At 36.8% G+C, this 72,089-nt stretch overlaps 2 protein-coding genes across 2 annotated transcripts; both read left to right on the top strand.

Annotated features, from left to right (window-relative positions):
- The first annotated feature begins 24,557 nt into the window (after nt 1–24,557).
- LOC121373102 (zinc finger protein 665-like) lies at nt 24,558–56,221 on the top strand. Its single transcript, XM_041499549.1, has 5 exons — nt 24,558–24,683; nt 43,799–45,117; nt 46,367–46,394; nt 48,375–48,480; nt 55,872–56,221. The coding sequence occupies exons 2-5, from the start codon at nt 43,957–43,959 to the stop codon at nt 56,158–56,160; spliced, it is 1,584 nt and encodes a 527-aa protein (XP_041355483.1). The 5' UTR covers nt 24,558–24,683; nt 43,799–43,956; the 3' UTR covers nt 56,161–56,221.
- Nucleotides 56,222–69,962: 13,741 nt separating this feature from the next.
- On the top strand, nt 69,963–70,581 carry LOC121373101 (zinc finger protein 85-like; the record flags this gene model as incomplete). Its single annotated transcript, XM_041499548.1, has 1 exon — nt 69,963–70,581. A coding segment is annotated over one exon (468 nt), but the record flags the coding sequence as incomplete, so codon positions are not given.
- Between the last annotated feature and the right edge of the window lie 1,508 nt (nt 70,582–72,089).

Below are 72,089 nucleotides of genomic sequence, written 5' to 3'. Positions count from 1 at the left end.
AAGAATATCATACAGTAATGGTAAGAGTAATAAATTTTGTCAAAACGTCGAGTTAAAAAAGTAAAATCTGCAAAAAGTTTTTAGGTATAGCGCCATACCCAGTTTACCCTCTGGCAGAAACCCTGTTCATGTTTAATAAATCAACATGATCTTGTTGGAACTGCATCATGTATAATGTGCTCTTGGACATAATATATAAAAGGCAGATACCACCAAAGACTTTGTAGTTGTATAAAGTTGATAAAACATTACAAAAGCCAGTAACAGTGATACATATTATTACTCATCTGGGGCCTAATTCACAAAAGTCTCTTAGGCTCTGCTAGACAACAAAGTATCCTCTTTGCAAGTCTTTTAGCATTGCACTGCAAGATCGCAAAGTTGCGAGAGTTTAGTGAATTAGGAGGTTGCACTATACCAATTAATTTCCGGCTGGGTCGAAGTTCGAGGTGTACCGAACTTTTGATAGAGAAGTTAACACCACAAGTCCTGTGATTGGTTATAAATGTGAGTGTGTTGGTTGTAAAAAAAATTAGTTTCATCTGGGCTAAAAATGTATGCAATTTTATTTGATGTAGTACCACCGTGTCAAGTAGCCTTGTGCTTGGAACATGTATGGGGTACCTGTAAAAAAAAGTACTAAAATTTTGTGCGAAACTAGGGGTGTTGCAGAAACATCTGGTTATACCGAAAATGAGCCATGAAAGGTACCATTTTCTGCAGTTAATACTTTGAGGTAGGGGTTGTAGTACTGATATTTATGGGTCACAGTTTGGTTGATATATTGCATATAGTGTTTTTTAAACACAAACGTTAACATGGTCGCCTATGGGATTTGAATTGGTATAGTCCAACCTATAGCACATATTCAGTGCATAATAAAAAAGATTATGATTTTTGTGATTTAATTAAATTAAAAACTACACTATTGATTAATACTGAATGGAGTTTGAACAAAAATTAGCACTGAGGAAAAGTTGGTTTTGGCCTATAATTCATACTATACAGATTTGAATGTTCTTATTTACATGGTGTTTGACTTGCCATATACAACTGCTCTTAAATATGTTAATATATCTAGGCAGTCTGAACTTAGATTTTAATAGCAATTTATTTTTATATTAAAAATAACATGTGCCAATATTGGGATAATGTCTTTAACTTCTATAAACATAGTTAATGTTTCATGTGTGTACTTCTGATAGCTTAACTTTTTAAAGACCTTGATTTTTATTGTCCTTTTGGCATATTTATAGGGTGCTAAGTCATATTTTAGACAAATTTGTAGTTTTAGGGGAAACATTTTTTTACTTTGAAGAATTTTTTTACCAAAGCCATAATTAAAATTTTTGTCACTATTGTGCCTTCTGTTCTCATTTATACATAACAATAAGCTTGTTAAACATATCTTTAGGTCTCCAGATCAAATCTTTTTTTAAAATAATCACTTAGTTTGCTCCCATGAAGTGTATTTTAAGTGTATACTAGATTTGGAACCAATTTTTCCAGATTTGATTATCTACCTTGGTGTAATTTGATGATTTATTTTATTGTTAATGCTGTATTATCCAATGTTAATAGCTAAATGATATGCTGGATTACAGATTGTAGGAATACATCCAATATACATATTGTATTGATCTGGATTAGAAAATAATGCAATAAAATAGATGTTCGGGTAATTATGTCACTTAAAAACAGGTTTTTTTAGTAATGAATCAAAAATAAATATGCGAAAGCTGCATGATAATTCCAGATATTACAAATTTTTAAAACCTCCAACTACAGTAGGGTATACATAAAATATAGTCAGGAATATTGGTGGCTGCCAATGGTTTTGATGGTCCAATTTGAAAATCTGCATAGCTGATGGATTTGAAATTCCCGCACATGGTAACTTGAAGATGCCCACACTCAGCATACAGGATTTTCTTCCAACAGTGATGTGCAGGACATTAAGTCATTACTTCATACAGATGCAGTCATGTTGGTTTTTCCTTCCTCAGACATTGTATTTTTTTAATACTGATATTTCTTTGATGTGCCTATTGAGGTCTTCATAATCTAGGGGTCAGTCAAGTACATGTGTTTCAATGGAATAAGTTTAAGGAGTTGAGGTACTCTGAATAGCCATGCTGTCTCTACATATATAGCTGAGCACACACACACATCTGACAATAAATATCTTCAGGAGTATTATTTTTAAAAAAATTATTTTTTCAAATATGACATATTGCATTTGTACAAAACTGTACAAAATACATGTGTTTTGTGAGGTGTACATTAAATTAGGTTGCACTGTAGAAACAACAGTTTCAGTGAGGTTGTCAGTTTATGTCAGAAGACACCAGATCCTGGTTGTCATAAAAACACATGATTCACCACCTTTTGAAACATGTATGTTATCAGTATAGGTTGCACTATACCAATTAATTTCCGGCTGGGTCGAAGTTCGAGGTGTACCGAACTTTTGATAGAGAAGTTAACACCACAAGTCCTGTGATTGGTTATAAATGTGAGTGTGTTGGTTGTAAAAAAAATTAGTTTCATCTGGGCTAAAAATGTATGCAATTTTATTTGATGTAGTACCACCGTGTCAAGTAGCCTTGTGCTTGGAACATGTATGGGGTACCTGTAAAAAAAAGTACTAAAATTTTGTGCGAAACTAGGGGTGTTGCAGAAACATCTGGTTATACCGAAAATGAGCCATGAAAGGTACCATTTTCTGCAGTTAATACTTTGAGGTAGGGGTTGTAGTACTGATATTTATGGGTCACAGTTTGGTTGATATATTGCATATAGTGTTTTTAAACACAAACGTTAACATGGTCGCCTATGGGATTTGAATTGGTATAGTCCAACCTATAGCACATATTCAGTGCATAATAAAAAAGATTATGATTTTTGTGATTTAATTAAATTAAACTACACTATTTGATTAATTAGCCGTCACTCGGCCATGCAAGTTCACAATGACCTTGACCTTGACAATAATTACTGTACATAGCTCTGAATGGAGTTTGAACAAAAATTAGCACTGAGGAAAAGTTGGTTTTGGCCTATAATTCATACTATACAGATTTGAATGTTCTTATTTACATGGTGTTTGACTTGCCATATACAACTGCTCTTAAATATGTTAATATATCTAGGCAGTCTGAACTTAGATTTTAATAGCAATTTATTTTTATATTAAAAATAACATGTGCCAATATTGGGATAATGTCTTTAACTTCTATAAACATAGTTAATGTTTCATGTGTGTACTTCTGATAGCTTAACTTTTTAAAGACCTTGATTTTTATTGTCCTTTTGGCATATTTATAGGGTGCTAAGTCATATTTTAGACAAATTTGTAGTTTTAGGGGAAACATTTTTTTACTTTGAAAGATTTTTTTACCAAAGCCATAATTAAAATTTTTGTCACTATTGTGCCTTCTGTTCTCATTTATACATAACAATAAGCTTGTTAAACATATCTTTAGGTCTCCAGATCAAATCTTTTTTTAAAATAATCACTTAGTTTGCTCCCATGAAGTGTATTTTAAGTGTATACTAGATTTGGAACCAATTTTTCCAGATTTGATTATCTACCTTGGTGTAATTTGATGATTTATTTTATTGTTAATGCTGTATTATCCAATGTTAATAGCTAAATGATATGCTGGATTACAGATTGTAGGAATACATCCAATATACATATTGTATTGATCTGGATTAGAAAATAATGCAATAAAATAGATGTTCGGGTAATTATGTCACTTAAAAACAGGTTTTTTTAGTAATGAATCAAAAATAAATATGCGAAAGCTGCATGATAATTCCAGATATTACAAATTTTTAAAACCTCCAACTACAGTAGGGTATACATAAAATATAGTCAGGAATATTGGTGGCTGCCAATGGTTTTGATGGTCCAATTTGAAAATCTGCATAGCTGATGGATTTGAAATTCCCGCACATGGTAACTTGAAGATGCCCACACTCAGCATACAGGATTTTCTTCCAACAGTGATGTGCAGGACATTAAGTCATTACTTCATACAGATGCAGTCATGTTGGTTTTTCCTTCCTCAGACATTGTATTTTTTTAATACTGATATTTCTTTGATGTGCCTATTGAGGTCTTCATAATCTAGGGGTCAGTCAAGTACATGTGTTTCAATGGAATAAGTTTAAGGAGTTGAGGTACTCTGAATAGCCATGCTGTCTCTACATATATAGCTGAGCACACACACACATCTGACAATAAATATCTTCAGGAGTATTATTTTTAAAAAAATTATTTTTTCAAATATGACATATTGCATTTGTACAAAACTGTACAAAATACATGTGTTTTGTGAGGTGTACATTAAATTAGGTTGCACTGTAGAAACAACAGTTTCAGTGAGGTTGTCAGTTTATGTCAGAAGACACCAGATCCTGGTTGTCATAAAAACACATGATTCACCACCTTTTGAAACATGTATGTTATCAGTATAGGTTGCACTATACCAATTAATTTCCGGCTGGGTCGAAGTTCGAGGTGTACCGAACTTTTGATAGAGAAGTTAACACCACAAGTCCTGTGATTGGTTATAAATGTGAGTGTGTTGGTTGTAAAAACAATTAGTTTCATCTGGGCTAAAAATGTATGCAATTTTATTTGATGTAGTACCACCGTGTCAAGTAGCCTTGTGCTTGGAACATGTATGGGGTACCTGTAAAAAAAAGTACTAAAATTTTGTGCGAAACTAGGGGTGTTGCAGAAACATCTGGTTATACCGAAAATGAGCCATGAAAGGTACCATTTTCTGCAGTTAATACTTTGAGGTAGGGGTTGTAGTACTGATATTTATGGGTCACAGTTTGGTTGATATATTGCATATAGTGTTTTTAAACACAAACGTTAACATGGTCGCCTATGGGATTTGAATTGGTATAGTCCAACCTATAGCACATATTCAGTGCATAATAAAAAAGATTATGATTTTTGTGATTTAATTAAATTAAACTACACTATTTGATTAATTAGCCGTCACTCGGCCATGCAAGTTCACAATGACCTTGACCTTGACAATAATTACTGTACATAGCTCTGAATGGAGTTTGAACAAAAATTAGCACTGAGGAAAAGTTGGTTTTGGCCTATAATTCATACTATACAGATTTGAATGTTCTTATTTACATGGTGTTTGACTTGCCATATACAACTGCTCTTAAATATGTTAATATATCTAGGCAGTCTGAACTTAGATTTTAATAGCAATTTATTTTTATATTAAAAATAACATGTGCCAATATTGGGATAATGTCTTTAACTTCTATAAACATAGTTAATGTTTCATGTGTGTACTTCTGATAGCTTAACTTTTTAAAGACCTTGATTTTTATTGTCCTTTTGGCATATTTATAGGGTGCTAAGTCATATTTTAGACAAATTTGTAGTTTTAGGGGAAAACTTTTTTTACTTTGAAGATTTTTTTTACCAAAGCCATAATTAAAATTTTTGTCACTATTGTGCCTTCTGTTCTCATTTATACATAACAATAAGCTTGTTAAACATATCTTTAGGTCTCCAGATCAAATCTTTTTTTAAAATAATCACTTAGTTTGCTCCCATGAAGTGTATTTTAAGTGTATACTAGATTTGGAACCAATTTTTCCAGATTTGATTATCTACCTTGGTGTAATTTGATGATTTATTTTATTGTTAATGCTGTATTATCCAATGTTAATAGCTAAATGATATGCTGGATTACAGATTGTAGGAATACATCCAATATACATATTGTATTGATCTGGATTAGAAAATAATGCAATAAAATAGATGTTCGGGTAATTATGTCACTTAAAAACAGGTTTTTTTAGTAATGAATCAAAAATAAATATGCGAAAGCTGCATGATAATTCCAGATATTACAAATTTTTAAAACCTCCAACTACAGTAGGGTATACATAAAATATAGTCAGGAATATTGGTGGCTGCCAATGGTTTTGATGGTCCAATTTGAAAATCTGCATAGCTGATGGATTTGAAATTCCCGCACATGGTAACTTGAAGATGCCCACACTCAGCATACAGGATTTTCTTCCAACAGTGATGTGCAGGACATTAAGTCATTACTTCATACAGATGCAGTCATGTTGGTTTTTCCTTCCTCAGACATTGTATTTTTTTAATACTGATATTTCTTTGATGTGCCTATTGAGGTCTTCATAATCTAGGGGTCAGTCAAGTACATGTGTTTCAATGGAATAAGTTTAAGGAGTTGAGGTACTCTGAATAGCCATGCTGTCTCTACATATATAGCTGAGCACACACACACATCTGACAATAAATATCTTCAGGAGTATTATTTTTAAAAAAAATTATTTTTTCAAATATGACATATTGCATTTGTACAAAACTGTACAAAATACATGTGTTTTGTGAGGTGTACATTAAATTAGGTTGCACTGTAGAAACAACAGTTTCAGTGAGGTTGTCAGTTTATGTCAGAAGACACCAGATCCTGGTTGTCATAAAAACACATGATTCACCACCTTTTGAAACATGTATGTTATCAGTATAGGTTGCACTATACCAATTAATTTCCGGCTGGGTCGAAGTTCGAGGTGTACCGAACTTTTGATAGAGAAGTTAACACCACAAGTCCTGTGATTGGTTATAAATGTGAGTGTGTTGGTTGTAAAAACAATTAGTTTCATCTGGGCTAAAAATGTATGCAATTTTATTTGATGTAGTACCACCGTGTCAAGTAGCCTTGTGCTTGGAACATGTATGGGGTACCTGTAAAAAAAAGTACTAAAATTTTGTGCGAAACTAGGGGTGTTGCAGAAACATCTGGTTATACCGAAAATGAGCCATGAAAGGTACCATTTTCTGCAGTTAATACTTTGAGGTAGGGGTTGTAGTACTGATATTTATGGGTCACAGTTTGGTTGATATATTGCATATAGTGTTTTTAAACACAAACGTTAACATGGTCGCCTATGGGATTTGAATTGGTATAGTCCAACCTATAGCACATATTCAGTGCATAATAAAAAAGATTATGATTTTTGTGATTTAATTAAATTAAACTACACTATTTGATTAATTAGCCGTCACTCGGCCATGCAAGTTCACAATGACCTTGACCTTGACAATAATTACTGTACATAGCTCTGAATGGAGTTTGAACAAAAATTAGCACTGAGGAAAAGTTGGTTTTGGCCTATAATTCATACTATACAGATTTGAATGTTCTTATTTACATGGTGTTTGACTTGCCATATACAACTGCTCTTAAATATGTTAATATATCTAGGCAGTCTGAACTTAGATTTTAATAGCAATTTATTTTTATATTAAAAATAACATGTGCCAATATTGGGATAATGTCTTTAACTTCTATAAACATAGTTAATGTTTCATGTGTGTACTTCTGATAGCTTAACTTTTTAAAGACCTTGATTTTTATTGTCCTTTTGGCATATTTATAGGGTGCTAAGTCATATTTTAGACAAATTTGTAGTTTTAGGGGAAACATTTTTTTACTTTGAAGAATTTTTTTACCAAAGCCATAATTAAAATTTTTGTCACTATTGTGCCTTCTGTTCTCATTTATACATAACAATAAGCTTGTTAAACATATCTTTAGGTCTCCAGATCAAATCTTTTTTTAAAATAATCACTTAGTTTGCTCCCATGAAGTGTATTTTAAGTGTATACTAGATTTGGAACCAATTTTTCCAGATTTGATTATCTACCTTGGTGTAATTTGATGATTTATTTTATTGTTAATGCTGTATTATCCAATGTTAATAGCTAAATGATATGCTGGATTACAGATTGTAGGAATACATCCAATATACATATTGTATTGATCTGGATTAGAAAATAATGCAATAAAATAGATGTTCGGGTAATTATGTCACTTAAAAACAGGTTTTTTTAGTAATGAATCAAAAATAAATATGCGAAAGCTGCATGATAATTCCAGATATTACAAATTTTTAAAACCTCCAACTACAGTAGGGTATACATAAAATATAGTCAGGAATATTGGTGGCTGCCAATGGTTTTGATGGTCCAATTTGAAAATCTGCATAGCTGATGGATTTGAAATTCCCGCACATGGTAACTTGAAGATGCCCACACTCAGCATACAGGATTTTCTTCCAACAGTGATGTGCAGGACATTAAGTCATTACTTCATACAGATGCAGTCATGTTGGTTTTTCCTTCCTCAGACATTGTATTTTTTTAATACTGATATTTCTTTGATGTGCCTATTGAGGTCTTCATAATCTAGGGGTCAGTCAAGTACATGTGTTTCAATGGAATAAGTTTAAGGAGTTGAGGTACTCTGAATAGCCATGCTGTCTCTACATATATAGCTGAGCACACACACACATCTGACAATAAATATCTTCAGGAGTATTATTTTTAAAAAAATTATTTTTTCAAATATGACATATTGCATTTGTACAAAACTGTACAAAATACATGTGTTTTGTGAGGTGTACATTAAATTAGGTTGCACTGTAGAAACAACAGTTTCAGTGAGGTTGTCAGTTTATGTCAGAAGACACCAGATCCTGGTTGTCATAAAAACACATGATTCACCACCTTTTGAAACATGTATGTTATCAGTATAGGTTGCACTATACCAATTAATTTCCGGCTGGGTCGAAGTTCGAGGTGTACCGAACTTTTGATAGAGAAGTTAACACCACAAGTCCTGTGATTGGTTATAAATGTGAGTGTGTTGGTTGTAAAAACAATTAGTTTCATCTGGGCTAAAAATGTATGCAATTTTATTTGATGTAGTACCACCGTGTCAAGTAGCCTTGTGCTTGGAACATGTATGGGGTACCTGTAAAAAAAAGTACTAAAATTTTGTGCGAAACTAGGGGTGTTGCAGAAACATCTGGTTATACCGAAAATGAGCCATGAAAGGTACCATTTTCTGCAGTTAATACTTTGAGGTAGGGGTTGTAGTACTGATATTTATGGGTCACAGTTTGGTTGATATATTGCATATAGTGTTTTTAAACACAAACGTTAACATGGTCGCCTATGGGATTTGAATTGGTATAGTCCAACCTATAGCACATATTCAGTGCATAATAAAAAAGATTATGATTTTTGTGATTTAATTAAATTAAACTACACTATTTGATTAATTAGCCGTCACTCGGCCATGCAAGTTCACAATGACCTTGACCTTGACAATAATTACTGTACATAGCTCTGAATGGAGTTTGAACAAAAATTAGCACTGAGGAAAAGTTGGTTTTGGCCTATAATTCATACTATACAGATTTGAATGTTCTTATTTACATGGTGTTTGACTTGCCATATACAACTGCTCTTAAATATGTTAATATATCTAGGCAGTCTGAACTTAGATTTTAATAGCAATTTATTTTTATATTAAAAATAACATGTGCCAATATTGGGATAATGTCTTTAACTTCTATAAACATAGTTAATGTTTCATGTGTGTACTTCTGATAGCTTAACTTTTTAAAGACCTTGATTTTTATTGTCCTTTTGGCATATTTATAGGGTGCTAAGTCATATTTTAGACAAATTTGTAGTTTTAGGGGAAAACTTTTTTTACTTTGAAGATTTTTTTTACCAAAGCCATAATTAAAATTTTTGTCACTATTGTGCCTTCTGTTCTCATTTATACATAACAATAAGCTTGTTAAACATATCTTTAGGTCTCCAGATCAAATCTTTTTTTAAAATAATCACTTAGTTTGCTCCCATGAAGTGTATTTTAAGTGTATACTAGATTTGGAACCAATTTTTCCAGATTTGATTATCTACCTTGGTGTAATTTGATGATTTATTTTATTGTTAATGCTGTATTATCCAATGTTAATAGCTAAATGATATGCTGGATTACAGATTGTAGGAATACATCCAATATACATATTGTATTGATCTGGATTAGAAAATAATGCAATAAAATAGATGTTCGGGTAATTATGTCACTTAAAAACAGGTTTTTTTAGTAATGAATCAAAAATAAATATGCGAAAGCTGCATGATAATTCCAGATATTACAAATTTTTAAAACCTCCAACTACAGTAGGGTATACATAAAATATAGTCAGGAATATTGGTGGCTGCCAATGGTTTTGATGGTCCAATTTGAAAATCTGCATAGCTGATGGATTTGAAATTCCCGCACATGGTAACTTGAAGATGCCCACACTCAGCATACAGGATTTTCTTCCAACAGTGATGTGCAGGACATTAAGTCATTACTTCATACAGATGCAGTCATGTTGGTTTTTCCTTCCTCAGACATTGTATTTTTTTAATACTGATATTTCTTTGATGTGCCTATTGAGGTCTTCATAATCTAGGGGTCAGTCAAGTACATGTGTTTCAATGGAATAAGTTTAAGGAGTTGAGGTACTCTGAATAGCCATGCTGTCTCTACATATATAGCTGAGCACACACACACATCTGACAATAAATATCTTCAGGAGTATTATTTTTAAAAAAAATTATTTTTTCAAATATGACATATTGCATTTGTACAAAACTGTACAAAATACATGTGTTTTGTGAGGTGTACATTAAATTAGGTTGCACTGTAGAAACAACAGTTTCAGTGAGGTTGTCAGTTTATGTCAGAAGACACCAGATCCTGGTTGTCATAAAAACACATGATTCACCACCTTTTGAAACATGTATGTTATCAGTATAGGTTGCACTATACCAATTAATTTCCGGCTGGGTCGAAGTTCGAGGTGTACCGAACTTTTGATAGAGAAGTTAACACCACAAGTCCTGTGATTGGTTATAAATGTGAGTGTGTTGGTTGTAAAAAAAATTAGTTTCATCTGGGCTAAAAATGTATGCAATTTTATTTGATGTAGTACCACCGTGTCAAGTAGCCTTGTGCTTGGAACATGTATGGGGTACCTGTAAAAAAAAGTACTAAAATTTTGTGCGAAACTAGGGGTGTTGCAGAAACATCTGGTTATACCGAAAATGAGCCATGAAAGGTACCATTTTCTGCAGTTAATACTTTGAGGTAGGGGTTGTAGTACTGATATTTATGGGTCACAGTTTGGTTGATATATTGCATATAGTGTTTTTAAACACAAACGTTAACATGGTCGCCTATGGGATTTGAATTGGTATAGTCCAACCTATAGCACATATTCAGTGCATAATAAAAAAGATTATGATTTTTGTGATTTAATTAAATTAAACTACACTATTTGATTAATTAGCCGTCACTCGGCCATGCAAGTTCACAATGACCTTGACCTTGACAATAATTACTGTACATAGCTCTGAATGGAGTTTGAACAAAAATTAGCACTGAGGAAAAGTTGGTTTTGGCCTATAATTCATACTATACAGATTTGAATGTTCTTATTTACATGGTGTTTGACTTGCCATATACAACTGCTCTTAAATATGTTAATATATCTAGGCAGTCTGAACTTAGATTTTAATAGCAATTTATTTTTATATTAAAAATAACATGTGCCAATATTGGGATAATGTCTTTAACTTCTATAAACATAGTTAATGTTTCATGTGTGTACTTCTGATAGCTTAACTTTTTAAAGACCTTGATTTTTATTGTCCTTTTGGCATATTTATAGGGTGCTAAGTCATATTTTAGACAAATTTGTAGTTTTAGGGGAAAACTTTTTTTACTTTGAAGATTTTTTTTACCAAAGCCATAATTAAAATTTTTGTCACTATTGTGCCTTCTGTTCTCATTTATACATAACAATAAGCTTTGTTAAACATATCTTTAGGTCTCCAGATCAAATCTTTTTTTTAAAATAATCACTTAGTTTGCTCCCATGAAGTGTATTTTAAGTGTATACTAGATTTGGAACCAATTTTTCCAGATTTGATTATCTACCTTGGTGTAATTTGATGATTTATTTTATTGTTAATGCTGTATTATCCAATGTTAATAGCTAAATGATATGCTGGATTACAGATTGTAGGAATACATCCAATATACATATTGTATTGATCTGGATTAGAAAATAATGCAATAAAATAGATGTTCGGGTAATTATGTCACTTAAAAACAGGTTTTTTTAGTAATGAATCAAAAATAAATATGCGAAAGCTGCATGATAATTCCAGATATTACAAATTTTTTAAAACCTCCAACTACAGTAGGGTATACATAAAATATAGTCAGGAATATTGGTGGCTGCCAATGGTTTTGATGGTCCAATTTGAAAATCTGCATAGCTGATGGATTTGAAATTCCCGCACATGGTAACTTGAAGATGCCCACACTCAGCATACAGGATTTTCTTCCAACAGTGATGTGCAGGACATTAAGTCATTACTTCATACAGATGCAGTCCATGTTGGTTTTTTCCTTCCTCAGACATTGTATTTTTTTAATACTGATATTTCTTTGATGTGCCTATTGAGGTCTTCATAATCTAGGGGTCAGTCAAGTACATGTGTTTCAATGGAATAAGTTTAAGGAGTTGAGGTACTCTGAATAGCCATGCTGTCTCTACATATATAGCTGAGCACACACACACATCTGACAATAAATATCTTCAGGAGTATTATTTTAAAAAAAATTTATTTTTTCAAATATGACATATTGCATTTGTACAAAACTGTACAAAATACATGTGTTTTGTGAGGTGTACATTAAATTAGGTTGCACTGTAGAAACAACAGTTTCAGTGAGGTTGTCAGTTTATGTCAGAAGACACCAGATCCTGGTTGTCATAAAAACACATGATTCACCACCTTTTGAAACATGTATGTTATCAGTATAGGTTGCACTATACCAATTAATTTCCGGCTGGGTCGAAGTTCGAGGTGTACCGAACTTTTGATAGAGAAGTTAACACCACAAGTCCTGTGATTGGTTATAAATGTGAGTGTGTTGGTTGTAAAAAAAATTAGTTTCATCTGGGCTAAAAATGTATGCAATTTTATTTGATGTAGTACCACCGTGTCAAGTAGCCTTGTGCTTGGAACATGTATGGGGTACCTGTAAAAAAAAGTACTAACAATTTTGTGCGAAACTAGGGGTGTTGCAGAAACATCTGGTTATACCGAAAATGAGCCATGAAAGGTACCATTTTCTGCAGTTAATACTTTGAGGTAGGGGTTGTAGTACTGATATTTATGGGTCACAGTTTGGTTGATATATTGCATATAGTGTTTTTAAACACAAACGTTAACATGGTCGCCTATGGGATTTGAATTGGTATAGTCCAACCTATAGCACATATTCAGTGCATAATAAAAAAAGATTATGATTTTTGTCATTTAATTAAATTAAACTACACTATTTGATTAATTAGCCATCACTCGGCCATGCAAGTTCACAATGACCTTAACCTTGACAATAATTACTGTACATAGCTCTGAATGGAGTTTGAACAAAAAATTAGCACTGAGGAAAAGTTGGTTTTGGCCTATAATTCATACTATACAGATTTGAATGTTCTTATTTACATGGTGTTTGACTTGCCATATACAACTGCTCTTAAATATGTTAATATATCTAGGCAGTCTGAACTTAGATTTTAATAGCAATTTATTTTTATATTAAAAATAACATGTGCCAATATTGGGATAATGTCTTTAACTTCTATAAACATAGTTAATGTTTCATGTGTGTACTTCTGATAGCTTAACTTTTTAAAGACCTTGATTTTTATTGTCCTTTTGGCATATTTATAGGGTGCTAAGTCATATTTTAGACACATTTGTAGTTTTAGGGGAAACATTTTTTTACTTTGAAGAATTATTTTACCAAAACCATAATTAAAATTTTTGTCACTATTGTGCCTTCTGTTCTCATTTATACATAACAATAAGCATGTTAAACATATCTTTAGGTCTCCAGATCAAATCTTTTTTTAAAATAATCACTTAGTTTGCTCCCATGAAGTGTATTTTAAGTGTATACTAGATTTGGAACCAATTTTTCCAGATTTGATTATCTACCTTGGTGTAATTTGATGATTTATTTTATTGTTAATGCTGTATTATCCAATGTTAATAGCTAAATGATATGCTGGATTACAGATTGTAGGAATACATCCAATATACATATTGTATTGATCTGGATTAGAAAATAATGCAATAAAATAGATGTTCGGGTAATTATGTCACTTAAAAACAGGTTTTTTTAGTAATGAATCAAAAATAAATATGCGAAAGCTGCATGATAATTCCAGATATCACAAATTTTTAAAACCTCCAACTACAGTAGGGTATACATAAAATATAGTCAGGAATATTGGTGGCTGCCAATGGTTTTGATGGTCCAATTTGAAAATCTGCATAGCTGATGGATTTGAAATTCCCGCACATGGTAACTTGAAGATGCCCACACTCAGCATACAGGATTTTCTTCCAACAGTGATGTGCAGGACATTAAGTCATTACTTCATACAGATGCAGTCATGTTGGTTTTCCCTTCCTCAGACATTGTATTTTTTTAATACTGATATTTCTTTGATGTGCCTATTGAGGTCTTCATAATCTAGGGGTCAGTCAAGTACATGTGTTTCAATGGAATAAGTTTAAGGAGTTGAGGTACTCTGAATAGCCATGCTGTCTCTACATATATAGCTGAGCACACACACACATCTGACAATAAATATCTTCAGGAGTATTATTTTAAAAAAAATTATTTGTTCAAATATGACATATTGCATTTGTACAAAACTGTACAAAATACATGTGTTTTGTGAGGTGTACATTAAATTAGGTTGCACTGTAGAAACAACAGTTTCAGTGAGGTTGTCAGTTTATGTCAGAAGACACCAGATCCTGGTTGTCATAAAAACACATGATTCACCACCTTTTGAAACATGTATGTTATCAGTATAGGTTGCACTATACCAATTAATTTCCGGCTGGGTCGAAGTTCGAGGTTGTACCAAACTTTTGATAGAGAAGTTAACACCACAAGTCCTGTGATTGGTTATAAATGTGAGTGTGTTGGTTGTAAAAAAAAATTAGTTTCATCTGGGCTAAAAATGTATGCAATTTTATTTGATGTAGTACCACCGTGTCAAGTAGCCTTGTGCTTGGAACATGTATGGGGTACCTGTAAAAAAAAGTACTAAAATTTTGTGCGAAACTAGGGGTGTTGCAGAAACATCTGGTTTATACCGAAAATGAGCCATGAAAGGTACCATTTTCTGCAGTTAATACTTTGAGGTAGGGGTTGTAGTACTGATATTTATGGGTCACAGTTTGGTTGATATATTGCATATAGTGTTTTTAAACACAAACGTTAACATGGTCGCCTATGGGATTTGAATTGGTATAGTCCAACCTAGAGTAATTGACTGCTAGGAATTGGCTGCTAAAATCCGCTCGGTCAACAAGCCCGGAAGTAAATACTCCTATAATATGTTACTGTACAACACAGACAAAACATACTAATGCGTACTTATCGAAAAAAAAAAATTCAGCTTACTCACCTGAAAATTAATCCTTGCTTTGTGTTTATAATTGCACAATACACAGATTACATTAATATACTGAATTCATCTACAAAAAACAAAAATTTAATCAGTGTCAAGCCAAAGAAAACGGAAATGGACACACTAATGTGACCCGCTGTTCGGACCATACTCAATACGGACCGCTATTGTCATGGGGGTGGGGAGGTAGCTTTGCGGGGGGGGGGGGGCTTTCTGCCTGGTAGTGGAGCATATTTACTCAATCCATTAAAAGCGGCTGGTATATCAAAGGCCGTGGTATTTGCTATCCTGCCTGTGGGTTGCATATAAAAGATCCCTTGATACTAATTTGAAAATATATATTGGGTTTCCTCTCTAAAAATATATGTCTGAATTACCAAATGTTGACATCCCATAGCCGATGATTAATAAATCAATGTGCTCTAGTGGTATCGTTGAACAAATCAAAGTAACTAACTACGTGTTGACTGATTATAAAAATACATAATTGATTGTCTGCGAAAATGTTAGCTAATAGGATGCTAGCCCGAGTACTCTGACTGTAAGAGAGCTAGACGGACATTTGGACATAAACACGCTCTCATTACAGTCAGAGACCAGCCTATGTCTTTTTTTGGCAATTCCTGACTACCAAACGGTAGGCAACGAGTCCCGCTCTAATACCACAACAATCCTATGTTTGACGTCAAATACCTTTACATCAATCATTTTCGAGTTAAGTGATACAAAAAAATCCACATATTAATCACTAATACACATACTACAGAAAGAAACCCGACAGCACCCACATTCAGCTACGCTTCGTGACACTCCGTCGCAACAATTACAAAGCTCGGCGATCTATTTCGAGACTGGGCGATTCCGCCTTGTGCAGCAGTTACAGGGGTCGTCTCATAAGAGGAGGCAGTACGTAGCACATACTTTTGCCGTATCCTGTCGATAACACCCCAAATGTATCCTTCAAATTCAAAATGGAATCAATAATGTGTAATTGTTTTGGTTTAATGACGTAATGAAATCCAAATTCATCCAAAACGGCATTAGCCAACTCTTCCATTTGTAACTTCGCTTGATATGAGACGGCCCCTGTAACTGCTGCACAAGGCGGAATCGCCCAGTGCGCGATCACGTGGTCTACGTCTCGAAATAGATCGCCGAGCTTTGCAATTGTTGCGACGGAGTGTCACGAAGCGTAGCTAAATGTGGGTGCTGTCGGGTTTCTTTCTGTAGTAAGTGTATTAGTGATTAATATGTGGATTTTTTGTATCACTTAACTCGAAAATGATTGATGTAACGGTATTTGACGTCAAACATAGGATTGTTGTGGTATTAGAGCGGGACTCGTTGCCTACCGTTTGGTAGTCAGGAATTGCCAAAAAAAGACATAGGCTGGTCTCTGACTGTAATGAGAGCGTGTTTATGTCCAAATGTCCGTCTAGCTCTCTTACAGTCAGAGTACTCGGGCTAATAGGATGCATGTACAGTTGTTAGGATTAGTGTCATATAAGCGTACGAGACACCGGTGGGGGTGGGGGGTGGGGGGTGGTGGGACCCGCCTAGTTCTGGAGCAAAACCTCAAATTCGGGCAAAAATTATAATAGATATTCTGGCAAAATATGCTAACCTGAGACCTGTCATTCTACCGTCAAAATTAGTTGTAATCCATGTTAAAAAGCAAAAAGCAGTCATTCGTTTGCAACCCTTTGTAGCTCTTTGGTAGGACCTAGTAATATTAATATGAATAAATGTTGTTATACAGATTCGGGCATTCTCGCCTAATTCAGACAAAAGCCAGCTTACCCCCTTCAAAAATGGAAAGGAAGGAAATGTATTATTGAACGACGCACTCAACACATTGCAGTGTCTGCGCTCAACTTTTTTTTTATCGAGTTGCCATCCGGGCAAGTGGTGACAGCACTTTCACTTGCCGTGATCTATTTTCACTTGCCCGAATAATATTTTCTAAAAAGCCAACAATATTGCAACAGATTATAAGAGAAAACATTTATTTTGAACTATGCACGTGATGGGTCACGAACTATGCACGTGTTAGAAGTTAGAACACGAGCTACGCACGTGTTAGGTTTGCGAAATCGCTTAGCGTTTCATATTAAATTAGATAATAGGATTATATAATTCCCGATTATATAATTTCCAACAAAGATGCTTGCGTTCACCAAACGTTGAGCACTGGTATAACCGACACAACCCCTTCCTCCCCCCCCCCCCCCCCCCCCCCCCCCCCCCCCAATCTCAATGAAATAATAATAATTTAAAAAAACCCCTAAAATATAATGTTCAGTGGATACGATCTATGATGTGTACACATAACCAGGGCTGAATCTTGTCGACATGAATTTGTGCCCAATTTTACATGCCACTTAACTTACCTTACACCTATTCTTATATTGGGCATATGTTTATATGTAAAAGCAGACCTACACTTTTTCATGGTGCAAAGTAGGCTACATAGCTGTACTTTTATTTATTTATTAATTATTGATTTAAAAAAAAAAAAAAATCAGTCGCCAGGCGGGCAACCTTACTGTGAGTCCGTCATCGTTTCCAGTCGCCAGGGGCGATCGGGCGACCGTTAAGTTTGAACCCTGCATTGTATTTACGGTTATATGACGTCAGTATAAATGGTTAAGGACCACAGTCCATGAACTTCACAGTCAGCAGCAGGTTGTTTCTTTTGCCACAAAGTTTTTTCTCCGATTTTTCTGGGTTGTGGCTAGCCCAAGTACTCTGACTGTAAGAGAGCTAGACGGACATTTGGACATAAATACGCTCTCATTACAGTCAGAGACCAACCTATGTATTTTTTTGGCAATTCCTGACAACCAAAAAGTTGGCAAAGATTCTCGCTCTAATACCACACCAATCCTATGTTTGACGCCAAATACCTTTACATCGATCAACAAAATTCCACATATTAATCACTAATACACATACTACAGAAAGAAATCCGACAGCACCGACATTCAGCTACGCTTCGTGACACTCCGTCGCCATAATTACAAAGCTCGGCGACCTATTTGGCCTCAGACTAGAGTTATCCACCCATTTGGTTGTCCAAAATACGGATACTATTGCGAGAAAATATAATTTTCTTGTGATGTGATTAATGGCTGGGGAGCTGCTTAGTATACTGGATTGTTACACTGGGTTTGACAGGTAAGAGGATGCAGTTAGTGAATATGTGCACTTGGTTTGCACTGGATACTGCATAATGTCCCCCAGAGCACATTGAAGTCATGCAAAATTTGTGTAAAATGCAGAGAAATGGGTGTGATTCGGTCCCTTGGCCCACGTGTGTTTATTTACATTGATATAACGCGGAAAAGAGCTGGACAACAGATGTCGTCCTTTCGAGTGTTCAATGGGCCCAGGCAGGTAATGTTTCCCGTGAAATGCTAATGGCCTGGTGAAATTAATAAAAGTGCTACAGCCACTGGGGCTACATGAGAATACATAGTGAAATTAATTGTGGTCTGAGGCCATTTCGAGACGTAGATCACGTGATCGCCCACTGGGCTATTCCGCCTAGTAGACATTCCGTCTGAGTGGGCGATCATGTGACGCAACGTCACGATATTGGTCGGCGAACTTAGAATTCTGCTGTCCGGAGTTATGGTTCAACAGGGGCGGATTCAGTAATTTTAGCGGTGGGGGGGGGGGGGGTCCAGTCTTGAGCCTTTGAAGCCCCCCCCCCCCCCCCGATAGGAAATTTTCATATTTGAAGATAGCTTTAGATGGATTTGAAGTATATTCCCGTTATCAAAATCCTGCTTGTTCAAACACCCAGGCCATGTCTGAAATGTCTCAGGATCGAACATAACTGTTTGTTTTCTTTATTCTTGTTAATGAAATTAATTTGTGTCAACCGGTGTAAAAGGAACCCAAGTCCGGCCGGAATGCAAGTCCGGTTATATCACAACAAACTGGATTAATTATAAAATAAATCTTTACGGAATGAAACAAATAGTCTGATCCATAAAACTAGATATTACCTCCAAGTCCTATAGTTAAGGTAAGAAAAAGTGCAATAAAACCATGTGTTTTATAAAAGTCTGGTTTGGACAAGGATTCCTAGGTATGTAAGTCTTAAAACATTTTACATTGTGTCGGACCCATGGGCGTATGGGGACTCTTTGATTTAGGGGGGCTGGAGGGGTTAATATGCCCGAAATTTTCCCCACTGTTTTGCCCGAATTTGCCCCCCCCCCCCCCTGTATTTTTTTGGCAATTCCTGACTACCAAACGGTAGGCAAAGATTCCCGCTCTAATACCACAACAATCCTATGTTTGACGTCAAATACCTTTACATCGATCATTTTCGAGTTAACTGATACAAAAAAATCCACATATTAATCACTAATACACATACTACAGAAAGAATCCCGACAGCACCCACATTCAGCTACGCTTCGTGACACTCCGTCGCAACAATTACAAAGCTCGGCGATCTATTTCGAGACGTAGATCACGTGATCGCCACTGGGCGATTCCGCCTTGTGCAGCAGCAGTTACAGGGGCCGTTTCATACCAAGCGACGTTACAACATGGAAGAGTTGGCTAATGCCGTTTTGGATGAATTTGGATTTAATTACGTCATTAAACCAAAACAATTACACATTATTGATTCCATTTTGAATTTGAAGGATACATTTGGGGTATTATCGACAGGATACGGCAAAAGTATGTGCTACGTACTGCCTCCTCTTATGAGACGGCCCCTGTAACTGCTGCACAAGGCGGAATCGCCCAGTCTCGAAATAGATCGCCGAGCTGTGTAATTGTTGCGACGGAATGTCACGAAGCGTAGCTGAGATGTGGGTGCTGTCGGGATTCTTTCTGTAGTACGTGTATTAGTGATTAATATGTGGATTTTTTTGTATCAGTTAACTCGAAAATGATCGATGTAAAGGTATTTGACGTCAAACATAGGATTGTTGTGGTATTAGAGCGGGAATCTTTGCCTACCGTTTGGTAGTCAGGAATTGCCAAAAAAATACATAGGTTGGTCTCTGACTGTAATGAGAGCGTATTTATGTCCAAATGTCCGTCTAGCTCTCTTACAGTCAGCGTACTCGGGCTAGATCTCTCACCGTCAGAGTACCCGGGCTAAGAGCGACGATAACAGTCCAAATGTCCGCCTAGATCTCTCACCGTCAGAGTACCCGGGCTAAGAGCGATGATAATAGTCCAAATGTCCGTCTAGCAACTCGAACGGCAGAGGACTCAGGTTAACAAAAAACAAAAGTAACAGCGGTCCGTATTTCAATGCTTGGTCCGAATACCGGGTCAGATTACTGTTTCTATTTCCGCTCTATTTGTGTGGACAATGAATATTTAGCTGTTGGTGGATTCAGCTTATTAGTATAATTTGTTGTATTGTGCGATTATAAACTCAAATTAATAATCCAGTATCTGGTGAGTATGATGAAAAATCCATTTTGATATATATTATACGCATCAGCTATTTAGATTTCTTCCTGGATACCCAATCTTAATACTCGTACACGGTACAGACTGATATCCGAAGTGATACACTGAATCGGACGGATGGTCATTGCTGCATGCGAAGTCTACTGTTGTTTACAGGCTTGTATATAGTGTTAAAAATGCAATTTAATGTACATGTATACTCTTTGCTCACGATATCGTGGGTTCCACGATATCACGGCATTTACATTTTTGCGTAAGTATTCATATTTTTACTGTTTGGTCATAAAATAACAGTGTGATTTTACTGACACCCCCATGCTTATAAATAGCCCCAGGTACGATACCTAACATACACGCATACAATTCTGCTCTGACAGAGATCAGACTGTCGTCTGGTTGTTGACAATCAAAACGAGGCTATTGTGTTACTATATTTAGAACGTGCAGCCTCTGGAAATGTATGAAAACATTTAAGGGCCATGCCTATATTTATTGGCAATTTAAAGAAATACTAAAGCAAGTCTTTTGGACTGGTGTGCATATTCAACGATACATAATACACATTATTGCTTAATATGAAGAAGTATAATCGTATAGTTAATTAATAAAATGGTTAAATGTGATGGCTATTATATATAACGGGCGCAGCCATTTTGTACCATCCTAGTGAATACGCCCTCTGGCGAGCTGGTGGTTACATAATACCTAACGTGACACATCAGGAATTAGTCTTCGAACGGAAGAAACAAAACATACCTGATTTTTGCGGATGCATCGCAATTTTCTGTAATAATATTCGTCCCAGTAACACAGCAACGTGTATATGTGGTTTATTTTTCAATACAAAATAAACCATCATTGTCAAATGTTGAAATAACTGTATTATATTTTGTATATATAAATTAACCCACGTACTGAAATAATAGTCGGAGTGTTTTCTTGCTTAATTGGTCTTTTCTTTCCGTGGCCTGTACCTGTGGTTCCTGATTGGCAGATGTATATTTAGACGGTCTCTAGACACTGTGTCTAAACCCACGAAAAAGACGTGCCTCTTTTATGAAGATCACTGGGTATTGTGTGATAACCTCAAATCGTAATAGACTTTACCAGCTTTATTACTGTAAGTAATTCTGTAAAACCCTTTATTAAGTAGACTTTCCCATCTAAGATCACAAAACTGACCAATTACGTAGTCCCAGAGAAAAGAAAATTATCACTTGGGTATCGTGAGTGGTCGTTTTTGCTCGAACGTATCCTACCAATAGGCCTAATAATATGCATTTTTTCTTTGGATTTAAAAAAAAAAAACAACAACTATAACGCCATTTCGTTATATTGATGCAAATTGAAATATATTTAAATAGTTTATTATACTATCAAGTCATTTATGGTTTTTTTACAAGTCAGGTTGATGAAAGCGAAGCGCCTTGTCGTAAATTAGAGCATTTGTTTACACTGTGCATAATAGAGAAGTTGGACCTGAGCTGACGTCACTTCGCCCCAAGCTATACCACAGGACGTCACAAAAACGAAACAAAATGGCTGCCCCCAGTTAGAAGGAATATAATCACGTTTTTTTATTCTAAAATTATGCTTTTTTCATTTGTTAAAGTGTCAGAATGTCTTGGTGGTCCGGGTATGCATCTTTCCAACACATAAGGCTCTTGTTGGAGTTTAGTCTACCTTTAAACAAAACACATAACTTTTAATAATTTAATATGTTCTATTCTTGGTTTCACTCGATAAATATTGATTATAATATATACATGTAACTGTGGAATCTCACTAATACGATGAACAATTTAAAAAAAATGCTCACACTGTCTTGCAGAATAATAATAATTATTATTACCGACTTTTCCATTGGAAAATGTAAATATGTTACTACAATTGAAAAACGAAACGTTTTAAGTTGACTTTTCTTCGTTCTTGTGTTCAAGTTTGTGTACTAGACATTACTACAAATGTGTTTACAAAAAGAGCCATTTTTGACCCGTGTGGTCCACCGTATTGTAACGTTTGCGATTTACTGCGATATCTTTGAAGCCCCCCTCCCCCCCCCCGATAGGAAATTTTCATATTTGAAGATAGCTTTAGATGGATTTGAAGTATATTCCCGTTATCAAAATCCTGCTTGTTCAAACACCCAGGCCATGTCTGAAATGTCTCAGGATCGAACATAACTGTTTGTTTTCTTTATTCTTGTTAATGAAATTAATTTTGTGTCAACCGGTGTAAAAGGAACCCAAGTCCGGCCGGAATGCAAGTCCGGTTATATCACAACAAACTGGATTAATTATAAAATAAATCTTTACGGAATGAAACAAATAGTCTGATCCATAAAACTAGATATTACCTCCAAGTCCTATAGTTAAGGTAAGAAAAAGTGCAATAAAACCATGTGTTTTATAAAAGTCTGGTTTGGACAAGGATTCCTAGGTATGTAAGTCTTAAAACATTTTACATTGTGTCGGACCCATGGGCGTATGGGGACTCTTTGATTTAGGGGGGCTGGAGGGGTTAATATGCCCGAAATTTTCCCCACTGTTTTGCCCGAATTTGCCCCCCCCCCCCCCTGTATTTTTTTGGCAATTCCTGACTACCAAACGGTAGGCAAAGATTCCCGCTCTAATACCACAACAATCCTATGTTTGACGTCAAATACCTTTACATCGATCATTTTCGAGTTAACTGATACAAAAAAATCCACATATTAATCACTAATACACATACTACAGAAAGAATCCCGACAGCACCCACATTCAGCTACGCTTCGTGACACTCCGTCGCAACAATTACAAAGCTCGGCGATCTATTTCGAGACGTAGATCACGTGATCGCCACTGGGCGATTCCGCCTTGTGCAGCAGCAGTTACAGGGGCCGTTTCATACCAAGCGACGTTACAACATGGAAGAGTTGGCTAATGCCGTTTTGGATGAATTTGGATTTAATTACGTCATTAAACCAAAACAATTACACATTATTGATTCCATTTTGAATTTGAAGGATACATTTGGGGTATTATCGACAGGATACGGCAAAAGTATGTGCTACGTACTGCCTCCTCTTATGAGACGGCCCCTGTAACTGCTGCACAAGGCGGAATCGCCCAGTCTCGAAATAGATAGCCGGGCTTTGTAATTGTTGCGACGGAATGTCACGAAGCGTAGCTGAGATGTGGGTGCTGTCGGGATTCTTTCTGTAGTATGTGTATTAGTGATTAATATGTGGATTTTTTTGTATCAGTTAACTCGAAAATGATCGATGTAAAGGTATTTGACGTCAAACATAGGATTGTTGTGGTATTAGAGCGGGAATCTTTGCCTACCGTTTGGTAGTCAGGAATTGCCAAAAAAATACATAGGTTGGTCTCTGACTGTAATGAGAGCGTATTTATGTCCAAATGTCCGTCTAGCTCTCTTACAGTCAGCGTACTCGGGCTAGATCTCTCACCGTCAGAGTACCCGGGCTAAGAGCGACGATAACAGTCCAAATGTCCGTCTAGATCTCTCACCGTCAGAGTACCCTGGCTAAGAGCGATGATAATAGTCCAAATGTCCGTCTAGCAACTCGAACGGCAGAGGACTCAGGTTAACGAAAAACAAAAGTAACAGCGGTCCGTATTTCAATGCTTGGTCCGAATACCGGGTCAGATTACTGTTTCTATTTCCGCTCTATTTGTATGGACAATGAATATATAGCTGTTGGTGGATTCAGCTTATTAGTATAATTTGATGTATTGTGCGATTATAAACTCAAATTAATAATCCAGTATCTGGTGAGTATGATGAAAAATCCATTTTGATATATATTATACGTATCAGCTATTTAGATTTCTTCCTGGATACCCAATCGTAATACTCGTACACGGTACAGACTGATATCCGAAGTGATACACTGAATCGGACGGATGGTCATTGCTGCATGCGAAGTCTACTGTTCTTTACAGGCTTGTATATAGTGTTAAAAATGCAATTTAATGTACATGTATACTCTTTGCTCACGATATCGTGGGTTCCACGATATCACGGCATTTACATTTTTGCGTAAGTATTCATATTTTTACTGTTTGGTCATAAAATAACAGTGTGATTTTACTGACACCCCCATGCTTATAAATAGCCCCAGGTACGATACCTAACATACACGCATACAATTCTGCTCTGACAGAGATCAGACTGTCGTCTGGTTGTTGACAATCAAAACGAGGCTATTGTGTTACTATATTTAGAACGTGCAGCCTCTGGAAATGTATGAAAACATTTAAGGGCCATGCCTATATTTATTGGCAATTTAAAGAAATACTAAAGCAAGTCTTTTGGACTGGTGTGCATATTCAACGATACATAATACACATTATTGCTTAATATCAAGAAGTATAATCGTATAGTTAATTAATAAAATGGTTAAATGTGATGGCTATTATATATAACGGGCGCAGCCATTTTGTACCATCCTAGTGAATACGCCCTCTGGCGAGCTGGTGGTTACATAATACCTAACGTGACACATCAGGAATTAGTCTTCGAACGGAAGAAACAAAACATACCTGATTTTTGCGGATGCATCGCAATTTTCTGTAATAATATTCATCCCAGTAACACAGCAACGTGTATATGTGGTTTATTTTTCAATACAAAATAAACCATCATTGTCAAATGTTGAAATAACTGTATTATATTTTGTATATATAAATTAACCCACGTACTGAAATAATAGTCGGAGTGTTTTCTTGCTTAATTGGTCTTTTCTTTCCGTGGCCTGTACCTGTGGTTCTTGATTGGCAGATGTATATTTAGACGGTCTCTAGACACTTGTGTCTAAACCCACGAAAAAGACGTGCCTCTTTTATGAAGATCACTGGGTATTGTGTGATAACCTCAAATCGTAATAGACTTTACCAGCTTTATTACTGTAAGTAATTCTGTAAAACCCTTTATTAAGTAGACTTTCCCATCTAAGATCACAAAACTGACCAATTACGTAGTCCCAGAGAAAAGAAAATTATCACTTGGGTATCGTGAGTGGTCGTTTTTGCTCGAACGTATCCTACCAATAGGCCTAATAATATGCATTTTTTCTTTGGATTTAAAAAAAAACCCAAACAACTATAACGCCATTTCGTTATATTGATGCAAATTGAAATATATTTAAATAGTTTATTATACTATCAAGTCATTTATGTTTTTTTTACAAGTCAGGTTGATGAAAGCGAAGCGCCTTGTCGTAAATTAGAGCATTTGTTTACACTGTGCATAATAGAGAAGTTGGACCTGAGCTGACGTCACTTCGCCCCAAGCTATACCACAGGACGTCACAAAAACGAAACAAAATGGCTGCCCCCAGTTAGCAGGAATATAATCACGTTTTTTAATTCTAAAATTATGCTTTTTTCATTTGTTAAAGTGTCAGAATGTCTTGGTGGTCCGGGTATGCATCTTTCCAACACATAAGGCTCTTGTTGGAGTTTAGTCTACCTTTAAACAAAACACATAACTTTTAATAATTTAATATGTTCTATTCTTGGTTTCACTCGATAAATATTGATTATAATATATACATGTAACTGTTGAATCTCACTAATACGATGAACAATTTAAAAAAAATTCTCACACTGTCTTGCAGAATAATAATAATTATTATTACTGACTTTTCCATTGGAAAATGTAAATATGTTACTACAATTGAAAAACGAAACGTTTTAAGTTGACTTTTCTTCGTTCTTGTGTTCAAGTTTGTGTACTAGACATTACTACAAATGTGTTTACAAAAAGAGCCATTTTTGACCCGTGTGGTCCACCGTATTGTAACGTTTGCGATTTACTGCGATATCGTGGTAACCCCTCTTGAACGGAAGCCAGTGCTTTGGTGTACTTCCATCAACTGTTTTAATGTTAGAACTGCAATTATGGTACACAATGTTATGGACATGATGCAGATAAGCAGATATAGCAAACATTGCAACCGAAGTATATTTACTTTCATATATATGTTAGTGCATTTCTTTATTTCTTCCAAATAGTTAAGTACCGCGATATCGTGGCACCCCAGTATATAGGTTAATATGATCCATAAAATAGTTTTACTCCATTTACCTTTGCTTGTAGAACACAACTGACAACAAGAGAACATTAATGAATAATAAAATTGGATTTCTTGTACAAATTTATATAATTTTTTATAACAAATGTCATGATTATTGTAAACTAATTGTATTCAGTGTACGTTTAACTGCCGTTTGTATAAATACTGTACGTTCATTTCCCTCGATTGTGATATGCATGAGTGCAAAATTAACATACAAATAAAATAATTGAACAAAACAGCAATTAAATGTTAGCTTAGCCAACATTTTATATAAAGTAGCCAATGGCTAGCGAAAGAGCAAGCCCTGATGAGGGTGGGAGGGGCGAAGCGACCCATTTGGAGGACAAAACTACCCGGGACAAACCGACCATGGGCAAATCTGGATACAGGTGAAACGACATGATACCGGCTGGTTCGCAGCCCGGTACTGGCTCCAACTCCCAGATAGCTGAGGTGTGTGTCCAGAACAGCATGTTTGAAATAAGTACCAGAAAATGAAAGAAAAATTAAAAGTGTTCCGACAAATACAAGTCGTAAGCTAGCAGCTTAGACAAGTGTCCAGTGTTCGAGATTTAAAAATTTGAGCAGTATCCCAAGTGGATACTCACATTTCAAAATCTGGTATCCCACCTGAGAATTTAGTAGCCCACTTAAAAATGAAATTCATAAATAACATCGTAACAAACTTGGACGACACTGTTCTCGTTCCCAGTCTATTGCAAAGCCGCAATTGCCAACACAGGATTAAACAAACAAAAACAAACATTATATGGTATCCCGGTGGGATACTGGGTTATTGAAGTTTGGTATCCAAAATTAAATTCAGGTATCCCTGGGATATTGGGATACCATTAATCTCGAACACTGGTGTCCTGTGTATTGTAGTAATACAGTTGATAATTTCCACTAGACCAGATCAAAAATTTACTGACTTAGACCAAGGGCTAGTGCATTTGTCGAACCCTGGCTAAATAAAGTAAAATCATTTGCTATATTTGTGTTGTTCAACTTGATGGGATTAGATGTGACTCTCTCCCTTCAGGGTGGCGAGACATAGCCCAGTGGTAAAGCGCACGGTTGGTCTGGGATCGATACCCGTCAGTGGGCCCGTTGGGCTATTTCTCGCTCCAGCCAGTGCACCACAACTGGTACATCAAAGGCCATGGTATGTGCTATCCTGTCTATGGGATGGTGAATATAAAAGATCCCTTGCTGCTAATCGAAAAGAGTAGCCCATGAAGTGGCGACAGCCGGTTACCTCCCTCAATATCTGTGTGGTCCTTTACCATATGTCCGACGCCATATAACTGTAAATAAAATGTGTTCGAGTGTGTCGTTAAATAAAACATTTCTTTTCATTTCATTTTTCTCCCTTTGGGGTTTCAGGGATGGGGCCCAACAGGGTTTATATTAAGCCAATTTTTAAAACATCTTCACTACTGTCACCGAATAGTCAGGCTTTTATTACCTCTGTTTCTAGACTCCGATAATCAGCATAATTCCCCACTATTCTCTAAAGACTATATATGTCGCTTTTTATTCCCAAGTTTAGAGTATCAAATGTGAATAATTGTCATTTTTTATTATGATATAAAGGCACATTTTGAAAAAAATACATAAGACTTGATATTAATGTGAATAAATACAAGTATATGTATAGTATTAGTAATTTCGATTCTAGTAAAGCTTACTAACATGTTAATTTTTCAAATGAAACTGAAACTTCCCAAAAGTTTATAAACCAACGCTAAAATTCCCAAAGTCAAAGCCATGGGTGTCAAGTCAAATTTTAGAAGGTTAATATTTCATTTATCTAATTTGTGAATGTCATTGTCAGCTCCCAGGTTTACACCGGGGAAGGGTGAGGGGTGATTGGTGATGTTTACTATAGATGTATAGAGAATGCTTTTAAACTGTATAATTATTTGGAATGCATTCAAACTATTATTTCTTTGATAAATACCAAATGTGGCACTCCAAGAAACAAATTAGTGACAGGAGTTCAAGATTTTGGTTTTAAATTCACTTGCCATGGGGCCAATTGATTTGAAAATTCAATGGCTATGGTGAAAAATTCACTTGCTTGTTTATAAAAAAAAAAAAAATAGTAAATTAAATAATAAATTTTTTAATGTACATTTTACATACTAAGATCATGTTAATCAATTTGTCAGTTTACACAACATGCTCCTTATGCATATTTTATGGTATGTTTAGAAAAAACATGCAAACAATTTTCATCAGTTTAAAATAAAATTACCTATTAATATTTTAAAATAATTGTTTCCTCTAAAACCACCCAAGTTGTAAAAACAATCCATGTTACCTACAACAGCATTAAAAGCAAATTAATATTTTATCACTTATAAATGAGTATATATTTATTTACTAATAAATGGGAACTCCATCCCCCCCCCCCCCCCGCCACAAAAAAAAGAAAAAAAGAAAAAGAAAAAAAGAAAAAGAAAACCGAAACAAGAACCTTTATTAGCATAAAGTGTAAATGTACGTATTACAGTTTAAGGCATATAACCCCCAACCCACCCACCATTCACACCAAATGTATCTATTCCATGATATTGTACATTTAATTATTTGTATTTTTTATTATTATTATTATTTGTTTTTTTTTTTGCTATTTATATGGTATTTTATAAATTAAATTAATAATTTACACTTTTAACGTTTTGCAAACATAAATGGTGGCTTGCAACTGTTAAACTAATAAAAGACTGGTTACCGTTTTGCATATTACGCTTGCACTGTACTAATATTAGTATTAGAGTAACAAATCTTTGAGTTCCAGTGGGGCCTAATTGCCTTCATGAATACAAAATGCGCACCCTTTGGGATTGATCCCTGTCACGGGGCCCATTGGGCTATTTCTTGCTCCAGCCAGTGCACCATGACTGGTATATCAAAGGCTGTAGTATGTACTACCCAGTCTGTGCATATAAAAGATCACTTGCTGCAAATCGAAAAGAGTAGCCCGTGAAGTGGCAACAGTGGGTTTCCTCTCTCAATATATGTGTGGTCCTTAACCATATGTCAGATGCCGAATATAACCGTAAATGAAATGTGTTGAGTGCATCACTAAATAAAGCATTTCCTTCCTGCATTCCTCCTTTCCATTTAGCTTTAATCCTACGTGACATTAAATCCAAATTCCATAGCACCCATAACCACCCTCCACCTGTTATTGACCCTGGTCGGGCTGCTGGTGCATGCGGCCCCCCTCTCTACCCTTTCCTGTCCTAGGCAGAGGAGCCTGCTGAGGCTGGCACCTGTGCCCAAGACAGGTGTGCGCTACAACAGCTTGTTCTGAATTTGCATGTTAAGCACTCAAACCTGACCTGGTTCCGGTGCAAAAAATAAAATGGCAGCGAACTGATGGAGTTCTTTTTATATGCCCATCTATGGGTCATATTATGCAGTGTTTCTGCCTGAGGGTAAAATGGGCATGGTGCCATACCCAGATACCCTAAACGTAACCCATTTTCTTTCTGGGGATGGCCCCCCCACACCCCCTGTTTACTGCGGTTGCATTCAATTCCATATAGCGCCATACCCAAAATTTCTTTCTGGCAGAAACACTGTTATGGTATGGCGTTGTATGTCCGTCTGTTAACGTTTTCTTGTCCCGGAACATATCTTGCATACACATGCATACAGGACCATGAAACCTCACATGTAGAAATAACTTGATATGGCGGTGTGTCGCGTACTATTTCTAGGTGAACTTGACCTAACTTTCACGATCTACTGCACATAACAGTAAATCCTTGTCCGATCATATTTTGCATACAGATGCATACAGGACCATCAAACCTGGCCAGTGCACCATGACTGGTATATCAAAGACCATAGTATGTACTACTCTGTCTGTGCATATAAAAGATCCCTTGCTGCAAATCGAAAAGAGTAGCCCGTGAAGTGGCAACAGCGGGTTTCATCTCTCAATATATGTGTGGTCCTTAACCATATGTCTGATGCCATATCACCGTAAATCCTTGTCCGGAGCATTCAGACAGCAGGGTTCTTAGGGACCCGGAGTCCCAGGTCCCTGATGCAGCAATCAAGGATGGGACGCACCATATTCCATACACATTCGACCCTGTGGACGCAGTATATTTTTATTTTTATTTAACGTCAATACGATTTTTTTTTTTTTAAACATCTAAATTTACTGTAAAGTAAATCGGCAACATTCATAAAAAAATCTTGGAAATTAGTGTGAATTGGTACAATCAGTTGGTCACTCCAGAAAGCCGCCCGGAAATGATATCTCCGGTCATACATTGGTGTTTTTACAGGTGGGGCACCTCATTAATTATGCGAGACAAATTTAATGGAGATCACTGTTTTACTGCAGCCAATCTTGTAGTTGATTGACGTTATCACCGACTGTCTACAACTGCTTTGTGGATCGGTTCTGTCAGTGTTATCAAAGGTGCGAAATGATAGGGATGATGAGGCCCCTTCTGAGACGTATACAGGTCCATCACACCTCACATGTAGAAACACCTTGGGATGGCAGTGTTTCCTGTACTGTTACTAGGTCACTGTGACCTGCTTTTGACGGTCTACTGCACATAACAGTAAATGCTTGTCCGGACCATATCTTGCATACGGATACATACAGGTCTATCAAACCTCACATGTAAGAACAAATTGGGATGGCATTGTGTCGTGTACCATTACTAGGTTACTACTTTTGATGGTCTATATACTTGTCCAGACCATATTTTGCATACAGGTCCATCAGACCTCACACGTAAGAACAAATTGGGATGGCACTGTGTCGTGTACCATTACTAGGTTACTGCTTTTGATGGTCTATATATGCTTGTCCAGACCATATTTTGCATACAGGTCCATCAAACCTCACATGTAAGAACAACTTGGGATGGCGTTGTGTCATGTACCATTACTAGGTTACTGCTTTTGATGGTCTATATGCTTGTCCAGACCATATTTTTAATACAGGTCCATCAAACCTCACATGTAAGAACAAATTGGGATGGCATTGTGTCGTGTACCATTACTAGGTTACTGCTTTTGATGGTCTATATATGCTTGTCCAGACCATATTTTGCATACAGGTCCATCACACCTCACATGTAAGAACAACTTGGGATGGCGTTGTGTCATGTATCATTACTAGGTTATACTGCTTTTGATGGTCTGTATGCTTGTCCAGACCATATTTTGCATACAGGTCCATCAAACCTCACATGTAAGAACAAACTGGGATGGCATTGTGTCGTGTACCATTACTAGGTTACTGCTTTTGATGGTCTATATACTTGTCCAGACCATATTTTGCATACAGGTCCATCAGACCTCACATGTAAGAACAAATTGGGATGGCACTGTGTCGTGTACCATTACTAGGTTACTGCTTTTGATGGTCTATATATGCTTGTCCAGACCATATTTTGCATACAGGTCCATCAAACCTCACATGTAAGAACAACTTGGGATGGCGTTGTGTCAATTACCATTACTAGGTTATACTGCTTTTGATTGTCTGTATGCTTGTCCAGACCATATTTTGCATACAGGTCCATCAGACCTCACATGTAAGAACAAATTGGGATGGCACTGTGTCGTGTACCATTACTAGGTTACTGCTTTTGATGGTCTATATATGCTTGTCCAGACCATATTTTGCATACAGGTCCATCAAACCTCACATGTAAGAACAACTTGGGATGGCGTTGTGTCATTTACCATTACTAGGTTATACTGCTTTTGATTGTCTGTATGCTTGTCCAGACCATATTTTGCATACAGGTCCATCAGACCTCACATGTAAGAACAAATTGGGATGGCACTGTGTCGTGTACCATTACTAGGTTACTGCTTTTGATGGTCTATATATGCTTGTCCAGACCATATTTTGCATACAGGTCCATCAAACCTCACATGTAAGAACAACTTGGGATGGCGTTGTGTCATGTACCATTACTAGGTTACTGCTTTTGATGGTCTATATGCTTGTCCAGACCATATTTTGCATACAGGTCCATCAAACCTCACATGTAAGAACAAATTGGGATGGCATTGTGTCGTGTACCATTACTAGGTTACTGCTTTTGATGGTCTATATATGCTTGTCCAGACCATATTTTGCATACAGGTCCATCAAACCTCACATGTAAGAACAACTTGGGATGGCGTTGTGTCATATACCATTACTAGGTTATACTGCTTTTGATGGTCTGTATGCTTGTCCAGACCATATTTTGCATACAGGTCCATCAAACCTCACATGTAAGAACAAATTGGGATGGCATTGTGTCGTGTACCATTACTAGGTTACTGCTTTTGATGGTCTATATACTTGTCCAGACCATATTTTGCATACAGGTCCATCAGACCTCACATGTAAGAACAAATTGGGATGGCATTGTGTCGTGTACCATTACTAGGTTACTGCTTTTGATGGTCTATATATGCTTGTCCAGACCATATTTTGCATACAGGTCCATCAAACCTCACATGTAAGAACAACTTGGGATGGCATTGTGTCGTGTACCATTACTAGGTTACTGCTTTTGATGGTCTATATGCATGTCCAGACCATATTTTGCATACAGGTCCATCAGACCTCACATGTAAGAACAACTTGGGATGGCATTGTGTCGTGTACCATTACTAGGTTACTGCTTTTGATGGTCTATATGCTTGTCCAGACCATATTTTGCATACAGGTCCATCAAACCTCACATGTAAGAACAATTTGGGATGGCATTGTGTCATGTACCATTACTAGGTTACTGCTTTTGATGGTCTATATGCTTGTCCAAACCATATTTTGCATACAGGTCCATCAAACCTCACATGTAAGAACAACTTGGGATGGCGTTGTGCCATGTACCATTACTAGGTTACTGCTTTTGATGGTCTATATGCTTGTCCAGACCATATTTTGCATACAGATACATACAGGTCCATGAAACCTTACATGTAAGAACAACTTGGGATGGTGTTGTGTCATGTACCATTACTAGGTTACTGCTTTTGATGGTCTATATGCTTGTCCAGACCATATTTTGCATACAGATACATACAGGTCCATCAAATCTCACACGTAAGAACAACTTGGGATGGCGTTGTGTCATGTACCATTACTAGGTTACTGCTTTTGATGATCTATATATGCTTGTCCAGACCATATTTTGCATACAGATACATACAGGTCCATCAAACCTCACACGTAAGAACAACTTGGGATGGCGTTGTGTCATGTACCATTACTAGGTTACTGCTTTTGATGGTCTATATGCTTGTCCAGACCATATTTTGCATACAGGTCCACCAGACCTCACATGTAAGAACAAATTGGGATGGCATTGTGTCGTGTACCATTACTAGGTTACTGCTTTTGATGGTCTATATGCTTGTCCAGACCATATTTTGCATACAGGTTCATCAAACCTCACATGTAAGAACAACTTGGGATGGCATTGTGTCATGTACCATTACTAGGTTACTGCTTTTGATGGTCTATATGCTTGTACAAACCATATTTTGCATACAGGTCCATCAAACCTCACATGTAAGAACAACTTGGGATGGCGTTGTGCCATGTACCATTACTAGGTTACTGCTTTTGATGGTCTATATGCTTGTCCAGACCATATTTTGCATACAGATACATACAGGTCCATCAAACCTTACATGTAAGAACAACTTGGAATGGTGTTGTGTCATGTACCATTACTAGGTTACTGCTTTTGATGGTCTATATGCTTGTCCAGACCATATTTTGCATACAGATACATACAGGTCCATCAAACCTCACATGTAAGAACAACTTGGGATGGCGTTGTGTTATGTACCATTACCAGGTTACTGCTTTTGATGGTCTATATGCTTGTCCAGACCATATTTTGCATACAGATGCCAGGGCTCGACCTTAGCAATAGCCCGGGTTGTTTTGGCTACCAATTTATCGCCTGCGATACCAGATGTCTAAACTCAGTAGTCCACCAGTCTACTAGATTTTCTTTTGCACATCCAGTTGCTCCACAATCAACAAGATACTTAAACACGTAAACCCCCCACCTAAAACAACATGTTGAAGTAAAATTATAGTATTTAGGTTTTTTAAAATTTATTAAAATTATGGGGCTACCAATTTTTTCTGAGGGCTACCAGATTTTATAACCTGGTAGACCAGTGGGCTACCACTGAAAAAAGTTACGGTCATGGCCTGGATGCGCACAGGACCATCACATGTAGGAAAAACTTGGTATGGTGGTGTGTCACATACTTTTATTGTGTCATTGTGACTTACTTTTTACGGTCTACTGCTCATAACAGTAAATGCTTATACGGACCATATCTTGCATACAGGACCATCAAACATCACATGTAAGAATGACTTGGTATGGCGGTGTGTCGCATACTATTACTAGATCACTGTGACCTACTTTTCACACTTTACTGCATGTAACAATAATTCCTTGTCCGGTCCAGGTCTTGCATACAGACAGGACCGTCAAACCTCACATGTAAGAACAAATTGGGATGGCGTTGTGTCGTGTACCATTACTAGGTCACTGCTTTTGACAGTCTATATGCTTGTCCAGACCATATTTTGCATGCAGATGCATACTGGACCATCAAACCTCACATGTAGGAACTACTTGGTATGGGGGTGTGTCGCATACTTTTACTGGGTCATTGTGACTTATTTTTCACGGTCTACTGCATATAACAGTAAATCCTTGTCTGGCCAATATCTTGCATACAGATGCATACAGGACCGTCAAACCTCATATGTAAGAACAAATTGGGTTGGCGTTGTGTCATGTATTATTACTAGGTCACTGTGACCTACTTTTCAAGGTCTACTGCACATAACAGTATATTCTTGGCTGGACCATATATTGCATACAGGACCATCAAACCTCATACTAGTTTGTAACAACAACATGGTATGGTGGTGTGTCGCATACTCTTACTAGGTCACTGTTATCTACTTTTTACTGTCTACTGCACATAACAGTAAATCCTTGTCCAGATCATATCTTACATACAGATGCATACAGGACCATCAAACCACATGTTGGAACAACTTTGGATGGTGGTTCCTTCATCCATTTGAGGGTGGGACGTACCCCAGTGGTAACATGCTTGCTCAATGCGCGGTCGGTCTGGGATCGAACCCCGTCGGTGGGCCCATTGGGGTATTTCTCGTTCCGGCCAGTGCACCACGACTGGTATATCAAAGGTCATACTATGTACTACCCTGTGTGCATATAAAAGATCCCTTGCTGCTAATTGAAAAGAGTAGCCCATGAAGTGGCAACAGCGGGTATCCTCTCTCAATATCTGTGTGGTCCTTAACCATATGTCTGATGCCATATAACCGCAAATCCTTGTCTGGACCATATCTTGCATACAGATGCATACAGGACCATCAAGCCTAACCTGTAGGAACAGCTTGGGATGGTGGTGTGTCGCGTACTATTTCTAGGTCACTGTGACCTACTTTTCATGGTCTACAGAACATAATGCTAAATGCTTGAACAGACCATATCTTGCATACAGGACCATCAAACCTCACATGTAAGAACAACTAGGGATGGTGGTGTGTCCTGTGCTATTACTAGGTCACTGTGACCTATTTTTTAACACTTTACTCAGGCATCGAAATAAGTCGAGAATGATCGTTCAGGTTACTGGGAGGTTACCACATGTAAGAAAAGTCGAGAATGGTGTTTCGTTCTCGACAAACACTTCAACAATGGTAGTTTCATTTCTGAATGTAAACCAGGCTGCGTGCCGGACTTCGTGTTTCAGTTTCTGGTAAGACATTGCATCGATGTGCAGTTAAAAGCAATAATAGTCATTCCGCATTTAAGCAGGGTCCACTAGATGAATTTGCTTCCAGATTTCGTAAGTCGTACCGATAACAGGAATTCAATTCTAACTTTCATATAGTTGTGGTAACCTATAGGTTATATTTTGTGGTAACCTGTAAATGGGTTACCAGGCACAATGCTCATTTCGATGCCTGTTTACTGTACATAACAGTAATTCCTTGTCCGGACCAGGTCTTACATACAGATATATACAGGACCATCAAACCTCACATGTAGGAACAACTTGGGATGGTGGTGTGTCGCATACTATTATTGGGTCATTGTGACTTACTTTTCACAGTCTACTGCACATAACAGTAAATCCTTGTTCAGACCATGGGTCTAATTCACTAAACTCTCGCAAGTTTGCGAGCTCGCAGTGCGATGCTAAAAGACTTGCAAAGAGGATGCTTTGTTGTCTAGCAGAGCCTAAAAGACCTTTGTGAATAAGACCCCATATTTTGCATATACAGATGCATACACTACCAGCAAACCTCACATGTAGGAACAATATGGGACAGCGGTGTGTCACTATGTCACTGTGACATACTTTTTATGATCTACTGCACATATAACAGTAAATCCTTGTCCGAACCATATCTTGCATACAGGACCATCAGACCTCACATGTAGGAACAACTTGGGATGGCGGTGTGTCCATACTATTACTAAGTCACTGTGACCTATGTTTCACAGTCTACTGCACATAACAGTAAATGCTTGTCCGGACCAGGTCTTACATACAGATATATACAGGACCATCAAACCTCACATGTAGGAACAACTTGGGATGGTGGTGTGTCGCATACTATTATTGGGTCATTGTGACTTACTTTTCACAGTCTACTGCACATAACAGTAAATCCTTGTTCAGACCATGGGTCTAATTCACTAAACTCTCGCAAGTTTGCGAGCTCGCAGTGCGATGCTAAAAGACTTGCAAAGAGGATGCTTTGTTGTCTAGCAGAGCCTAAAAGACCTTTGTGAATAAGACCCCATATTTTGCATATACAGATGCATACACTACCAGCAAACCTCACATGTAGGAACAATATGGGACAGCGGTGTGTCACTATGTCACTGTGACATACTTTTTATGATCTACTGCACATATAACAGTAAATCCTTGTCCGAACCATATCTTGCATACAGGACCATCAGACCTCACATGTAGGAACAACTTGGGATGGCGGTGTGTCCATACTATTACTAAGTCACTGTGACCTATGTTTCACAGTCTACTGCACATAACAGTAAATGCTTGTCCAGACCATATCTTGCATATACAGATGCATACATGACCAGCAAACCTCACATGTAGGAACAATATGGGATAGCAGTGTGTTACTATGTCACTGTGACATACTTTTCATGGTCTACTGCACATAACAGTAAATCCTTGTCCAGACCATATCTTGCATACAGGACCATCAGCCCTCACATGTAGGAACAACTTGGGATGGCTGTGTGTCTCGTACTATTATTAGGTCACTGTGACCTACTTGTCACACTTTACTGCACATAACAGTAATTCCTTTTGACAGTCTATATGCTTGTCCAGACCATATTTTGCATACTGGACCATCAAACCTCACATATAGGAACAACTTGGTATAGCGGTGTGTCGCATACTTTTACTGGGTCATTGTGACTTACTTTTCGCAGTCTACTGCACATAACAGTAAATGCTTATACGGACCATATCTTGCATACAGGACCATCAAACTTCACATGTAAGAACGATATGGTTTGCATGTGTGTCACGTACTACTACTAGATCACTGTGACCTACTTTTCACGGTTTACTGCACATAACAGTAAATCCTTGTCCGGACCATATAGATTGAATACAGGACCATCAGACCTCACATGTAGGAACAACTTGGGATGGCTGTGTGTCTCATACTATTACTACCGGTAGGTCACTGTGACCTACATGTATGTTTCACGGTCTACTGCACATAACAGTAAATGCTTCTCCAGGCAATATCTTTCATACAGGACCATTAAACCTCACATGTAAGAACAACTTGGGATGACGGTGTGTCGCATACTATTACTAGGTAACTGTGACCTACTTTTCATGCTTTACTGCACGTAACTGTAATTCCTTGTTTGGACCAGGTCCTGCATACAGATGCATACAGATGCATACAGGACCATCAGATCTCACATGTAGGAACAACTTGGTATGGCTCGTGTCGTATACTATTACTAGGTCACTGTGATCTACTTTTCATGGTCTACTGCACATAACACTAAATACTTGTCTGGACCACATCTTGCATAGGGACCAGCAAACCGTACATGTAGGAACAATTTGGGATAGGGGTGTGTCTTGTACTATTACTAGGTCATTGTGACCTACTTTTCACAGTCTACTGCACATAACAGTAAATCCTTGGCTGGACCATATCTTGCATATAGATGCATATAGGACCATCAAACCACATGTTGGAACAACTTAGGATGGTGGTTTGTCCAAAATACTACCCTGTCTGTGGGATGGTGCATATAAACGATCCCTTGCTACTAATCGAAAAGAGTAGCCCATGAAGTGGCAACAGCTGGTTTCCTCTCTCAGTATCTGTGTGGTTCTTAACCATATGTCTGACCCCATATAACAGTAAGTAAAATGTGTTGAGTGCATCGTTAAATAAAACATTTCTTTTTTCTTTCCATCCAATTGCAATTTCACATAATTACAATTGAACGATACCCGTAACATATTCATTAATATAGATATGGTTTTTCATCAAATTCCTGATGGGTGTATCATGTACCTCACTGGTACTCTTGTTGTTGTTGTTTTTCCCCCATTGTTTACACTTTATAGCTTGAATAAATTTACATCGGTATGTATATTGATGCCATGTATGGGTCACGGATAACTGGTGGCCAACTATTTTTTTTGGGGGGGGGGGGGGGGGGGGGGGGGTCACTTTCCATCACGATCGCACACAGTAACGTTTACTGGCCCGAATCCAAAAACCATTGGTCTCGGACATCGGGCCACCATATTGTAGAACCTTTGAGTAAATTTTGTCATACTGACCCTCCATGAATCTGAAGGGCGAACCTCAGAAGAGAAAATTAATCGAATTAAAAACATCTTCTTTCTACTTTTAGAAATGCTAACAAACAGTCTTCATATATGTAAAGGTCAATATATTGTTTATCAAATGTGTCAATGTGATTTATGTTGAGTATCCCTGTGCCATTTACTACAGTAATTTCGAGAAATGCTTTTATACTGTATGACTACTCGACAATTTCCAACTAAATGTGGTTTAGGGTCTCCACAAGACGTGGCAAAGTGCTCGCTTGATGTGCGGTCGGTTTAGGATCGATACCCGTTGGTGGGCCAGTTGGGTTATTTCTTATTCCAGCCAGTGCGCCATGACTGGTATATCAAAGGCTGCGGTATGTGCTATCCTGATTGTGGGATGGCACATATAAAAGATTCCTTGCTACTAATGTAAAAATGTAGCTTGTTTCTTCTCTAAGAATATATGTGAAAATTACCAAATGTATGACATCCAATAGCTGATTATTCATAAATCAGTGTGCTCAAGTGGTATCGTTAAACAAAGCAAACTTTAGCTTTCTTCCACACATAGAAAAATACAATGTGAATTAAAAAATTTTGGTCTTTCTGACCTGGGTGATGGGGCCACAGGGGGAAAATGTAACTAATTAACAACAACATCCAAATTATCTACTGCACGAAATGCTGTACCTAATAGCCTTCATGTATACATGTCAGTATATGGTTTATGTAAATTTCACTAATGTTGGGTTCCCTCTTTTTGCTTGGGTATGGGGGAAGTATACTAAATGCATTCAAACTATAGAGGGTGGGACTAGCCCAGTGTTAAGCATTCACTTGATGCACGGTCGGTCTAGGATCGATCCACAACTGGTTTAACAAAGGCCATGGTATGTACTATCCTGTCTGTGGGATGATGCACATAAAAGATCCCTTGCTGCTAATCGAAGAAAGTATCCCATGAAGTGGCGACAGCGGGTTTCCTCTCTCAATATATGTGTGATCCGTAACCATATGTCTGATGCCATATTACCGTAAATAAAATGTGTTGAGTGCGTCGTTAAATAAAACATTTCTTTCTTTCTTTCTATATGACCATTTCCTGCTAAATTTGGCGGGGATCATCCATGATCTACAAAGAAACAAAAATTATGAATTTGTTCATTCTGACTGCGCCCCCACCCCCCCACACACACACACTACATAAGCTTGGTAGATGAGGTCAATAATTTACTCATTTACCATTCACACCCATATAGGGTGTATACTACCAAATCAAATCATATAGACGACAACAGTAACGTGTGGCTAAAACTCCTACCCGCAGCGTATCAATCGACATAAACGTCACAGATATAAATACTACCACCCCTCACTCTTAAAGTGAATCAGAAAAAATTAGGGGTCAAGCTGCTCATTTCTGAGATAACGGGTAGTGTCTATGACTACCCTAGTTAAGCACAAAATTTGAGTACTTCTTTTATAGGTACACCATACATATTTCAAGCACAAGTCTACTTGACACAGTGGTACTAGATGAAATGAAATTGCTTTTTTTTTTTTTAACCTAGATGAAACTTTTGGTGTTTTTTTTTACAACCAACACACTCACATTTATCACCAATCACAGGACTTGTGGTGTTCACTTCTCTATCAAAAGTTTGGTACACCTCGAACTTTGACCCAGCCGGAAGTTATTTGGTTTAGTACTACCTACATGTATACTGATAACATAAATTTGTCAAAAAGTGTCCAGCTATGTGTCTTTAGTTACTTTATGACAACCACGATCTGGTGTATTCTGAAATAAACTGACAACCACATTGAAACTGTTGTTTCTACAGTGCAACCTAATATAATATACGCCCCATAAGGCATATATATTGCATACAGTTTTGTACAAATGCAATATGTCGTATTAAATAACAAAATGTTTTAAAATAAAACTCCTGAAGATATTTACTGTCAGTTGGGTGTGTGTACTTGAGTATATATGTAGAGACAACAAAGATAGAGTACCTCTACCCCTTTAAAGAATTTCATTAAAACACATTCACATAATTGACCCCTAGATTATGAAGACCTTGAAGGGCACATCAAAGAAATATCAGTATTGAAAAAAGTATACTGTCAGGAAGAAAACCCAAACATGACTACCTGTATGAAGTAATGACTTAATGTCCTGAACATTAGTGTTGGGAGGAAATCCTGTATGCTGGGTGTGGGTGTGGGTGTCTTCAAGTTACCAGGTGTGGCAATTTTAAATCCATCGGCCATGCTGATTTTCATAATGAACCATCAAAATCATTGGCAGCCACCAATTTTCCTGACTATATTTTATTTATAGCCTACTGTAGTTGGAGGTTTTAACAGTTGTGATATCTGGAATTATCATGCAGCTTTCACACATTTATTTTGATTAATTACTGAAAAAAACCACCTATTTCTAAATGACATAATTACCTGAACATCTATTTTCTTGCATTATTTTCTAATCCAGATGAATACAATATGTATAATATTGGATGTATTCCTACAATCTGTAATCCAGCATTTTATTTAGCTAGTAACATTGGGTAATACAGCTTTAACAATTAAATAAATTATCAACTTAATCAAAGGCAGATAATCAAATCTGAACAAAATCGGTTCTGAATCTAGTATAAACTCAAAATGCTCTTCATGAGATCAAACTAAGTGATTATTAAAAAAAAAAATTGATCTGGAGATCTAAATATATGTTTAACAAGCTTAGTATTATGTATAAATAAGAACAGAAGGCACAATAGTGACAACAAATTTAATTATGTTTTTGGTAAAGTTTTCTTCAAATTTACTTAAATTGAAGTTTGCATAAAACTACAAATTTGTCTAAAATATAACATAGCACCTTATAAATGTCAAAATGACAATAAAAATCAAGTTCTTTATAAATGTGAGTTTTCATAATTTCATACATGAAAAATTAACTGTTAATGGAAACTAAAGACATCAGCCCACTATTGGCACATGCTATTTTTAATATAAAAATAAATTGCTATTAAAATCTTAGTTCATGTTGTCTATACATAATACCATATTTAAGAGCAGTTGTACATGACAAATCAAATACCACGTAAAAAGAAATTATTGAAATCTTTACAGTATGAAATATAGGCCAAAACCAACCTTTCCTCAGTGCTAACTTTCATACAAACTTCATTCAGAGCCATGTACTGTGATTATTGTCAAGGTCAAGGTCATTGTGAACTAGCAAGGTCGAGTGTAGGCTAATTAATCAACCAGTATAGTTTAATTAAATAAAAGACAAAATCATAATAATTTTTTTATTATGCACGGAATATGTGCTATAGGATGTATACTACCAAATCGGATCCCATGTGGCTAAAACTCCTACCCGCAGCCTATCAATCGACATATACGCCACAGATACAAATACTACCACCCCTCACCCTTAAAGTGAATCAGAAAAAAATGGGGGTCAAGCTGCTTATTTTTGAGATAACGGTAGGGTCTATGACTACCCTAGTTCTGCACAAAATTCAAATACCTTTTTGTTTTACAGGTACCCCATACATGTTTCAAGTACAAGGCTACATGACACAGTGGTACTAGATGAAATCAAATTACATATTTTGTTTACTCAAATTAAACTGGTTTTTTTACAACCAACACACTCACATTTATCACCAGTCACAGGACTTGTGGTGTTCACTTCTCTATCAAAAGTTGGGTGCACCTTGAACTTTGACCCAGCTGTACTACTTATTCTTTATGCACACGTGAAACCAAACCCCAAACCCAGTATATTCATACCAATTCTCTATATTCCAGTCTTAGGTTCTGTTTGACTGATTCATATTTCATTCTCCATTTCAGTTTTATAATTGCATCCATATAGTAAACATATGAATGTTTATTCCTTCTTGATATGAATGAAGCTCTCCAAAGAAAACAATATATTCAGATGATTGCTGGACTCAAAGTGGAGGTGTGTTTGCAAAACGTCAACTGAAGACCTGCATCTGAAGACCAGCATGTCGTTCAGTGATAAATCACGTTTCCAATGTGAAATCTGCTCAAAGAGTTGTAAAGCCAAGTCTTATCTAGAAACACACATGCGTGTTCATACTGGTGAAAAACCTTTCAGCTGTGGAATGTGCATAAAGGATTTCTCAACCAAGAGTAACATTATAAGACACATGCAGATCCACATCGGTGAAAAACCTTTCAGGTGTGGAATGTGTTTAAGGGATTTCTCAGCGAAGAGGAGCATTATAACACATATGCAGATCCACACTGGAGAAAAACCTTTCAGATGTATGACATGCTTCGAACGTTTTCCCTTGTTGTCTTACCTAAAACAGCATATGTTGATTCATACTGGTGAGACACCTTTCAAATGTGCAGTGTGCACAAAATATTTTTCACATAGTTACATTTTGAAACAGCATATGTTGATTCATACTGGGGAGAAACCTTTCAAATGTGATGTGTGCACAAAATGTTTTTTGCGTGGTTCCAACTTGAAACAACATAAGTTGATTCATACTGGCGAGAAACCTTTCAAATGTGAAGTTTGCACAAAATGTTTTACACAGAGATCCAGGTTGAAACAACATGTGTTGATTCATACTGGTGAGACAACTTTCAAATGTGAAGTGTGCAATAAATGTTTTGCAAATAATTCCTTCTTGAAACGGCATATTTTGATTCATAATGGGCAGAAACCTTTTGAATGTGCAGTTTGCAAAAAATGTTTTCCATATAATTCCTTCTTGAAACGACATATGTTGATTCATAATGGTGAGAAACCTTTCAAATGTGAAGTGTGCACAAAAGGTTTTATGTATGGTTCCAACTTGAAACAACATATGTTGCTTCATACTGGCGAAAAACCTTTCAAATGTGAAACATGCAAAAAATGTTTTACACATAGTTCATGGTTGAAACAGCATATGCTGGTTCATACTGGGGAGAAACCTTTCAAATGTGAAGTGTGCACAAAATGTTTTACATATGGTTCCAACTTAAAACAACATATGTTGATTCATACTGGTGAGACACCTTTCAAATGTGAAGTGTGCACAAAATGTTTTACACAGAGATCCAGCTTGAAACAACATATGTCGGTTCATACTGCAGGGAACATTCTGTTCACTATTGCGTCGCGAATCGCTATGCAAGATTCAGAGATTGCGACACAATTTTAAAATGAATCGCGTAATTTCGTGATACATATGTTTGATATTATTCAATTTTGAAGGTCGTCCTTTAGGCTTAACCACCAAGAACATGTTAAATAGATCTGGGAACAGATATCCCCGTACTACCAATGTCCCATTTTCTTAGTTTTTCCCGGCATCTTTTCTTTATTGTTAAGTTACTCCTCCGATTATGACCAACACTTACAGTTATTATACAGCTGTTCAGATAACTACCCGGCGTTAGACATAATAATAAGGATGTAGCTGCTGTTTGCAATTGGTTATATTTATTTAGGGGCCGTGTAAAAAATGAAATGAAAACGTATTATTTATTGGGATATTTTATTAATATTATATCGGTCGTTCTTATAAATTGAAGTTTTATAATATACCCTGAAATAAAAATAAGTTTTATAATCGAATTCGGTTGATGGATTCCCATAATTTAAATAACCTCCATGATTCTGCGGCATAGCGTCTTACGATCATTCTTATTGTCATCCAGTGTTGTTAAATGGCGAATATTCTTTTGAAATAAGTAAGTTTAGACATGGCTTTTTAAAAAAAAATTTTTTATCAAGATCCAAACAGTACTGATATTACATCCCACATTGGATCCCTACCACGAACATTGTTCATACAGTGCAATGTGTTGGAAGTTTGAAATAACCCCTTAATTAATCATTTATGGTTTTAACTACCCATGGTAAAGTAAACAGAAAAAAAGAGAGTTGGTAATCATCTCCAAATGTAGCGATTGTCATTAGTCAGTACAGTACAGGAACTAAAAAATAGAAACCCTCAACATATTAAATAAATATAATAGACCTAAATTATATATTCTCTACTTCAACATGGCAATATTCTTCTCCGGGGCAGTCTCCACGAAGTAATAAAAAAGATATTTTTGAAATTTAGAATTTGTGATTTTGTAAAATTAAATTTTAAAATTTAAATCTAAATCTAAATTTAACATTGAAAATGTTAAAGTCAATCTTCTTCTAAAGAGTTGGTTGGATAGTTTGAAATTAAGTATAATGATTCTCAGGAGCAGTTTTTACAAACTAGTACAGAGATATTTTGGAAATTTTGAATTTTTATTTTATTAAATTAAACACAATTAAATTAAAAAAAAAAAAAAAAAAAATTAAGTTTTCCAAGTCTACCTCTCTAAAGTTTGAAATTTAAAAGACAAATAAAAAATTTAACATTCAAAATTTGAAATTCTATCTTATTGTAGAGTTTTTATCTGGTGGTGCTGAAACTTGGTACTTTAAGATAGCATGTAAATAGTTCTACACTTTGTAAAAATGTTGGCTTTGGGACCTATGTTCATGTATACCACTGAGTAATTACGATTTTGTATAATTTGTCTTCAAGCTGAATCGGATCAAATATATACAGACAACCTTATTCCTATATAATAGAAATCAGTATGTAAACGCTGAACAGCTGCTAAATAACCATTCCTCTTCAGTGACCATAATTTTTTCAATGGTATATATATATATATATATATATATATATATATATATATATATATATATATATATACTATATATATATATATACCGAGGGGTTGGTGCCAGAACCACTTATCTCCTTTCCACTTCAATCTGAGAAAACTTTAAATTGCACATATATGCACTGGCGTATCCGGGTAGCCAGGGATTGGGCACAAGAGGACCTTGCCTTCTCGAATATACCTCTTTTTTCACAATACCAACTTTTATAATGCATGTCACCCCATAAAATGTGTAAAAGCAGTGTCCTCTATCTCCACTTCACCCCCAGTAAACAATCCTGGCTACCCTAATATATATATATATATATATATATATATATATATATATATATCTATATATATATATATATATATATATATATAATCAGCATCAGCATGCAATAAACAATCCTGGCTACCCTAATATATATATATATATATATATATATTTATAATCAACATGCAATGATTCCTAGCAAAAGCGCATTTTCGTAGGTTTTAAAAAAATGCACAAAAATCTCATCGTGTTTAAGATGTTTGCATGTAACATAGGTCAGATGTTACTGAAACAATGTTTAGAAGTTATATGTAATAAAAACTTACTAAAATAATATGACATCAGCAAATAATTAACACAATTCTACTGTCTCCTAATTCATTTTGTTGAGTACATTTTAAATATGCAAGTAATACTACTACAGGTACCTATGTTGAAACCAAAATCTATTGATTGATATACTTTAAATTGCACATATATGCACTGGCGTATCCGGGTAGCCAGGAATTGGGCGCAAGAGGACCTTGCCTTCTCGAATATACCTCTTTTTTCACAGTACCAACTTTTATAATGCATGTCACCCCATAAAATGTGTAAATGCAGTGTCCTCTATCTCCACTCCAGTGCATATATATATATATGCCCCGTTAGGGTTTGACTAGTTGGATATTGGCATGAATGGGAAAGAAATATTTAATGGTACACCAGCACATATTTTTAATGCCTTCTAGCCTATACTTGAACAGACAAAAACGATTCCTAATGAAACTCGTCATTTTATTGACACTGGTATTCAAACGTGTTACTCTTAGTAATACACTGTAGGCGAAAAGCAAATGGTCAATAGTCAAATTCACAAAATTAGATTTCATTGTTGATAATGTAAACATTTTGTAATAAAACATTTATCTGATAAAAACAATGTATCAATTTACTCAGGCAACACATATAACGTGTGGTACCTTGCATTTTATTTTACCAGCAAAACGTAGGGTGTCACGTGGCATTTGAGATAAAATAAATGTGTTAAATATAAATCCCCAATTTTGTTGAAAGTAAAGTTTGTATTTTTAAATTTTGTCTTCAACAAATTTCAACTTCAGGTGAACTGTAGATGCATTGCAATTGTACATTAAATGGAATTAATTTATTGGGATAGTTTTAACATGGTATGTACACAAATATTTCACAAACTGCGTGCTAATTATTAGAGTGATTATAAAAGTGTTTTGGTCATGTTGGATTTTGGTTTTATGTTCTACTTGTAGTATTATTAGCACCAGTGTACAGTACACACAGGAGAAGGGCTGGTAGGTATTTTACTATGGCTAGTGAATTGTTAAAATCACCTATTCCATGTCCATATTCAGTGCATTGGGTTTTTTTTTTTAAATCCTCAAACTTAGGTGGTTTGTGCTTGTGGATAGTTGTGTATCATGTTTTAACTGTTATTTTTGTTTCTCTAAGAATTCAATATGGTGAAGGTGGGACGGTGTGTGTTTCCCGTGATCGTGACTATGTGCATCTACAAAACAAAATTGCCTATAGCACAGCACAACTCGAAACGAATCTGGCAAGTGATGTCTTGAAATCTGAGCTGGATTATTATCACATCTTAAGCCATTGTCTTTCCGCAACGTTAATTTTCAATCCAGACCCCGGCAACCTGATCTGGAAGTTGTTTAAACCATAGTTATCATATGTCCTCTCTGTGAGGTATTTCGACACTTGGTCTGTAAAATGCAAAAGGAAGATTGTTACCGACATAGTGGCTGCTTCAGCAAAACAAGGTATCATTTATATGCACTTCCCCATTGACAAGAAAGTACATACCACAATCTTTTAATGTACCAGTCCTGGGCACTGGTTGAAGTAAGATAAAAAGCGTTGGGTCCACTAAGGGCGATCAATCGTATATCCCATCGCATCTACCTGTACCACTGAACTATGCTGACATGGGTGATATACTGCATGCATGTACAGGAATGAACTACTCTACTAGTCTTATCATATATAAATTGGAAATACGTTGCTGTAGATTAAAAATAACACATTTTCAGGTATAGTTTCATGTTTTGATTGTCAATCTTTTGAAAACATTTTAATTTGTTAATTGAATAAAGATTGTTGATTAAAATATTTGATAAACAGTGAATGCCATTAAATACAATAAGACCAGGTGTAAAAAATATCTAAATACAATTTAATGCATTCGTCATCAGCATTGATCTGGTGCGTGATTAAGTATAATGTTTGTCTAATGTGCTCGTAGAATGATATACATGTACACACACACATTTTATTTAAACACACTATAGCAGTAACCACTTTGTTATAATGACCAGAGATCCCTATTCATTGAAACATCTGAAATGTTACAATTATTCCAGTTAATGTAGTAATATCTAGATATTTTAGCCCAGAAAATATGAATGTGCATACATTTCAACTACTACAATGAACAATATTTATTATTAGTATACATATTTATTTTATTTCATTTATATAAAGGGGTCGCTTCTTCTAACCAATTAGTAATATGAACTACCATGAACTGACTTCGATTTAAAGAAAAATACTTGACCTTTATCTACTAATTTATGTTCAACTGTATGTTAAATATTATATAATGTCTATAAAATATACAATGACTAGAAAAGTTACAATCCTGTGATGATGCCTTTGAAATAATATAAACTAATTTCCCTCTATGCTAAGTAAATTAAAATATTTTATTGGCTATTGTCATAAAACATTTATCATCTTTGGGCCGACATCCTTTTTACAATAAACAATTCCCAGGCATTTTTAACTTTAAATTGCAACTTAAATTTATTTTTTATATATTCAAATTGTCTACAAAATACAGACATAGCTATATCATAATTTTTAACTAAGGTTGTTGCATATGGGAGCCATGTTTTAAAAAAAAGAAAGAAAGGAACTTTATATTTAATGACACACTTGACACAACTACATGTATGTGGTGTCAGACATGTGGTTAATGACCACACATATATTTTAGAGAAGAAACTATGGGCAACTATCTTTAATATATGCATCATCCCACAGACAGGATAGTACATATCATGGTCTGTAACACCAGTTGTGAAGCACTGGCTGGAACGAGAAATAGTCCAATGATTCCACTAACAGGGATCGATCCTAGACTGACCGTACACCAGGCCAGCACTTTACTACTGGGCTACGTCCTTTCTCCGGCAAATTAATTTAATTATATTATTTTTAATACACATAGTAACTATTCAGACTAAAGTAAGGGAAAACAGCTTTCCTGTTTAATTAGTTTCTCTGTCTGTTCAGTTAATATTTTCTTAACTGCGTGTTTCTTCTGTTAAACTATTTACATAACCAGCATTTATTCAGCAACTAGTTAACAACAGACACATTTTACCACATTCCAGATATCTAAGAACTAAACACTTCCAGCCGCCCCGCCCCCCCCCCCCCCCCCCCCCCCCCCCCCCCATTGTCTGCAGTCTATCTCAGATTATCACAAACGGACCGGCCATCGTGGTGCGTGAACAGTTAATTCTAGCTACCTCAACCAGAGTTGTTATTTCTTTGTAAGCCAAAACACCCAGCTTACATAAAACACCATCGCTGGATGTAAACACTTAGAGCTAGCATTGTAGCACCTATGATTCAATCTTCTCAGACAGTTTACAGCCCACCACAATCCAGTGTTGTAAACTGACGCGTTATGTCTGTCAGCTATGGGTGATACTACAAAATTCTAGAGAGATAGAATAAGGTAGTGCTGAAAACATGGTTTTTGCCTTGTGTGGAAATGAACATAAAAGATAATTGGCTTGGGTTCTGTTCTATAAAAGCATAAATAAATGATTGGTTTGAATGAGGCAGTGTGAAATGATAGTACACCTTCCCATGATGCTGACAAGGTGATTAACTCATTTTTGTATAATTCACTATATAATGCGTCCTGGCACTAACCCCTCGATATATATATATATATATAAATATATATATATCATAGATTTTTAATTGGATAATTCTTTACAAATGAATGGTTTATCATTTACTATCGTGACAAAATTGAAAATTAAATAGCGGTGCTCTCTAGGCTGATTGTTTTTAAATTGCCTAATTATTGTGTAACTAGGGACACAACTATTTATATATAATTATGTATATATATGAAATATAAAGGGTTTTTTTTTAACAGTACCTACGTTTACATACATTTGTGTGTGAGTTAGTGACCGTGTGTGTGTGTGTGTCAAAGTCTTTTCTGTTTTGTTTCTTCTTTTTTATTATTTTAAAAATATATATATATATATATTATTGGTTTATTTATTTATTTATTTATTTATACTTATTATCTTGACTCCTCTTCGCTAACCTAGACTGACATAAACCATGACAGTTTTTTTATTATTACATTTATAAACCATTGTGGTATTATTTGTCTTGTTTTGTTTATATGATTTGTATAGTTTACATATATTTATATGAAAGTTATACTTAAAATCTAATAATTATGTCATGTGCTGGTGCTGTCCACGACTCATGTTTTTTCCTCAGCATGAGTTGTTTGTCATGTAAATGAGGGACTGGAATAAATATATATATTTTTTTAAATAAAATAAATAAATAAAATAATAATAATAAAAAAAGTAACTATTTTGTCAATCTGGTCAGCTATTCCATAATATTTATTGGAATTCGATAGATAAATCAGTAAATTTTATACTGTAGTTGATTTATTTGTTGAACGTTGATGTCACACAGCAAGCGAAGTTCAAGCAACTTTATTTTTGAAAATGGCGACAAACAAGAGAATAATAAGTATGACTTACCACATTATGTACATCAAACATGTCTGAACCAAAACCTCGCTACACAAAATTAGTAATCGCTAATCAATTTTCATATTGATTAGCGACTCAATAATCAAAATTTTGAAAACAAAATGTTCCCTGTACTGGCGAGAAACATTTCAATGTGAAATATACAACAAAAAAAGTATAAAAATATTTTTTTATAAACACCCCCACACACACACCAAAAAATATAAAATAAAATAATATAATAATTAAAAAACAATAAAAAACAACAACTCCATGGGCGTACATAGGAGGGGGGGCGGTCGATGGGTTCGACCCCTGAAATCGCTTTTTTTATAATTTAATATATCTGACATTGATATCTGATATTATTATATTTACTTAACATAGAAATAAATATATGCCCAATATCTCTGCGATCTATTTTGGAACCCCACTTTTCAAAATCCTATGTATTGGAACCCCCCTTCTCAAAATCCTATGTATTGGAACCCCCCTTCTCAAAATCCTATGTACGCCCATGAACTCACGTTTGTTGGAAAATGGTTGCAATAAACCTACAAAACTGGTGAGCAATATTTTAAATGTGAAGTTGTTGAATTGCTTTTAAACTGAAAATTCAGGACTCGACATTTGCAGTAGTTGGTGTGTTTCAAACTGTTGGTGACCAAAATCTCCGACCTACTAGATGCTGAAAGCCGGTATGTTTTCAATCAATATTTTATTTGCAATATCATTGCAGAAAATATTCTATTGATTAATTGTATACATATATGTGTATTCTGTGAACTGCATTCAGGGCTGTTTTTGGAGAATAAAAGTCTTGTATTTTCTTGTCTTGTCTTGCCTACTTTTGAGGAAAGTCTTGTATTTCCTTGTCTTTCCTTTTGTATCTTTTGTTTCTTCAATATCTAATTTTAGTCATCAAACAGGATCTGTTGGTGGTAAAAATGACAACGGCAGCAAACTCAGGACAATTTATGTAATTAGCAGGTAATGGGAAGCCCATCTGAAGATGCCAACCCCCGTCAGTGGGCCATTCTCATTCCAGCCAGTGCACCACTGGCTAGACAAGGAAAATAGCCTAATGAGCTTGAGCGAGTACAAACATTAGTATCACAACAAACACATTGTTTATACAGATACTGATATTCTAAACAGGAACATTTCTTTAATATCTAATTTTAGTTATCAAATAGGATCTGTTGGTGGTAAAAATGTTACAACGGCAGCAAACTCAGGATAGTCCCTTTAATAAGACAGTTTATGTAATTAGCGGGTAATGGGAAGCCTATCTGAAGATACAGATCCCCGTCCGTGGGCCATTTGGCTATTTCTCGTTTCAACCACTGCACCACGACTGGCGTATCAAACGCCGTGGTATGTGCTATCCTGTCTATTGGACGATCAATATAAAATATCCCTTACTGCTTAATATTAATGAAAAAAATGTAGTGGGTTTCTTCTCTAAGACTATTCGTCAAAATTATCAATTGTCTGACATCCAATAGCCTATTATTAATAAATCAATGTGCTCTAGTGGTGTCATTAAATAATACAATCTATCTGAAGATGCTGACAAGACCAAACATAATTTTCAAGACTAGATGTCTTGACAGGCATAGAATGATAAATACATGTGTTTTTATTATGCCAATTGATTGTCCGCATTGTTTTATCGGATTGAGTAAACAGTCTTTCACACCATGTATTCAATCAATCCCTACTCCCATGATAATAGCTGTCCGCACTGAGTATGATCCGAACAGCAGGTCAGATTCGTGTGATTATTTCCGCTTTCTTTGTGTTAACACGGAGTTATTTTTCTGTTGATGGATTCAGTTTATTTGTGTAATGTGTTGTATTGTGCGATTATAAACACATAGCAACGATTCAGTATCAGGTTAGTACGCTGAAAAATGCATGATGATGTATACGCATGAGTTTTTTTTTTTTTTTTTTTTATATATATATATATATATATATACAGAAACCGATATTTAATTTCCGGCTATACTTGTATACTGATAACCAAAATGAAACGCTGATTCGGACTGAGTGGAAGGAAGGAATGTTTTATTTAAGACGCACTCAACACATTTTTTTTACGGTTATATGGTGTTAGACATGGTTAAGGACCACACATATATTGAGAGAGGAAACCCGCTGTCGCCACTTCATGGACTACTTTTCGAGTAGCAGCAAGGGATCCTTTATATGGACCATCCCACAGGCAGGGTAGTACATACCACGGCCTTTGGTACGCCAGTCGTGGTGCACTGGCTAAAACGAGAAATAGCCCAATGGAATGCCACATCAGACATTTGAAAATTAACCCATATTGTAAGATGAATAGACCGCATCGACGGCTGTTCATCTTCCCGAGTTAAACATGGCTGATATGAGACTAGTTTAGTTACTTGTGTTTAACGACACCACCAGGCAGTGTTCGAAATAAGCACTTGTCCGTTTGTCCCGACAAGTGAAAATTTACTCGGACAGGCATAATTTACCATAGTGGTTATCCGGCGGACAAGTAGATTTTTTTTTTGTTTTTTTAAAAACAGTATCATAATTTTTAGCAATGGTTGTACTTAAAAAACCAAACAAAAAACCCACAACGAAATCAGCGGTGTCTCATCGCGATATGTTATACAAATATGGTTGTTTGAGAGTTAAATAAACATTGCCTTGATAACACATGACAATAGTCTTAGCTCGTGAATATTCGGAATACCTTCGAGTTACGATTGAGTTCCGAATTTTATGAAATATTTTTTTTACAAATAATTGTGTATAACAAAACAAAATTACGATCTATCAACAAAACGGTGAAAAGGCGGGATAAGCACGATCGCGTGGTTTCTGTTGATTTGTTATCAGAACAAGTCTTGAATTAAAATATGGCTTGTCTCCCCACCATAGAGGTTGTTAACATCCCCCACTCCAGATTTCGTTCCTACGGGCCTAAATAAGCGTCTAGTCATGGACGTTTCATGGTACAAATGTGTCATATGCCAATCTTTGATAAACAAAAAATTAATATTAAGAGTAAGCATTTCTGTGTTGAAGCAGTGCGATGTAGTACGTTTTAAAATGCATATCTAAAGGTGTGTTTTTTTCTTCTATTTTTTTTTACCATATCATGCACAAGTCAGATGTTTATTGGGCACAAAGTGGAGTCACGGCTGGAAAACTTCAACTGAAGACCTGCATCTGAAAACAACATGTCGCTCAGGGATAAATCACGTTTCCAATGTCAAGACTGCTCAAGACGTTATAAACGCAAGTCTCTTCTAGAAATACACATGCGTGTTCATACTGGTGAAAGGCCTTTCAGGTGTGGAATGTGTTTAAAGGATTTTTCAACCAAGAGTAACATTAAAACGCACATGAAGATCCACAGTGGACAAATAAAATTCAAATCTGTGCTGTGTTCCAATGGTTTTTCCTCGAGCTCTTACTTACAACAACATGTGATGATTCATACTGGTGAGAAAGTATTCAAACGTGAGCTGTGCGGAGAGAGTTTTATAACTACCACCCTTTTGAAACGACACGTATCTGGTCACACTGATAAAAAACCTTTAAAATGTGATGTGTGCAGAAAGTCTTTTAAAAACAATGCCTATTTCAAACAACATATGTTGATTTGTACTGGTGAAAACTATTTCAGATGTGAAGTGTGCAAACAATGTTTTACAAGTAGATACTATTTGAAAAAGCATATGTTGAATCATACTGGTGAGAACCCGTTCAAATGTGAAGTATGTAAAAAATGTTTTACACAGAATTCCAGCTTAAAACAACATAGATTGATTCATACTGGTCAGAGACCTTTCAAATGTGAAGAGTGCAATAAATCGTTTATGTACCATTCACATTTGAAATACCATAGTTTGGTTCATACTGGTGAAGAGTCGAGATTCAAATGTGAAGTGTGCACAAAATGTTTTATACACGGGTTCGCCTTGAAACAGCATATGTTGATTCATACTGGCGAGAAACCTTTCAAATGTGAAGTGTGCAACAAATCTTTTAAGCACCATTCCCATTTGAAAAAACATATGTTGGTTCATACTCCTGAAGACTCAAGTTTCAGATGTGAAGTATGCACAAAATGTTTTATGCACAGGTCCGATTTGAAACATCATATAGTGATTCATACTGGCGAGAAACCTTTCAAATGTGAAGTGTGCACAACATGGTTTAGGCACAGTTGCAATTTAAAACAGCATATGTTGATTCATACTGGTGAGAAACCTTTCAAATGTGAAGTGTGCACAAAATGTTTTAGACAGAGTTCTACCTTGAAACAACACATGTTGATTCATACTGGTGAGAAACCTTTCAAATGTGAATTGTGCTCAAAATGTTTTTCACAGTGTTCCAGCTTGAAAAAGCACAAAAAGGTTCATATGTAGTTCCATCTTTAAAAAACCAAAAAACATATGTTGACTCATACTGGTAAGAAACCTTTCAAATGTGAAGTGTTACTACTTGATAAAACAAATCGGCCTCGGTGGCATCGTGGTTAGGCCGTCGGTCTACAGGCTGGTAGATGTTGGATTCGGATCCCAGTCGAGGCATGTGATTTTTAATCCAGATACTGACTCCAAAGCCTGAGTGAGTGCTCCGCAAAGCTCAATGGGTAGGTGTAAACCACTTGCATCGACCAGTGATCCATAACTGGTTCAACAAAGGCCATGGTTTGTGCTATCCTGCCTATCCAAACCCTGAGTGAGTGTTCCGCAAGGCTCAATGGGTAGGTGCAAACCACTTGCACCGACCAGTGATCCATAACTGGTTCAACAAAGGCCATGGTTTGTGCTATCCTGCCTGTCGGAAGCAGAAATAAAAGATCCCTTGCTGGCTGTCGTAAAAGAGTAGCCTATGTGGTGACAGCGGGTTTCCTCTAAAAACAGTGTCGGGATGACCATATGCTTGATTTCGAATAGCCGGTGACAAGATAAAAAATCAATGTGCTCTAGCAGTGTCGTTAAATAAAACAAACTTTACAAACTTTACTTGATAAAACATGTTGATGCATACTGTTGGGAACCCCGTCAGATCTGAAGTATGTAAACAAAAAAAAATGTTTTGCACAGAGTTCCAGCTTAAAACAACATATGCTGATTCATACTGGTCAGAGACCTTTCAAATGTGAAGTGTGCACAAAATGTTTTAGACAGATTTTCAGCTTGAAATAACACATGTTGATTAATACTTGCGAGAAACCTTTCAAATGTGAATTGTGCTAAAAATGTTTTCGCAGAGTTCCGGCTTGAGACAGCACAAAACGTTTCACATGTAGTTCCCTCTTTAAAACCCCCCAAAACATATGGTCTCACTACACAGTTGACTACCGGGTGAGAGTTCATTAATCACGGTCCACTATAGTTCCTAATTGTGACACATGTTACGGTTCACATATTCACTTCCAGGAAATGGTGAAGAATTAGAACAATATGTTTAATGGTAAGCCTTTTGGCTGTACTTCGCCCATGTTATTTTGTAATATTTTGCATTGACCTTTTGGGACATGGGTGTATAGCGCTAGAGACAGCTGGAGTGAATCGGTTAATGAACCACCTGTTTGGATCCGTACTACAGACAGATGTGGTCATGTAGCAAAAAACTGAGACAGAAATGTTCTCAAGTTTGGAGTGAAAATAAATGCTTATATAATGTATATTCACAATGGTGTATGTTGTTAGTGCCATCGAGAACCCGTTCTATTGGCAATCTTCATTTAAAGTTGGGCAATTTAACATGGGTTTCAATGACAAATAACAACTTTGTAGTGAGACCATAATGTAAAACATGAAATTACTTTTTATCCCCAAAAATATAAGTTTAGCAAGCCAAAATGAGTATGTACTAGTGTAGCATCCTTATAGATCTTTTCTTCGATTTGGTTTTTAGTTAAGCTTATGGGACCCTTTTGGGGTAAATATAACAAGTCAATTTTATCGTGTTTTTTTTGTGTGTTTTTTTGGTGGGGGGGATCAAGAATTGATATGCTAGTGTTCTTACATGTAATATATAAATTGATCTGAGTGTCTGACATTGAGTTTCTCATTTTAACAGGTCGAAATTCAAGGTCACAAGGTCAGTATCCAAATTCTCCCTAATTTCTGTGATTTTGTGCATAATGATTTGGGGTTTTTTAATGTACAGTGATAGTGACAAACAGTTTTGATGGTATTGTGAATATATAACATAGTATTCTACTATAAAAGTAGAATTTGTACCCGCCATTAATAATATGCATCTTCAGGATTTCAACACTTCACAATGAAATGGTTGTTGCCCATAGCAACCATTGATAAAAGCTAATAGTTCAATGATCTAACTAGATAATTAGCTTCTTTGTACGTTCCTTATATCAGAACTACCTAAACGGTCATACATTACCATGTAGTGGCTGTTTGTTTGATGGACATCTATTGTGTACTCCAGCCAGATATGGTCATATTGCAAAAACACTGAGACAGAAATGTCAATTTTGGAGTGGAAATAAATGTTTATATAATGTATGTTTGCAATGGTGTATGTTGTTAGTGCCAACGAGAACCCGTTCTATTTGGCAATCTCCATTTAAAGTAGGGCACTTTAACATGTGTTTTGATGGCAGATCAAATCTGTGTAGTGAGATCTATGTTGATTCATATTGGTGAGAAACCTTTCAAATGTGGAGTGTTCTCAAAATGTTTACATATATTTCCAACACATATACTCTTCAAAAAAAGAAACGCAAAAGGGTACAAATGGGTTATAACTCCGATTTTATGTTTCCTACCGGTTCATGCTTTGTGAATATAAGGTCATTGCATGTCCCAAACACATTCCCACGGTTACATTCGATAAAACGCAGCTACTGTACAATAAAGTTCAAAAATGTGAATACTCGCAAAAACGCAGCCACGTGCAAACCATGTCACCACTGCACGTGCGTTGTCTGCACGTGCAACATGAACACCGACAGTATAAAAGTGCAGGGTGTTCGCTTGCCTGGCCTCTGTATCTGGCCGACAGTTGACAATCCAGGACATGCCACGTCTCAGTGAACCGCAGAGAAACAATGCCATCGGCCGACTAGACGCAGGCGAATCCAGAACGGCCGTTGCCAGGGCATTCCATGTGTCCCCAAGCACCATCTCCAGACTGTGGGACCGTTACCAGCAACATGGATCAACACGTGACCTCCCTAGATCCGGTCGACCACGGGTCACTACCCCCGGGCAGGACCGCTACATCCGGGTACGCCACCTTCGGGAACGATTGACTACTGCCACCTCCACAGCCGCAGCAATACCAGGTTTGCGCAGGATATCCGACCAGACCGTACGGAACCGCCTACGTGAGGTAGGAATTCGTGCCAGACGTCCAGTTCGAGGTGTCATCTTAACACCACAACACCGTCGACTCGGACTGCAGTGGTGCCAAATTCATCGACAATGGCCTCAACTGCGATAGAGACAGGTGTGGTTCAGTGACGAGTCCCGATTTCTGCTCCGACGTCATGATGGAAGATGTCGCGTGTATAGGCGTCGTGGTGAACGTTATGCGGCAAACTGCGTGCAGGAAGTGGACAGATTCGGCGGGGGTAGTGTCATGGTGTGGGCAGCCATCTCACACACTGGCAGAACTGACCTGGTCCACGTGCAGGGCAACCTGAATGCACAGGGCTACATTGACCAGATCCTCCGGCCACACATCGTTCCAGTTATGGCCAACGCCAACGCAGTGTTCCACATGACAACGCCAGGCCTCACACAGCACGTCTCACAACGGCTTTCCTACAGAACAACAACATTAATGTCCTTCCTTGGCCATCGATATCACCGGATTTGAACCCAATTGAGCATCTATGGGACGAGTTGGACCGACGCCTCCGACAGCGACAACCACAGCCCCAGACCCTGCCCGAGCTGGCAGCAGCCTTGCAGGCCGAGTGGGCCACCATCCCCCGGGACGTCATCCGTACTCTGGTTGCTTCAATGGGCAGGCGGTGCCAGGCAGTTGTCAACACACGCGGAGGCCACACCCGGTATTGACTCCAGATGACCTTGACCTTGGTGGTGTGTCCTATCACTTACTCACAATGGACTAGAGTGAATTGTGAACAATCCTGCAACATTTGGTAATTATCGAACTCACCATTCAATAATTCAATCAATTCTCCAAATGTTACGACAATGTGGTTTTGCGTTTCTTCTTTTGAAGAGTATATATTGATTCATACTGGCAAGAAACTTCTCAAATGTTAAGTATATCCAAAACAATTTATACAGAGTTTTGCCTTGAAACAGTATATGTTGATTTATACTGGCGAAAAACCTTTCAAATGTGAAGTGTGCACAAAATGTTTCACATAAAGTTTCAGCTTGAAACAGTGTATCTTGATTCATACTGGTGAGAAACTTTCAAACATGAAGTGTGCACAAAATGTTTGACATGATGTTTCAGCTTGAAACAGTGTATCTTGATTCATACAGGTGAGAAACTTTTAAACGTGAAGTGTGCACAGAATGTTTGACATAAAGTTTCAGCTTGAAACAGTGTATCTTGATTCATACTGGTGAGAAACTTTCAAACGTGAAGTGTGCACAAAATGTTTGACATAAAGTTTCTGCTTGAAACAGTGTATCTTGATTCATACTGGTGAGAAACTTTCAAACGTGAAGTGTGCACAAAATGTTTGACATAAAGTTTCAGCTTGAAACAGTGTATCTTGATTCATACTGCTGAGAAACTTTCAAACGTGAAGTGTGCACAAAATGTTTTATGCAGTTACAATTTGAAACTACATTCGCGAGAAAGCTTTCAAATGTGACGTATGTCCAACATCTTTTACGCAGACTTTTGCTTTGAAACAGCGCATGTTGATTCATACACAGGAGAGGTGAGGATGCTTTCGAATATGTGGTATGCACACACTGTTTTACACAGAGTTACAATTCGAAACAACAAATGCTGATAGATATTGGCGAGAAAGGTTTCAAATGTGAAGTGTGCACAAAATGTTTTACACAGAGTTCCAGCTTGAAACAGCATATGTTGATTAATATTGATGAGAAATTTTAAATGTGAAGTGTGCACAAAATGTTTTACACGGAGTTACAATTTCAAACAACATATTGTCATGGCTGTGCAATAACATTCTGAACTGTGTGCTGTGACCTGAACTTTTCTCAAGTAATTTTAATATTGGACAAAACAGAATATTGATTTTTACATTTTGTTCTAATAATTTGCATATTTGATGGTACTGTGTAATGTCTGGACCTATACCATTTATTATTGTTATTGTTTAATTCACGTCTTAGTAGTGTGTTTTGTTGTGTTGCACACTATAGACAAAACCGAATTGTGTTACTATTGTTATTAGTGATAATTTAGTTGCATAATGCGGGTTACATTTAATTGTATTATATAGAAATGTATTTATGGTTTAAAGGCATATTGTTACAGAACACTGACCTATTTAATGGTCTAACAAAGTATTACCTGAACAAATATAATTTGATTTGTCCCTAAATGTATTTTATTCAACCATCTTCATAACTACCCATACTCCATATATCAATGATATTTTGTGAAAATAATTTAATTATGGCAATGGTCCATAATTCAAAAACCAAAATTGCCGAGAGAGTTGATATGGATTTCACTCCATCATGGTTCAGTTAAGGTGATGCAATAGCTAAATTTGATTTCAAACAATTAATGTAAATTTTAGTTATTATCCATTTTTACAGAAATAAGGTCCTTAAATCCGTGACAGTATGCCTTTATGACACTATGTTTTGAAATATTACGATCGCGAAATATGGTCATTTAATGTCCGAAGTCCGTGTTTCAGTCATGCGATCATCGACCTTATTTAATTCGCAGATTTCTGTGCATACAAAAGCTATGACATAACGTTGACATTAATATTATTGACGAAAATATTTCCATAATTGCAAATTTGTGTACTTACAACTGAAAAATGCCCATGGGCTTATAAATGAATCTAGTATATATTTTCATTTGTTCAACTGTTTAACATGGTTTGCATGGTAAATAATGTTTATTTTATGCATAATCTAAATGCATTTTCTGTGAAATTGTTTTACTCTAATTTTAGACTGAAACAGGAATCAAGAAATACAACTTTTATGTTTATGCACTTTAGAAATGTCCGGTATTAATTATTTGAAGTTGGTAATGTTTCTACTGTGCGGTAAGCTTGTGAGAAAAAAAAATGTGTGATGATGATTTTGTGACTGATTAAAAATAATTGAACATTACAAGTAATTCAGCTCTTATTTATTTATTTATTGGTGCTATTACTGGTTGGGTAATTTTAAGAACTATTATTTTAAAAGTATATATTAACTAGTAATTTGTGTTGGCATTAATGGGTTCCTCGCTAAGACTATATGAATTACCAGTAATTGATATCCAGCAACCGGTGATAAATAAACCAGTGTGTTCTAGTAGTGCCATTAAACAAAACAAACTTTTAAGTTTTGTTAGAGCGCATAAGTGCTTACATACTATTATCGGTTTTAAGGTCAAAACAAAACAACAGCTTCATTATATCATAATTGTGTATTATTTTAGTGTTACTGTTCTAATTGACATGGAGCAACACCCTGAAAAAGGCACATCAATGAAAATTGTAAATAAATTCTTCAAAAGGGTGCACTTCAGTTGTTTAGGGGAGGGACATGTCCCCCCTAGTCCCCTTCCTTGGATCGGCCCTTGCTATTGGTGTCGTTAAACAAACCAAAGTTTTAAGTTCTGGTAGATTTGCATGAGTGCTTACATACTATTATCGGTTTTAAGGTCTTGTAGATAAAAAACAAAACAACAGCTTCATTATGTCATAATTGTGTAAAACAAAAAGTTGATTTGCATTGTTTATAATCCCTTAAAATGTGACTGAAGCAGCATATAACGTCGTTTCATAGTAAGTAACCCTTCAAATAATAGTTGTCCACAAAATAGTCCATACGAAGTTCCCCCTTGAAAGAAAGGTTTTAAATTTTCGGTTATTATTATTTACAATATATGCGAGTGTCATTGCAAGAAACGGAAGCTGGGTGTTGGTCTGTCGAGTATTGTACCAGCCGAAACGAAACCCATTGAATCAGCTTGACGATACGATGGATTAGTGTATTGTCGATGGCTGATTTCGAGAGTCCTTGTCAATACACCCCGTTTCCGCTCCCATGTTAAATAGTAGTACGTGTTGCTGGGCTCCACGAATTGCAACTGGTACCGCCCATGACCTGATAGTCTTGGTCTCCAGCTTGTTTCCCTATAGGGGCCGACTAGTTGAGAGGGATAAGTAAACTCCCTTTAACACAGTCTCGGAACCGTGTACGAAGTTTTCCAAGAGCTGGGCTGAGATCTCGGCGGGTCCGCCGCAACAACATCTTCCACTTCTTGGGTTCTCGCGCTGCGTCCGCCGCAACAACAACCAGTGGAGACGCCGGTGGACTGGATGGTGGACCCGTGATTATCGTGTGTCCAGTCTCCATCGGCGCTGGTGCCGCTAAAAGAGGGGCCGCCACTGTCATTTAAGCTGACAGCTTTGGTTCCCCCTCCCCCCCCTCCTTTGCTGCCCCAGGCGTGGGCCGCAATCAAGTAGAGGGGACGACGAAGCAGAAGGGACCGCCCTCGGCAGTTGACCGGCTGTTTTGGTCCCCTTCCCTGAGTCGACACTGCCGGTCTCGTTTTCTTCTTGAAAACAGGTGGGACCGCCCCGGGCTGCATGGGCGGATCCAAGGGGGGGGGGGACCAGGGGGACGCGTCCCCCCCAAAAATTGTTCAAGTGCCCTCAAAATGTCCAAGTGCCCTTTTTGTTTGTAGAATTTTTTTTTTTTTAAGTAAACAATAATTATATTGTAGATAAATGAAATCAAGATTTTCGTGTACATGCGCAAGCTTGCAGATATGTGTCTGTGTTATTGAGTCTCAATGGGGCCCCATTGAGGTTCTAACGCGAGTGACGCCAATTTACTTCATTATTGCTAATATATTATGACGTAGAACTGTAGGAATTCATATTAATTGTAAATATCAAAACTTGTACTAAGGTGCCCTTTTGACGAGTCAATGTGCCCTTCTTTTTTGGTACCCCCCTAAAAATATTTCCTGGATCCGCCCATGGGCTGTTGAGCTGCCGTGTTTGTCTCCCCTCCCCCGTGCTGCCTTATGTAGCCTTCTCCGCCTAGTGGTGTATCCTATTGGCCTGTTGTCCCCGTACAACCGACCAAGATCGTTCAACACAACCCCCAGGGTGGAGGAAGGGGATAGCTACTGTAACGTTTACAGAACACAACATCATCGTTGGAGAGCTCGAGTAGGAATGTCTTTTCTTAAACGAGTATTTCTTGTTTGAAAATATAACACTATCAGGCACGGCATATTAATGGTAGTAAATCTCAAGGCAGAGATGAATGGTACTTTTAGAATGCAGGACATTGCATTTCAGGACATCTAGTTTTCAAAATGTTACGGGGGAACATACCCTAGAAACGGTTTTACGCCCTCAGTCTCAGTCAGCCCCTGCACCCCCACCTCAATGTCTACTTGTTTCCGCCGAGCCTGCGTGTTACTAACAGACGTACCAGTATGTACACATAAGCGCAATATAACAGTACGCTAAACACAAATCGCGATAGGTATTGTTCAAAATGTATATACCGTGCATTCCTATTAATAATGCTTAATTTCTCTCGTAGAATACAAAACAACAACAGCAAAAAAACCCAACTTTAACAACAACAAAGAAAGAAATGTTTTATTTAACGACGCACTCAACACATTTTATTTACGGTTATACGGCGTCAGTCTTATGGTTAAGGACCACACATATTTTGAGAGGAAACCCGCTGTCGCCACTACATGGGCTTATCTTTCCGATTAGCAGCAAGGGATCTTTTATTTGCGCTTCCCACAGGCAGGATAGCACAGACCATGGCCTTTGTTGAACCAGTTATGGATCACTGGTCGGTGCAAGTGGTTTACACCTACCCAATGAGCCTTGCGGAGCACTCACTCAGAGTTTGGAGTCGGTATCTGGATTAAAAATCCCATGCCTCGATTGGGATCCGAACCCAGTACTTACCAGCCTATAGACCGATGGCCTAACCACGACGCCACCGAGGCCGGTCAACAACAACGAAAAAAAACAAAAAAAACAAAAAACATTTGAAAACATTTAGTGTTGTTACAATTTCCCAGGTTCGAGCTAAATATTTAATATGATTTGTTGTTTATTTGTTTATTTATTTTATTTTATTTTATTTTATTTTATTTTATTTTATTTTATTTTATTTTATATTTCTTTAAGCGATTTGCGCTTGGTGTTTGGAGAAAACATAGTACAGTTAATTCTAACACACACACACACACACGAGCGCACGCACGCACGCACGCACACACACACACACACACACACACACACTTAATCCAAAATATTATTGGTAGTAAATCTTAAGGCAGAGATTAATTTTACTTGTAGAATGCAGGAAATTGCATTTCAGGACATCTAGTGGTTCAACTTTTTCTTCTTTTTTTTTTTCTTTTTTTTTGTGGTTTGGTGGGGGGGGGGGGGGGGGGGGGGGGGACATTTATATAGATTGTCCCCCGGCGTTGAAAAGTGAGGGGACGCGATTGACGCCCATGCCCCCAACCCCACCATCCCCACCCCCAATGTCTACTTCGTTCTACCGTGCCTGTTATGTGCCTGCCTTGGTGACAGTTGTACTTTAAATAAGAATGTAATCGTTTCACCATGAAGCACACTGCAGCAACAACACGTGCTCTCGTTAAGGCAGTTTATGTAGTTAGAAAGTCGTGGGAAGGAAGGATACATAAAACATGAACAACATAACATAATTATAAAAACGTCCTGAAATGCAATTTCATGCATCGGGACAGTTCTTCACCCTCTCAATCCCGTCCCATATGTTTATGATAACAGAGGTCCGCATTTAAATGCATAGCCCGAACAGCAGGTCAGAGTATTATATCTATCTATATCCGTTTCCTTTGTGTTGACATGGCTATTTCTGTGCAGGTTAATTCAGTGTATCTGCAAAATTTGTTGTATTTTGCGATTACAAACACAAAATAACGATCCAGTATCTGGTGAGTATGATTAAATATTGATTATAATATGCACGCATTAGTTAATTAGATTTACGTTTGGGCTAGCCTGTTGTTATACTCGTAAAGACTGATATCCCAAATGAAACGCAGAATAGGACTGAATTACTGAACGGAAATGCTGTGGCTGGCTGGCTAATTTTAACATGCTCATATACCACAAAGGTTTCTAGCATGTCTATCTCGAGTCCTGTCTCTGGATAGCTTGACTCGGGACAGATAATAAAACAATAAGACAGGGAATAAAATACTCAGTTTCCCCCGTCAGCATAGGAGCAGCGCACCGCCCTATCTAGCCCGAGTACTCTGACTGTAAGAAAGCTAGACGGACATTTGGACATAAATACGCTCTAATTACAGTCAGAGACCAAGCTATGTATTTGTTTTGGCAATTCCCAACAACCAAAAATTTGGCAAAGATTTCCGCTCTAATATACCACAACAATCCTATGTTTGACGTCAAATAGTTAACTGATTAAAAACAATCCACATATTAATCACTAAAACACATAGTACAGAAAGAAATCCGACAGCACCCACATTCAGCTACGCTTCGTGACACTCCGTCGCAAGAATTACAATGCTCGGTGACCTATTCCGTGACGTAGTTCACGTGATCGTAGACGGAATGGCTGAGTAGGCGATCATGCGACGCAACGTCACGATATAGGTCGGCGAACTTAGAATTCTGCTGTCCGGAGTTTGCCGAATCTTAGCTGAATGTGGGTGCTGTCGGGTTTCTTTCTGTAGTGTGTGTATTAGTGATTAATATGTGGATTTTTTTTTAATCAATTAACTCGAAAATGATCGATGTAAAAGTATTTAACGTCAAACATAAGATCATTGTGATATTAGAGCGGAAATCTTTGCCAACATTTTGGTTGTCGGGAATTGCCAAAAAAATACATAGCTTGATCTCTGACTGTAATGAGAGCGTATTTGTGTCCAAATGTCCGTCTAGCTCTCTTACAGTCAGAGTACTCGGGCTACGCCCTATCTAATTAAAATTTAGTTTTATTTCAATGATTAACAATGTATAAAAATATGAAAAATATGAACGGAAATGCAGACAACTTGTAATATCGATCATTTAAAAATGAACACATTTTAAGATACAAGATGGCCGTTCTATTAATGGTGGGGTAAATATGCACTGTATTACTGTTAGCGCACAATTTGGCTGGATTTATACCGTGTTAATACCGTGGCTAAGAGAGGAAACCCGTTACAGATTTCCATTAGTAGCAAGGGATTTTTTATATGCACTATCCCAAAGACAGGATATCACATACCACGGCTTTTAATATATCAGTCGTAGTGCACCCGCAAGAACGAGAAATAGTGGTGTAGCGAGAGAGTGTGTGTGTGTGGGGTGGGGGGTGGGGGGGGGTGGGGAGGAGACATGCTCCCCTCCCATCAAACTTTTTATCACTATTAAATTTTATAAAATGATACATACATACATATATACAAACATACATGTTGTGGGTTGCCCCCTCCCCCTCGCAATAGTGGTTTGCCCCCTTAATCTGAAATCCTGTTCACTTACGGGAGTCGATCTTACACCGACCACGTATCAGGCGAGTGCTTTACCACTGGGCGCATGTGTGTTTCGATCTGTGTGCACACTAACCTTATCCTACACTGAGATGGTGAATCGGGCTCTCTGGTATTGTAGCAGGTTGCTAGAAGCACTTAACAACTTTAGAAAAACAATTTATCAAACAAAGCAAAGCCTTCATATCAGGTATAACAGATATATTTATTACACTAATCATTACATGAAATGTAAGCTATTAAAGTAAACTGCATCATATCTGTAGTGTTGAAATACTGACTCAGTTAATAATGTTATTCCACAGTTAAGATAAGTCACTATGTTTAATGGCTTTTAATACAGAGTAACGTAACAAAACAAACTTATAAAGGGCCAGTAACTATATTCGGCATTTTTCATTAAAAGTTTTCATTTGTTGTAAAGTGTCTGTACGCTTTGACATGTTCTAAAACTAATGTTCAACAACTTAGATTTAAACAGCAATTTAGAGAGAATAAAAGGACAAATATAATTTACAAACCAACGTGTAATGATTCCAGTCATATATTACTGAAACAATGTTTAGAAGTTAATCTATGCTAAAAACTTACTAAAATAATATGACATTAGCAAACAATTACCTCAAGTCTACTGGCCCTTAATTTGTTTTGTTGAGTATATTTTAAATATGCAAGTAATACTACTTAAGCTAACTCTGTTGAAACAAAATCTTTAAATTGCACAGCTATGCACTGGCATATGGGATTGCGAACAAGAGGACCATGCTTTCTCAAATATACCTCGTTTCACAATACCAACTTTTATAAGGCATGTCGCCCCATAACCTGTGTAAAAGCAGTGCCCTCTACCCCCACCCCACTATAAAATCCATATATATATATATATATATATATATATATATATATATATATATATAGGACGTGATATCTTTAAAACTATGGTTATCATATATCCACTTTGTGGGGTATTTCGACACTTGGTCTGTAAAATGCAAAAGGAAAATTACTACCACCACAGAGGCTGCTCCAACTAGACAGCGACAAGGTATCATTTATATGCACTTCCCCATTGAGAGGATAGTACATACCACAATCTTTAATGTCTTGGGCACTGGTTGAGGCAGGATAAAAGCCGACGGGACCACTAAGGGAAATCAATCATATATCCCATCGCATCTACCTGTACCACTGTACCACTGAACTATGCTGACATGGGTGAAATGACAGTACACGTTCCCTTGGTGCTGGCAAGGTGATTAACTAAAAACTTTTTATATAATTCACCATATAATGGGTTCCGGCACTAACCCTTCGACATATTTTTAGTCCAATTGATTTTGAAAGAATGCCTTCATTGTTTTTAACGCATTGGGTAAAGTTGCTCCACCACCAGGGGGATAGTTGTCTCCCCCCACATCATCCCCCCCCCCCCTCGTCCCCCAGAGTCCACCTGTGATACTAAAGGTGATTGGCGTGAAAACTTTGCAACCAACGCCAGAGTCCAGCTGTCAGACTGAAGGTGATTGACACAGAAAACTGTGTCACCAACGCCAGTGTGCACCTGTCAGACTGAAGGTGATTGACACAGAAAACTGTGCCACCAACGCCAGTGTGCACCTGTCAGATCAAAGGTGATTGACTTGAAACATGTCACCGACGCTAGTGTGCATCTGTCAGACCGAAGGTGGATATCCATCTTAGCTTCTGTTTTATTGATTCGTTTCTTTTTTTCTATTTCAGAACTAGCTGTATTCTTAGTACAGTTGTGTATGAACGTGAGACATTTGTTACATTCCGATTTGAAAGAAGTTCTCTAGAGGAAACACTATACTCTTTCGTTTACTGAGCCCAAAGTGGCAATGTTTGAGAAAAAACGTGAATTGAAGATCTGCCTCTGAACACCAACATGTTGTTGAGTGATAAATCACGTTATAAATGTGAAGTTCGTGTTGGTGAAAAACCTTTCAGGTGTGGAATGTGCTTAAAGGATTTTTCAACCAAGAGGAACATTAAAAAACACATGATTGTTCACACTAATGAAAAACCTTTCAGGTGTGGAATGTGTTTGAAGGATTTCTCATCCAAGAGGTACATTAAAACACATATGCACGTCCACACGGGAGAAAGCTTTTTCAGATGTGTAGTATGTTCCAAAGGTTTTGTCTCGCGCTATTACTTAAAACGACATATGCTGATTCATACTGGTTGGAAACCATTCAAATGTGAGCTTTGCGGAAAGAGTTTTATAAGTACCATCCTTTTGAAACAACATATAGCTGGCCACACTGATAAAAAACCTTTAAATTGTGATGTGCCCAGAAAGTGTTTCAAAAGCAATACCTGTTTGAAACAGCATATGTCGATTCATACTGGTGAGAAACCTTTCAAATGTAAAGTATGCACAAAATGTTTTATACAGAGTTCCTGCTTGAAACGGCATATGTTGATTCATACTGGCGAGAAACCTTTCAAATGTGAAGTATGCACAAAATGTTTTATACAGAGTTCCTGCTTGAAACGGCATATGTTGATTCATACTGGCGAGAAACCTTTCAAATGTGAAATGTGCAAAAAATCTTTTAAGCACCATTCTCATTTGAAAAAACATATGGTGGTTCATACTCCTGAGCACTCACGTTTCAGATGTGAAGTATGCACAAAATGTTTTATGCACAGGTCCGATTTGAAACATCATATAGTGATTCATACTGGCGAGAAACCTTTCAAATGTGAAGTGTGCAGAACATTTTTTAGGCATAGTTGCAATTTAAAACAGCATATGTTGATTCATACTGGCGAGAAACCTTTCAAATGTGAAGTGTGCAAAAAATGTTTTACACAGAGTTCTACCTTGAAACAACACATGTTGATTCATACTGGCGAGAAACCTTTCAAATGTGAATTGTGCTCAAAATGTTTTTCGCAGAGTTCCAGCTTGAAAAATCACAAAAAGGTTCATATGTAGTTCCATCTTTAAAAAGCCAAAAAACATATGTTGACTCATACTGGTGAGAAACCTTTCAAATGTAAAGTGTTACTACATGATAAAACAAACCGGCCTCGGTGGCATCGTGGTTAGGCCATCAGTCTACAGGCTGGTAGGTGCTGGGTTCGGATCCCAGTCGAGGCATGGGATTTTTAATCCAGATACCGACTCCAAACCCTGAGTGAGTGCTCCGTAAGGCTCATTAGGTAGGTGTAAACCACTTGCACTGACCAGTGATCCATAACTAGTTCAACAAAGGCCATGGTTTGTGCTATCCTGCCTATCCAAACCCTGAGTGAAATAAAAGATCCCTTGCTGCCTGTCGTAAAAGAGTAGCCTATGTGGCGACAGCGGGTTTCCTCTAAAAACAGTGTCGGAATGACCATATGTTTGACGTCCAATAGCCAATGATAAGATAAAAAAAATGTGCTCTAGTGGCATTGTTAAATAAAAGAAACTTTACAAACTTTACTTGATAAAGCATGTTGATGCATACTTTTGGGAACCCTTTCAGATCTGTAGTATATAATTTTTTGTTTTTTTTTACACAGACTTCCAGCTTAAAACAACATATGAAGTGTGCAAAAAATGTTTTAGACAAATTTCCAGCTTGAAATAACGTATGTTGATAAACAACACAAAACGTTTCACATGTAGTTCCCTCTTTACACACACACACACCACCCCCCCCCCCCCCCCCCCCCCCCCGAACAAAAAAAAAAAAAAACCGAACAAAACATATGGTCTCACTACACAGTTGACTACCGGGTGAGAGTTCATTAATCACGGTCCACTATAGTTCCTAATTGTGACACAATTGTTATGATTCACATATTCACTTCCAGGAAATGGTGAAGAATTAGAACAATATGTTTAATGGTAAGCCTTTGACTGTACTTCGCCCGTGTTATTTTGTAATATTTTGCATTGACCTTTTGGGATATGGGTGTATAGCGCTAGAGACAGCTGGAGTGAATCGGTTAATGAACCACCTGTTCGGATCCGTACTATTGACAGATGTGGTCATGTAGCAAAAAACTGAGATGGAAATGTTCTCAATTGTGGAGTGAAAATAAATGCTTATATAATGTATGTTCGCAATGGTGTATGCTGTTAGTGCCAATGAGAACCCGTTCTGTTGGCAATCTTCATTTGAAGTTGGGCAATTTGACATGGGGTTTCAGTGGCAGATGACAACTTTGTAGTGAGACCATAATGTAAAACATGAAATTACTGTTTATCCCCAAAAATATAAGTTTAGCAAGCCAAAATGAGAATGTACTAGTGTAGCATCCTTATAGAAAGGTCTTTTCATCGATTTGGTTTTTAGTTAAGCTTATGGGGGCCCTTTCGGGGTAAATATAACAAACAAGTCAATTTTATCGTCTTTTTTTTTCTTCTTTTTTTGGGGGGTGGGGGGGGGGGGGGGGTGGGGTCAAGAATTGATATGCTAGTGTTCTTACATGTAATATATAAATTGATCTGAGTGTCTAACATTGAGTTTCTCATTTTAACAGGTCAAAATTCAAGGTCACAAGGTCAGTATCCAAATTCACCCTAATTTCTGTGATTTTGTGCATAATGATTAGTTGGGGTTTTTTAATGTACAGTCATAGTGACAAACAGTTTTGATGGTAT

The sequence above is a fragment of the Gigantopelta aegis genome, chromosome 5, assembly GCF_016097555.1.
Source record: "Gigantopelta aegis isolate Gae_Host chromosome 5, Gae_host_genome, whole genome shotgun sequence".
Classification (NCBI taxonomy): domain Eukaryota; kingdom Metazoa; phylum Mollusca; class Gastropoda; order Neomphalida; family Peltospiridae; genus Gigantopelta; species Gigantopelta aegis.
The sequence above is the reverse complement of the archived record's forward strand: the minus strand, read 5'-3'. Positions and strand labels throughout refer to the sequence as shown.

Bases quoted from the DNA above. Each gene is read 5' to 3' on its own strand.
- LOC121373102 (XM_041499549.1), top strand. From the start codon at position 43,957: ATGTCGTTCAGTGATAAATCACGTTTCCAATGTGAAATCTGCTCAAAG. The intron at 45,118-46,366 runs GCGACACAATTT...ATCTTATTGTAG, and splicing joins CTATGCAAGATTCAGAGATT to AGTTTTTATCTGGTGGTGCT. The intron at 46,395-48,374 runs GTACTTTAAGAT...TGTTTCTCTAAG, and splicing joins TCTGGTGGTGCTGAAACTTG to AATTCAATATGGTGAAGGTG.